The sequence below is a fragment of the Schistocerca serialis genome, chromosome 2, assembly GCF_023864345.2.
Source record: "Schistocerca serialis cubense isolate TAMUIC-IGC-003099 chromosome 2, iqSchSeri2.2, whole genome shotgun sequence".
Taxonomy (NCBI): Eukaryota; Metazoa; Arthropoda; class Insecta; order Orthoptera; family Acrididae; genus Schistocerca; species Schistocerca serialis.
In genome coordinates this window covers 470,414,710-470,486,798 of record NC_064639.1, presented here as the reverse complement: position 1 = coordinate 470,486,798, position 72,089 = coordinate 470,414,710, and positions in this window count along the sequence as shown.

Below are 72,089 nucleotides of genomic sequence, written 5' to 3'. Positions count from 1 at the left end.
CGTGAACATTCGATGAGACAGTGTATACCTCAAATCACCTAGAAATTGAGTCAAATATTTTTCTACTACTGTTTACTCTACTCGAGGGCTAAGCCAAGTTCCGTCACGTAATAAAATCCAGATTGCTGCTTAGCAGTTTAATGGTGTATTTACTGTAATGGATACATTTCATCTGGATTTCTATTTACAGGCCATCTGTGAAAGTTATATAACAACTTTTATTTTATTATAATTTTGGATAATCGTATTTGTGGAGCAGTTTTAGGAAGCGTGTTGTAAGCTGGTTTGTGTTATGTAACTTTCGCAGATGTGCTGAAGATGGCAATCTAGCCGAAATGGATCAATCATGCTATACATCACTAAACTACTACAGCAGCAATCTGGCATTTGTTTAATTTCTAGGCGACTGATGACCTCAGAAGTTAAGTCGCATAGTGCTCAGAGCCATGTGAACCATTTTTGGCATTTGTTACATAATGTCACTATGAGATACCATGCACGCTATGGGCCCACTCGTTCGTAAAATTCCGTTATTTTATGTTCTAATTTTAATTCCCTGCAGCGTCGACTGATTTGCACCCTTTCACCTTCTGCGCTCTTCCATTCATGCTCTTCATTACCTGCCACACTGTTTCTTTTTAGAAACACCCGTTCGACGAGAAACGGAACAGGCGCGGTATGTGCCAAAGCGCTGGGTTGAGCGCTCGTCAGCTGTTGCGGCAGGTGCGCTGCTGGCCTCCCTGCGTAAACACGCGCTCGCGAGTGGGTGTGCGCCAGCTGAACGCACTCGCCGGTTCCTGCTGCTCAAATTTGCATTTAATCATAACGTGGCAGCGCTGTTTGCGCCCACGTTGCGCCTCCCAGCCGCCAGGTTACGCGTCAGAACTCCGCCCTTTGTGTGTGTGTGTGTGTGTGTGTGTGTGTGTGTGTGTGTGTGTGTGTGAGTGAGCGCGGTCTGCAGATCGATGCGCATCGAGTGCCTGCCATACAGCGAAAGACTCGGCGCTCCCAACGCGTTTACTGCGGGCATCCTTTGACGGAACGCTTGTGATGCAGCACGTCGCACTTCGACACTTGCGAATATGTTGTAACATCAACACCACTCTTTTCGTTGTTATGTCGCACGGATGGTCTGATGTAGTCCTCCGTCTTTCCTCGTCATATTGTATTTACTTCCATGGATGTGGATAGGGCCAAACATTTTTCTTAATTTTTCGGTATTCTTATCAGCACAGTGTACGCAGAATCCTCACCGTACGAGCCACGCAAGCGTGTGATTTCTTCTGCTCTGCTTCCGAATTCAACTTCGCGTCAGACAGACCGATATTTAAATGTGAATATTTCACTCCATGACCTGCTCTAGGAATAGCTTTAATGACATCAACAGTCTTAGAATTTGAACATACGTAGGACCAGAGAGGAAAAGCCTCTCAGGTCCTACGTATGTTCAAATTCTAAGACTGTTGATGTCATTAAAGCTATATGAAACTTTTTAATGTATTTTTAACTGACTTCTTCTCGTCCAAATAGTCACATGTAAATACTGTTATCCCCCGAGAATGTGCTTTAAGAAGGAGAAAAAGTCCCTTTTTATGTTAAATACATCGAAAAGGTCTTACGTCTGACGACGAACACACACAAGTGCGTATTGTTGGACGAAGACCATACACTTCAATATTCTTCTTTATTTCCTTGTCTGAGTTTATGTAAAATCAAAATCTTTGGCTTTCGGCTATCCTTAGTGACATGATACACACTTCAGTACGAATGTGTTGCGAACGCATGAAACACTAATCAACTTCTCACTATTCTCCTGTTGGCACTGCTTCTCGCAGCCCATTTTGGGCGTCCTCCGATCCTGCGTCAGTCTTGTACTCCTCTGGTATCCATCGCGTCCAGGACCTCAAATACAGACCCTCCTAGGTCGTCCATGCATTCTTCTTCCCGGTGGAGGCCATTGCCAAACTTTCTTTGGCCATTGGCTATTGACCGTTATTCCTAGATGTTCATACCATTTAAGATATTTCATCTCCTTGGTGTCACTGATTCATCGACACCCTTAGTTTCTCTTATACTCGCATTTCGTACATGGCAAGGTTTCGAGATGCTACAATTTCGTCTCAAAAAGTGTGCCAGCAATATGTTTCTATGTGGCTTCTTTACTATTAATGTTTCTGCTCCGTACGCAGTGATGTTTTCAACAAATGAACGCTATATCACTTGTTGTCCTTTTTGTTACTATATTATTCCATATGACCGAATTCAGTTTCCGTGCGGCCCTCGTACCCTGCATTATTTTATCATTTACGTCATCTTCGCCTTCTCCGTTATATTTGTTTTTTTTACAATGATATGAACAGCGGTATTACTTTTAAAAATGTCACCCTGTACTTTTTATTCGGTAATTCATTTCCTCTCCTAAAGATCTATTCAAAAATGTATCACAGTGTGCCATTCACTTAAACACAATGTTATTAATTACATAACACAACACTGACCGTAACGCTCCCAGCGCTTAGCGCAAGTACTCGGGGTAATGGAACATATTCACGTGCTGAGGTTAACAGAGGACAAATGTAATCGTATTCTTACACGTCACCGGTTCTATCCTTACCAAGTTCACATACATCAGGAATGACTTGGGGATGATTTCCAAAACTGTGTACAGTTCTGTCAGTGGGCACAGCAGCAAGTAGAATGCACACCTGTCATTCCGTCAATCATCGTCAGATGAAGAGTTGTGTGAGTAGAATGTACACCAACGAAGAGAAGGTAGAAATGCTACTCATCTATGGGGAATCTAAGTTAGCAAACCAGTGGTTTCAATACTATTTTCTTATGTAAGGGTACATTTAGTACAGTAGTTTAGTCCTTTTAAATTCTGTTGTTTAGAGTAGGCATACAGTAAAGGCCGTCCTTCCTACAAACTGCATCGACATAACGTTTCTTTTATTGTTGTTGTTGAAAGTAGGCGAAATGCTACGCAGTCAGCTGAACTGTACAGAGAGCGATATCCTGACAAGAACCCATCTTCCAGACGGATGTTTTCCCGTCTTGTTGCGACGCTTCAGGTAACGGGAAGCTTCAACCCACGACACCCCAATCGTCGTAGCACTCGCTACTGTTCTCGCTTCAGTTGCTATGAATCCACATGTGAGCACACGAAAGCTTCAACACTAGATTGGCATTTCTAAAACCAGTGCACATCGTATTCTTACACGTCACCGGTTCCATCCTTACCATGTACACATACATTAAGAATGGCTTGAAGATGATTTCCAGAACTGTGTACAGTTCTGTCAGTGGGCACAGCAGCAAATCCTCGCCAACCAGAACTTCTTCTCCAATGTTCTATTTACCGATGAATGTTCCTTCTCAAACAAAGGACAGGTACATACAATGGACATGCATTGTTGGTCCAGCGACAACCCACGATGGGTTAGACGGATGGAACATCAGCGTCAGTGGAGGGTTAACGTCTGGTGTGGGTTGCTCGGTATTACAAATATTGGCCCTTATTTCATCAAAGGTAGTCTAAACGGCACAGCGTGTGCCAACTTCCTCGGACTAATTCTTCCTCCTTTTCTGGATGAAGTGCCACTAACAATGAGAACGCTTATGTGGATCCAGCACGATGGATGTCCAGCACATAATACCTTGCGTGCACGTGGTGTTCTGAATCGAAGGTATCCTGCCAGATGGATTGGTCGAGGAGGAACAGATACTTGGCCTGCTGGGTCTCCTGATTTAAATCCTCTGGACTTTTTTCTTTGGGGATGCATTAAAGACATTGTCTATCGCGATATTCCAACAACTCTAGAGGACATACAGGAACGTATCGTGCTTGCTTTTAATTTTCTTCGACAGACAACACTGCAACTAGTAAATATTTATTTCATTTAACGAGTGGATCAGTGTACCGGTCTCCAGGGTCAGCACTCTGAGCACCTTTGAATGTTCTACTCCTGGGCAATGGTACAGGAGAGTCATAGTCAATTTTGTGTTATGTTTTTACTTGGTTTTCATTTGTTTACTGACAAACCCAGCAATTGGAGGAGTTTGTGATCCCGGGCTCAAAGTCAGTGTTGTGTTATGTAATTAAAAACTTTGGGTTTCAGTGAATGGTACACTGTGATACATTTTTCACTAGATGTGTAGGAGAGAAAATGAATTACCAAATGAAAAATACAGAGTGGTATTTAAAAAAAGTCATACCGCTGTTCATATCTTTGTAAAAAACAAAGCTACAAGGATGGCAATCATGCTGATTTATGTCTCCCTGAGGGGTAAAGAACATTTGCTTGAAACATTTTATAATTTGCATCTGGACATACAGTTATTTAGGGTGGTCAAGATAAATGGAACACCCTATGTTTGTATATACTATTATGCTAATAATAAAACCGTAAAACCGTTTCGTTTGTCTGTTTGAATACGCTCTCTCCAAAACTACTAGATTAATTTAGTGGGGTTTTCACAGAAAACTTGAGAGTAGTCTGGAACAACGTATAACCGTAATTTAAATCAAATCCTATAGTAGAGAAAAATGGTATTGTGAATTAAAGTTTTAATTTAAAACTTTCGTCTGTCGCTTTGTGTGATTGAACATGATAATCTCCAAAACCACTAAACAAATTTTGATGCGGTTGTCACAGGTGACTTGATCGTAGCTGGAGGAAACGTAAAGGTTTCAGTTGAGCAAAATCGTATCCCGGGAAAAAAGACATCGTCACATAACGCTACAAAAATAAAATGTACTTTTTGAAAACACTGTTTACTCTTTGACGTTTGAACGTTATAATGTTAAGTTAAAATGCTTTTCTGATTAATATGTTCTACGTAATACAATTAAAAGTAATGAATGGAATGCTGATACCGTCCTTAACGAGTTTAATCTATACTTCCACACAAATATTATTAAATGCGAAACTAGTTCTGTTACGTTTCCACGGCTAAACTGCTGGGCCGATTTTGATGAAATTTGGAATGGAGACAGCTTCAACGTTGAGGAAGAAAACAGAATACTATGGTTAAAAAATTGTTCTTTAATGTCTACGTCATTTCAAGTTCAAATAGGTATACACATGTGAATGAGACCATATAAGATAAGTAAGGAGTCCCAGGTACCAGTCTAGTGCAAAAATATTAGTCATGTAATTTCTAGTACAAACTTGCTTTTTGAAACGTAATTTATTAAATTTGAGTTTATTATCATTAAAGACTGTGTAAACTGTAATAACTTTTTCTTGATATTTCTGATGTTTACAGCATCATGGTAGTAATTTGCATGTATACTGATAGCCTTATAATGCATTGTTTTCTAATGCTTTCCTGTGGATATCATATTATGTAGTCGAGCGACCGTTAAGATAAGAGATCAGTGTACCTGCAAGAAATTTATATTATGTGGGTTGCTTGTAAATCAGACGGCACAAATTTGAAGGCATTTGGACACTATTGAGGAAGTTAGTATGTAAGGCCAGAGCACTGTGTGGAGGTGAGTGATGAACAGTGGGAAAATCAGAAATAAAAGAATCACGAGTTTGAGACCTATTTCTGTAGAAAAATTTTAAAAATTACCTGGGTTCCTAAGAAAACTGAAGATTCTCCCAGTATCAGCAAGGAGAAAGACATTTGCAAAACAGTGACAAAAAAATAAGGCAGGAATGTGGGACATATTTTAAAGTTTTGAACATGGCTGCTTGGTTCAGTGGCCGTTTATAAATTAAAATTGAAACAAATAAGCCCTCGGTCAGAATTTTTTAGTCTTATTAACCAGGAGTCAACACTTCTAAGAGTGCCATCATCATAACTTAGACATTTAAGTGGTCTATAATATAATTACAAATTTGTGGGACGAAAAATATTTTTTTTAAAGTGCAAGTACTGAATAACAATCCAACACAGAGACAGTACTTACATATAAAATAAATAACAGGCCAGAAGGGCTTTAGTCACAAAATATTTAAAAGCGAAGTGTGAAGGTGATCCTCTAAGGGCTGCTCATACCTGTACAGCCACAGGTTGTCCGACCTGGTTATTAAGACAAAAAAATTGTGACCATAGGCTCATTTGTTTCAATTTTGACATATTTTAAGATATCGTGAAGTATCTTCCCTGAAAATTGAGGGAGTTCTAGAGAATAAAATCAGTAGGGAAAGACAGAGACCCGTTTATCTTCGACATATAATTTAGCATGTTTAGTGCAAGTACGGCTCTGGGATAAAGAGATTGATTGCATTCCTCTGCGCTATAAGGTGGAGAAACATGAAGTTTAATTTGGAATCCGATGCCAATGAAAACTCGAAAATACGGTCCCATAGTCCATTAATTATATTGATGGTCGTGTATCGAGTATCAAACTACTGAAGAGAGGTAGCAGAATCTAATGCAAAATCTGTCATAACTAAAAGTTAGTAACCTATCATAAAATTGTCTTAACATACTGTCTCCATTTTTCCCGGTCATCTGCATCTCGGAGTAGCTGGCTCTTGTTTGGAATGTCTTCTTCAAATGGTTCAAATGGCTCTGAGCACTATGGGACTTAACTTCTGAGGTCATCAGTCCCCTAGAACTTAGAACTACTTTAACCTAACTAACCTAAGGACACCACACGCATCCATGCCCAAGGCAAGATTCGAACCTGCGACCGTAGCGGTCGTGCGGTTCCAGACTGTAGCGCCTAGAACCGCTCTGCCACCCCGACAGGCTGGATTGTCTTCTCCTTTATCTGGTACATCCATCAACTAAGTAGTCTTTGCTTTGGATCGTCATCTTTTTCCAAGTTATGTGACCAAAACGCTACAGGGTTTCTTTGCTGGAAAAAATACTGGACAACCTCTTGTGCACTCTGAGTTCTTGAAGAATTGGTTTGTTGGCCTGTTTTCTCACCCTTGATATACTCAGAAACCTCGTATATGTCCACATCTCAAAAGCATCATTTCCTTTGCTGTGTCCTTCAGTTATTTCCATGTTTCAGCATCGTAAAGGAAAACTGAAAGTACCTGAGATTTCATCACACTCAGTTTAGTATGTCGGGTTACGGCTCGTTGTTTCCAAATCATTGAGGCCAGGTGGACAAAGTGATCAACTTCTCCCAATTCTGATAGCACATCAACAGCTCGTAGTGATGCGTCTCTGCCATAACCTTGGCCTTGTTCTTATTAACTGACGATCCCAGTATGTCGTTTTCTTTCGTAACTCTAAACAGTAGTTTCTTTGTTTCCACTTGTGATTCTACACACAGTGCGGTGTCATCACCACGTCTTAAGTTAGTGTTTCTTCGTCCTCCGTTTCAGATTTCACTAGTCCAGCCATGAGGACTTTTTCTCATAACATACTCTCCTTAGATATTAACTAGAACTTGTGACAGAATTCATCCCTGTGTAATTCCTTCACAGTGGTTCAAAGAAAGTTGAATTAGTTTCATCAAGTCTGATTACTGCCTTACTATCAGAGAAGAGGTTTCTGATGAGGGTATTAAGATGATCACGAACTCTCATTTCTTCTAGCACTCTCCACAGGACTTTCCATAGAACACAGCCTTGTTATAGTCTAAGAAACAGAGAACTAATGGGGTACTGAATTCCCTACATTTTTCATTTAGCTGTCCGCACAAGCACAACTTGCTCTGGTGGTATTACTTTATATAATTAGGTTCTCTTTCTGCGCAGAAATTTGGAAAGCCAAGGTTACGGATCATTGTTAAACGGCTGTTGTCATTCACATAGATATTAAGATGTAATCAGCAATTGAGTTTCACGGACTGGAAAGATGTCTCTAAATGTTATAAAACACAAAAGAGTTATTTATCATCACCCGAAAGAAACACGTTTATACACACATACTTGATGTAATTCAGATATTATTTCCCAGAATCCACAGCAAGAAATAATTTTAAATAGCTTAAACAAAATTTAACACGAATGCGCAGTTAGTTGTTTCAAAGAAGCCAAAGCACTACGCTATTAGCTGTTACCGATAATTACGTACCTTAATATCAGCATTGCGGTAGTTGCTAAATCTGTCATCATACAGTATTATTAAAACATTTGATGCAACGTATCACAGAAGGTAGTTCCGCTCACGTAGTTTAAAGCGCAATGCCCTAGGTTCCCAGACCGTGTTGTGGCATGTATCGAATCTGCATAATGGGTTGACCCCCGTTGTTTCGGTAGAATGGTGACATTACTTTGATTTTTAGGCGATATTCCCCGTTCGTTTAGGAAAATGCTGGAGTGGTCTTCCATAGCTATCTGACAGGAACGGTATCCGGCCACAAATTTAGTAGAATGTAAATCAAACCATAACAGAAGAGACACCTATACGTCAGGATAAACGCTAGAGAGAGAGAGAGAGAAAGAGAGAGAGAGAGAGAGATTCAGAGATGTCTTAATACAAATTCTTACTATTTCTAACAACGGTAAGTCATAAGAGTATGAAGCAAACAACGAATTAAAGAAATGCTCATCAAACACTTAATGTTTATAAATCGTCATAATGCGCTGAATTCTAATTTTTACTTACTATCCATTACTGTTCGAGGGGTAGTGATGATTATGTAACGAAAACAATCTATTCTTTTTTTCTTCTGCACTGGAAGAGAATATTTTCACGTAGGCTTTATACTCCATTACGGTCAGTTATAAATTATACTTTCCTCGGAAGAAAGGTGAAGTTACGTACGTATCGTTATGAGCGGAAGGAAATACAGTGCCTCTGGTTTTTCAGGGACTGTCTCTCAGAGCGATTAGTGGATCAAAGTACGAAGGGGTGGTGCTAGGCACCTCAGCAGATTTGCCGATTTAAATAACAGAATATGGCTAGCTGGTTTTTTGTGATCTTTAGAAGGCATTTTCCTGTAGCTACACTCTCAGAAAAACTTGAGTCTAATGGAATTGATGGCCTCTCACACTACTTGTTTGAATCATGCTTAACAAACAAAATGAAAAAAGTTGGGTTCATTAACTGAAAAAATGTTTTGTGATTGGGTAGAAATAATAAAGGGTGTTCGACGACATCCCATTTTGGGTCCACTCATACTCATTGTATATGTGAATAACCTTGTGCTTAACACCTGACAGGCAGAATTTTTACTTTCTGCGGGCAGTGCTAGTGTTATAATGAATCCCATTATAGACAAACTAACAGAATAAATTGATAATGGTGTTTATCAAAGAACTAATAAGTTGTTCCCTGAAAATGAACTCTCTCTAAAGTTGGGGAGAACACACTTTATTCAGTTCTGTACAACACCTAGGGTAAACCAAAAACTGATATAGCTCATGAAAAGAAGTAAGTGAATAAGTATAGTGCTCCATATTTTTGGGCTTACATGATGACGAAAACTCCAGCTTCTCGAACAATTCAGTTGCTTTTGCCTTTCGCATAATTGCTAGTACTGGAAACAAACGAATCAGCTTGCTGATATATTCTGAATATTTACACTGAGTACTGTCTTACGGAATAAATGTATGGGCCAACGAAGCGCAGTACTGACCGCACAAAAACGAGCATTTGGAATAATATGTGGTGCTGAGGCGCGATCGCACGTAGTAGCTTTTCAAGGAGTTAGGCATTTTAACTGCACCGTCTTAATACATATATTCACTAATCTAATTCGTCGTAGCACATAAATTTCAAATGTAACCTAAAATCATCCCTCCTGTTAAATCCTTCCAGTCCATGGATGAATTTCTATTTACAAACGCTAGCCTGAAAAGAAGCTAGTTTTAAGTGTATTTTCGTGAGCAACACTAAAAAGTAATATGTTTATTAATTGTAACACTAATCATGTGTACATATCCTACGAACTGACTCGTTATAGAATATTTCGATAAAAGAATCATTCACATCATCTCTGGAACTCGTAACTAACTGTCATGGGGAGCTGACAGGATCTCGATTGTGGTGATGGAGGTTGGAGGTGGTCAGAGTGAATTCCTGCTGCGCGCCGCAACCTCCGTGTGTCCACTGAAGTGCATCGCTCCCTATTGTGCTCCACCGCCCCCTACAGCTTCAATGCTGTTTTCGGTACCCCGTGGCGACAACGCAGCATTCACAGCGATGACAAAGGCTTTCCTAGGTCACTGATAACCTTACTGCCAGCGGTTTCGCCGTGTGGCGCCTCGCTGACATTACGTCCATCTCGTTGCATCATGAAACGATCGTCTCTGATGCGCATCGTTACCCTGCAGATGGCCACAGGGGTTGGCCTTGTCGTAGTCATTTTTCTCAGCGGCTGCCGTTTTCCGAAATACAATGTGTTACCACGCAGCAAGCGTTTTTCGCTCACTTCTTCTTTCCCAGTCACTGTATCGATTGCGTTAAAAACAAAATAAATTGGTATCGTTTGCGGTACAGTAACTACGTAAGACATAGTAAACGAGAAATGCTTACTACGTGACAATAAATTGTAGTTCTGGAAAATGCATGTGTTTATCATCTTTTCTGGAAACTTTCTTTGTTAAACATATTTTCGAATCTGCCATGAACACCTTCTAGTATCCATATTAATCGCAAGGGCTAAAACTTACGTAATCGGTAGCCCCTAGCATGGTATGTAGTCGTAGTAATAGTACTGGACCACTTTTACAAGATTTCATGGTATTACAATTTGAGGACATCGAACAGGACGTAATACGAAAGTAGATGCAGTAGCTTACCACCAGCTGCTCCTGTCGCGTTACACAGACTTTTTTTGTTTCCCTGTGTCGAATTTTTGTGTTGTTCTTAAATTACAACATTGTTTAAACTTTTCACACTAATTAAGGGCATAGAAGTATGGTCTTTTCGCAATGCACATTATGTGATTAGAAGTATCCGCACACACCCAGAACCATACGTTTTTCATTCTAGGTGCATTATGCTGCCACCTACTGCCAGGTATTCCACATCAGCGACCTCAGTAGTCATTAGACATCGTCAGAGAGCGGAATGGGGCTCTCCGTGGAACTGACGAACTTCGAATGTGGTCAGGTGACTGGGTGTCACTTGTGTCATATGTCTGTGAGATTTCCACACTCCTAAACATAACTAGGTCCACTGTTTCCGATGTTAGCGAAGTGGAAACGTTTGTTTATAGATAGAGACCGTCGTCAGTTGAAGAGAGTCGTAATGTGTATTAGGAAATCATCTGTCCAGACCATCACACAGGAATTCCAAACTGCATCAGGATCCATTGCAAGTACTACGGCAGTCAAGCGGAAGGTGAGAAAACTTGGATTTCATGGTCGGGCGGCTGCTCAACACATTACTCCGATAAATACCAAACGTCACCTCGCTTGGTGTAAGGAGCGCATACATTGAACGATTGAACAGTAGAAAAACGTTGTGTGGAGTGACGAATCACTGTACACAATGTGGCGATCCGACGGCAGGGTGTGGGTATGGCGAATGCCCGATGAATGTCATATGCCGTAGTGTGTAGTGCCAACAGTAAAATTCGAAGGCGGTTGTGTTATGGTGTGGTCGTGTTCATGGAGCGGGCTGGGATCCCTTGTTGTTCTGCGGGGAACTATCACAACAGAGGCCTACATTGATGTTTTAAGCATCTTCTTGCTTCCCACTGTTGAATAATTCGGGGACGGTGATTGCACCTTTCAACACGCTCGAGCACCCGTCTATAATATAGACACTGTGGCGGAGTAGTTACACGACTATAACATCCATCTAATGGACTGGCCTGCACAGAGCCCTGACCTGAATCCTATAGAACACCTTTGGGATGTTTTGGAACGCCGATTTCGTTCCAGTCCTCACCGACCGACATGGGTAACTCTTTTCAGTGCAGCACTCAGTGAAGAATGGGCTGCCATTCCCCAAGGAACCTTCCAACATCTGTTTGAACGTATGCCTGCGAGAGTGGAAGCTGTCATCAAGGCTAAGGGTGGGTCAACATCATATTAAATTCCAGCATTACTGATGGAGGCCGCCACGAACTTCTCAGCTATTTTCAGCCAGGTGTCCGGATATTTTTGATCACATAGTGTAATTCTCACCGAAAGCAGATTCTTGTATTTTTAGACCATGTTTGTGTTCATCATGCCTTTGGCGTTCCAGTGGTGATATTTCAGTATAAACTTTCATTTCCTAACACATATTTCTTTTTATCTAACCGAGAAGTGAAATACCCGTTTCTACAGATTTACCTTCTAAATTTATTAATATATCGAAATAACTAAAATATGCTTCCCCTATTTTACTTCCCTGGGGGTTTTGATTTCCAGAAACAGTAGGGCACACTTTTTTATTTCCAACCGAGAAGCCAGATGCCAATTTTCAGAGATTTCTCTTTAAAAATACGTTCAAAATGAAAACATTTTCACAAAATATTTCATACTCCATCCCCTTATATGACGAATTTTCAAAACCAGTGAATTGTATTCCGTTTTTTGTTTATAACGGAGGAGCCAAATACAGTTTTTCATCGATTCAGAGTAAAAATTTCTCGCATAGAAAAATGCTTCAATGAAATTTCTCATCACCTATTTCAGCCCACATAGAGGTTGACTTTTCAAAACCAGTGAAACACTTCGTGGATTTAGATTTGCAAGTGCTTTCATAACGAAATATTTCACAAAAGATTTCATCCCCAATTTCACCCCATCACGGATTCAGTTTCCAATATTTTTGAAACACATTTTTTTTAATTTCTAACTGAGAAGTCAAATACTAGTTTTCAAAGATGTCGCTTTAAAAATACGCCAGTAGTTGTTCAATACTCTTTATTGACGGCTACCGTATATGGCCTACACCCTCTCCAAATTTCAAGTTTCTATCCCGAGCGGTTTAGGCTGTGCGATCATGAGTCAGTCAAGTGGTGGTAAATTCCTATGGGACCAAACTGCTAAGGTCAAGATTCAGTCAAGACATTGATTTTTATGTATGTATGTATTGATTAGATTGGAACTGATAGGGACATAGTAGGAACCATTCCGACATTTGCCTATGACCGAACACGCTGAGCTGCCGTACGGCCATACCGAATGAGCTACCCAAGAGCGACTCACGACCCGCTCCCATAGCTTCACTTTCATCTGCACCTCGCCGCTACCTTCCCAGCTTCACTGAAGTTCTCCTGCGAAAGGCGAAGGTCCGACTTCGATACTCGGTCCGTCACACAATTTTAATCTGCCTGGAATTTTATGTTCTATTTCTTTATAATGCTTGTTGAAGCATCCCTAGAGATGTCGGTCGATCACGGTACACTTGCGACTTCGGGTAACCCCAAAGCCAATAATCTGGGGACCTGGGAGGCCAAGCATGATGAAAGTGGCGGCTGAGCACACGATCATCACCAAACGACGCGCGCAAGGGATCTTCCACGCGTCTACCAATATGGGGTGGAGCGCCATCCTGCATACACATTGTACGTTCCAGCAAGTGTTTATCAGCCAGGCTGGGGATGATGTGATTCTGTAACATATCAGCGTACCTCTCACCCGTCATGGTAGCAGTTTTGCAGTCCAGCGCCATCTGTCGGACATTTTGTGAACTTTGTTTTTTTTTTTTTTTTTTTTTTTGTTCTAATAAAACCCCATGTCATTCCAAGCATGTGTGTCAATTTTTACCTCTCTATCAACATTATTCCGTGGTTTATTACGTTTTTAAATTTATACTGACTGTTTGATCACCCGGTATATACAAATTCTTTGAATCTCCTACTCTACGTATAGCTGACAGTGAGAGAAGCAGGTGTCTTTGCGGTTGATGCCGCGATATTTTAATGTTTGTGTTTGAGCTTTGTAAACTGTAGGCTTGTTTCACGTGAAATTGCAGTCTTTTAAATTGGAATCGCAGTTCAATAGAGATCAGTGGTCTACTGAGGATAATTAGTGTGCTTCCTTTGTATTTTCCATTTATGAGTTCAGCTTCGATGATGTTATTCGAGAGCTCATTTGCCGGACGCGGTGGCCGTGCGGTTCTAGGCGCTGCAGTCCGGAACCGCGGGACTGCTACGGTCGCAGGTTCGAATCCTGCCTCGGGCATGGATGTGTGTGATGTCTTTAGGTTAGTTAGGTTTAGGAAGTTCAAAGTTCTAGGGGACTGATGACCTAAGATGTTAAGTCCCATAGTGCTCAGAGCCATTTGAACCATTTTTTTTTTTTTTTTTTTTTTTTTTGAGATCTCATGCCGATCATCCCTGTTCCAGTGCATAGTTTTGGTGAATTGAAATTTCTGAGTAGCATGATCCTCTTTTAAGTCCAAGACAGTGTAATGGCAGAGATTAGAAATTGTGTATTGAAGTCAACACTTTCTTCAACTTTTACCATCGGTTCGATCGATTTATATACTTTCTCCTTACCGGGAATTTCCTTTTGAATATTAAAGCTGACATCGTCGACAATAGTATTTTTAGTCGACAAAATTGCCCTTTCAGGTAGCCCATCAAGATAAATTTGGTCGATAAGTTCGTTTCCAGCAGTGGCTACGTTGCAGAAATCACTGTTGAATTTAATTAGGCCGGTCGTCTGCCCAGTAGGATGTGTGCCTTAACCTATTTGTGTTAGTTGTTGGGAAAAATGTGCTGTTGTTATGTCTTTCTATAGTTTAACTCCCATTTTTTTGTTGATCGCAGTATTTGTATCTATATGGTTTTTTTAAAGCATATACTTATTTCACCTGCTGGTGTTAACAGGGGATAACTGGAAGTGTTTGTCGAAAGTCTCGTGCCATCTCCATCCCTTCAGAGTTTCCTCGCAAGTCTTGTAATGTTCTGTCAGTGGCTTCGAGTGACTTTTACATGCCATTGTGGATTCGTCCAAGACGAAAATGTTGGCTTGTTTTAGAAGTTCGCCCCGTCCAGACGCTCTTGAGATTTTACATACCGCGAATTGTTCTTCGGCTATATACAGCGGCAGTTGTAGGGCGGAATAGGCAGTTCGTCATCCTTCGATACGTGTGGCTGCAATGCAATTCCGGATGATGTCAGTGCAAGTGTGATGTATTGTTTAGCACGTATTTACGCCGGAAATAGATGTACTAGAAACGTTTTCCCGGTGCTGCCTGGTGCGTCCAAGTAAACAATTCCGCCAGTGTTGTTGTTTATCTGGCCCATGATAACGTTGTAAATTTCCTTTTGATTGGCATTGAGGAATGGTTAGCTTTTTCCTTTGTAATTTCGAAGTTTAGCACACTGGTATTTCTTGTCTTTATTTTTGAAATGTTTTTTTCTTGTTGCGTTCCACGTCGACATACGCTAATGTTTTCGCCAGTGGATCCGTTTGACACAGTTGTTAAAAAAACCGTTAATGTTGTGTTCTGAGGTGGTTCGATTGCAGCTTCTCTGATGGGGTCTCTGTCCATTCTCCTAACGTACTGGTAGATGTTGCACAGTTCTTTCGCGTTCGTGTACGGAAAACCGAAAATCCGCCACGCTGGTTCGTTACTTTTGTTGTATCTTCCCGTTCGGTGCATGAGGATCTCGTGGTTTCTGTTTTGTTGTTCGCTGCCTTTGGTTATTTGAAATACTGCCATGTCACTGCCTTTATTTACATACTTACAGGCGTATTTGATGGATTGCATTGAATTGCAGCATTCTCCGTTTATGTATGCCTGCAACATTTTGGATTGTAGTGTGTTGTATGGTACTACCGACTGATTATTTGTTTCCATTTCGTAACCGCAACATATTCCTATTTTTGCTGTGATTCCACCATTTTTGGGTGATCGTCTTCTGTATTTGGGATAGCTATTACCTCCGGTTTATGTGAAGGTACAAGCACGGTTCTGAGTATTTTTTGTACATTTTTCATCCTCATACATGGCGAATTGGGGTTTAATGGCCCGCATGGTCCGTGAATCATGTTTTTGGCTGCTATGTCGCACAGTTCCGGATATTCTTGTGGACTGAGGAATTCAGTTTGGATGATTTTGTCGATATCCATGGGATGAATTCTGTCGCGTAGCCGTATGAGATCGTGTGAATGAGGCCGTCCTCGTTTTTGCCATTCGACTGTGTACATTCTGCATCTAACGGTTCCTAAGATGTGGTATTTTATGACTTCATCAAATCTCATTTGTTTCTGTCGAAAAACTCGGGATATTATGTCGTGTCCATGCATGGGAGTGTCCGTATATTAGTCGTTCTTTGATTTCTGGCCACGACGAGCTGCATGTGAATGTTATGAAGATGTCATATCGTCCATATTTTCTTATGTAGGTCATGGCATCTTGAGTGTATTCGTGCACGTGTCTCGGACTTCCTGTGTATCATGAGGGTAAGATTAACATTGTTCCAATGTCCTCAGTGTTTTCGTCGTTTATGGTTGCGTCTCGAAGGTGAATGTATTCTTCTGTGCGCAGTTTCTTCTGATTCTGTCTTATGTAAAGCAAACGTTCCACTTCTATTTTTGCTTACATATCTGCCAGAAACTGTTGGAATAAACGGTTAGTGTTGAGAATGTCACTGAATGTTTCATAGTCTCTGATCGTTAAGCGATAAGCATAGAGCCGGCCGAAGTGGCCGTGCGGTTAAAGGCGCTGCAGTCTGGAACCGCAAGACCGCTACGGTCGCAGGTTCGAATCCTGCCTCGGGCATGGATGTTTGTGGTGTCCTTAGGTTAGTTAGGTTTAACTAGTTCTAAGTTCTAGGGGACTAATGATCTCAGCAGTTGAGTCCCATAGTGCTCAGAGCCATTTGAACCATTTGATAAGCATAGAACTCCTTGGAAGTGACTGTTTTGTCTGTTTCTACGCCAGTTTCGGTTTGGCTTTGTTTCACATTAAAATGATATTCGTCCCCTACGAGAAGAAATATTAATGGATATGGGAGAACATCATATGAACGGTGTGTCTCTGCAACGCGTAGTCTTTTCCTTCTTCGTTGTACAGTTACCGTATGTGGCGGCTCCTTTTTTCATTGTCCACAGCTACGATGCTGACTTCGTCTATATGATGTGCATCAAATCGGCGTTCGTATTCTCCAGGTGGCCTTCGTCGGCCGGAATTATAACTTTATGGTCATCAGAAATCATTCGGTCTAGTGGTGTATTGATATGTGAGTCAGTCGATTGCATCTGTACGTCTTAGACTAACTGTAGTCTCCATCCACTGATACTTGTGCATCGTTGATCAATTTCTATTGCTTCATTTCCGATGACACTGAAATTACATCCATTAAAGCTTGCCAGGGACATACTGCATGTGACTGTGCTGCTTTTGGGATAATTCTTCGCTGAAGAGAGTACGTTGTAAGACGCAAGGACGCAAAATGGCAGGGAGTATTAGGAAAACAGCTGCTGTTTATGAGTCAATAACCTGGAAATGCCAAATCTCATCCCGTTCACACAGAAGGGATGAAATATCATTCGCTCCTCTCCATGCTGTTCATTGCCTGGCCTATGGCTCTACAGTCCTGCGAAAGGACCTATTAGTTTGCGGAACTTATGAAGTATAGGTTTCTACACACCATATTTTAACTTACAAATATTCCAATAAATTTAATTGGGGACTGTCCAGTATTTCGGCTATTAACGAGACAGGTGCTGTTTGTCTTTTTTTTTTTTTTTTTTTTTTGTACTCGAGACTACAGTGTTAGTTTGGAGATATCAATTTATTGCAAAGTGGCTAACCAATCCATTTTTAGTAGGACTGTTACATACCTCTATGAGATAAGTTGTTATTTCCACTAGTCATTGATAGAGTGAATGCCGTCAGGTGACATTGCTGGCTTGTGAAACACACAACCTGGTAATGAACATAAGAGGAATGATAGCAGCAGCGATACAGGCCGAAAATGGGGACATCCACTGGTATAGGGGAGTTCGAATAACGATACGTAGTTGTAGGAGAACGTCTGGAAATAAGCTTCCCAGACAAGGTGAAGATAGTAGTCTGTTCTATTGCTACTGTCATGAGCATCTATGGAAGGTGACTGAAACCCGTGAAACCAGGGCTTGGCGATAAGGTCTTGGGAGTCCACTTAATCTCACAGAACATGGAGAGCGGTGGCTTGCCCTATGTGTAAAGCAATGAAACTCATCGGACGACATAGTACAGTGCTGATTCCGCCACAAGAGTTTCGGGAAACTCAGTTTAAACGCAATGTTAAACATAGGGCCCCGTAACAGACGACCCCTACACGATCCAAAGTTCACCGAACGACACCGTCATGTACGGCTGCAGTGGTCATATGACAATCGGGATGGGACTGTGGATCAATTACAAATGTATCGCCTGGACGGATGAAACGAATTTGTTAACACCAGATAGATGTTAGTGTCCTGATACCCCATCATCTGAACATGCACCACGTCAACGTCGAATGCTGGCGAAGACAGCGTTATGCTGTGGGGGACACTCACCTTGTCTTCCACAAGGCATGTGGAAATAATCTAAAAAAACGTCACAGTTGTGGACTACATCAACGTTATTGCAGACTACTTGACTCCTTTCATGCTTGATGTATTCCATAACGACGATGGAATCTTCCAGCAGAGTAAATGTCTGAACAAGGGGATAATCGTAGTTCAGTGCTTTGAGGAGCATCTGATTCCGATGGAACTCATCTGCAGTGCTCTCTGGTGCCAGCTCCGCACCCACAACAACCGGCCCATAATTGACGGGAGTTGTGTGACATGAGCAGACATCGGTACACCCCCTCCCCCACCCCCGTCCCCCTCCTTCTCACAACACACACATGCATCACCTACAAATACACTAAGACAATAAAAAATTACGCACCACGAAGGAAATAGCCGCATGCGCCGGAAATAGGTGAATGTGATGTACACGTACAAACAAATGATAAAAATTTCATAAAAATTTGATGATTTATTCTAGAAAGACAGCTTCACAAACTGTACAAGTCAATACCGCGTTGGACCACCTACGGCGCTTACGCAGGCCGTGGTAAGCTTTCTACCAAAGTTTATCTATAAATGAAAATCTTGAATATTCTGTTTTCAGAAATTTTCTCCTCGTGCGAGGCTTGCTTTAGATATCTTATTCAACTGCTAGGCAGAACTGGTAATTGGTTGGCCTCGTGTTGCGGATGTGAACAGTGTCGTGAAGCAAAACATTAACTGAAATGCTGAATTTGAAATAATGAAGAGAAATGTAATTAAATTCTAAAATAAATTAATAGCGTAGTTACTGAAAACAATTTAACGGTAACTCAGTACTAAGATACGTTACGAAAATTAGTAAAATATAGAGAAAAGTTTCACTTGAAATGTCCGCGATATGAAATACTCTTCAACTCGCTGTTTACTTTTACCTACACTGTTCATTGTAAATTAATTTACTTAACAAGCACAAAACCTGAAAATTCTGGTTGCTGTTTGTTCACAGGAGTGGAAAGTGAGATCTGGCCTGAAATAATAGTAACTTAACCCATGCCCAGAATGCTATTTTGCGTCTGGTGTACTGACGTTCTCGAAAGCAATTTGAAATCAGCAAATGCAGCAGCTAAAAACAAATGACCTACTCACAACAAAATTTGTTTATTGCTTGTCAGAAAGAATATGTGGATTCCTATGACTTTAGGTGGAATATACACACGATAGAATAAGTAAACTTTACTAAGAATGATGGTGGAGAGCATTAGTTCAAAGGAATTCGTTCTTGAATAATTGAGCTCTGATTATTGTCAAAATGCAATCTGTACAACATAAGAAGACTAACAACTACAACATTCTCTCAACATAAAAATCACAGACATGCCATCCCGTAGCGTTATTTGTGACGCAATGAAAAAGCAAAGTTACAATAATTATGAATGCTACTGGTTATCTGAGGGACAAGGATTTTCTTCAATTAATAGGGCTGATTGACAAACATTTCATGCTTGCACGTCTATTGGTTACCTTAAAGATTACTACAAAAAAGTTTTCTCCTCCAATACAATCAATAACATACGTTTATAAAAAGCTTTCGTCTCCATAATAAATGTTCCAGATAATTTCTCTCCGGTTCGCCAATATCAAATCCCCTTCTGTAAATCTTATCTGCTCCCTACCATGCTTCAAATAAGAATATCCAAGCGCTGCACCACAGATTACATTCAGCACGGAGTCAAGGACCCTATTGACCATTCGTGAATAGAGGAGAGGCCTAAACGTGTAGCTGAGGACTGCGTACATAGATTCCTACATGAGGAGTAGAAAGAAATGCTAGTGGAGGAGCCTAAGTAGAATTCTTTTCGGCAAATAACGGTGATACAGTGGGAAGGCTTGAAGATGCGTCTCGCAGCTCATACGTGCGGTTGCTTGCCCTGGAACTGCCTATCCTATTCGAAATGATCATTCACTCCACCTAAGAGGCAAATTTGCTCTCGTTCACAGCCACAGAACAGCTGACCTAGTTCACTGCACCACCACAAGAGGGGAGGAAACGCAATCTGGCAACATTGCATCCAGTCATGCGATTCTTACTTTGGATATGTAAAGTGAGTGAAGCAGCTGACCAGTGTCAGTCAGTGGAAGAACAAGGAAGTGTTAACAGCAGCAGCGGAGTTAGTCCAGCAAAACTGTATTAAATGTCTGTCTGCAGTCGCTATTACTATTACGGCATTTAACGGTTCTTCATCCTCTTTGTCCAGTAGCAGCACAACAGCCCCCTGCAGTGGTGACCTCCAGTTTGTCGGAACCTGCAGTGGCGGCAGTGACCTCTGGCAGGGGGGGTTCTGTAAGGCATTTCTTCATAATGTTGTAACAGAACCTGAATCTGCTATTATCTGTGCCACTCTTCGATGAAGACACCCAACAGTGGAGTACTGATATACCTGTCCACAACTGGCAGAAGTGCACGAGGGTTCAAAAAAATGGTTCAGATGGCTCCGAGCACTATTGGACTCAACATCTGAGGTCATCAGTTCCCTAGAACTTAGAACTACTTAAACCTAACCAACCTAAGGACACCACACACATCAATGCCTGAGGCAGGTTTCGAACCTGTGACCGTAGCAGTCACGCGGTTCCGGACTGAAGCGCCTAGAACCGCACGGCCCCCGCGGCCGGCACGAGGGTTCAAATAGCGTGCCGCAGGTCAGAAATGGACTCCAACATATGCACCATCCACTCACCTGTGGAACATTCCAGTGATACTGCAAGGACAGTGTGTAGATGTAGTGGATGAGAAGATACCAGTTGCTTCCAGTCCGCTACTGCTGTTCACCTCCATGCAGAATTTAACTGCTAGCAAGTCAAAGCGTCTGAAAGTAGGCATTGAAGCAGCAGACAGTGACTGGCGTGTGGTGATGGAGACTGAGATGAGGGGTGTTTAAGTGCGTTTTTCTGTGATTTTCCTAAATCCCTTAAGGCAAATAGCGAGATGGCTCCTTATAAAGGGCATAACTGCTTTCCTTCTCCATCCTTCCCTAATGTGAGCTTATGCTCCATTTCTAATGACCTCGTTTGTCGGCTGGACGTTGAACGCTAATGTCTTCCTCCTCCTGTTGTTAAAGTGCCCTTTAATGAGTCTGAATAGGATGAAGTATGTCGCACAATACCATACACCAATGCTCAAACCACTCTGCTCCCCACATAACATTTACTATGCTAGTCTGACGCTGTTAATCACATCAATGTATGACGATGTTGCACTCGGGGTGAAATCTAGAGACATATCGATTTATTCACAGCGCTCTACTGTTGTGAACTTATTTGGACTAAAAATTGTGATATCTCATGTGCCATAGAGACTGGCTACCATCAATTGAAGCTGTATACCCCCCCCCCCCCCAGGGGCTCAGCATTCATTTGCTGAGTACGGGATTGGCGACCCCGGGGTCCTGAGCTGGGGAATGGTCAGCGCCGCCAGTCTCCTGTCACCGTAACCCCCGGACATGCTTCAGCGACCAACGCATGGCGCGGCGGTGGAATGTTGTGTGCTGCGGGGAATGGTAATCTTGGCTTGACCGCCTGGATTGCGAGGAAAGCAAACCTCTATAAAAACCCCTCAATCTTACGGTGTACTGCGCGCCTATAAGATGCATGGCTCTTGGGGTGGAACAGTCGCAAGCGGGCAACCTCTGGAGCACCTGCCGCGCCCCAGTTGTATAAGGCTTACCTAGGCACGCGGGGCTCTGTCTAGGTGGACTTCTAGTTCCCTAGCTGCTCGTGGGACCGAGATGGAACCCTCGAACTTTTATTCTTCTCCTGCCAGCGGAAAGGGTGGACCGCTGGTGGGTTCTAACACCCAATCCAACAAGAGGGCTCGTGTAGCCAGTCCTCCTGATTCAGGTAGTAGTAACAGAACGCATGCTGCTTCGCAGAATGTGTTTTTCATAATTAAAAGAAAAGATGGGAGTTTTGAAAAAGTTTCGCCATTTCATATACTGAAGGGCTTAGAAGGTATTGCTGGCACATTAAAATCTGTAAAGCGCTTGCGAAATGGCACCTTGTTGGTTGAAGCATCTAGCTTCCAGCAAGTCCAGAACCTTCAGAAGGCACAATTTCTTGGGGAGTTTGCGATAGAGACTGAATTTCACAACACCTTGAACTACAGCAAGGGTGTTGTGACTTGCAGAGATCTCGTTGACATTCCCCAAGACGAACTGAAGGCTGAATGGTCCCGGGAAGGAATTGTCGACGTGCAACACATTATGAAACGGGTGGATGGTGCTCTCATAAAGACTGACTCATTTATCCTTACATTTAACACCACCAAATTGCCAGAGCATGTGAAGGCAGGTTTCCTACGTCTCAGTGTATGGCCTTATTACCCCAACCCCAGTGTTTTAAATGCCAACACTTTGGACACACTACTCTCGGCTGTAGAGGGGAAGCCACTTGCGGGAATTGTGGTAAAGCCACCCATGAGGGAGTTGGTTGCTCCTCTCCTCCCAAGTGTGTCAACTGCTCTGGGGATCACCCTGTGTGGAGTAGGGAATACAGAGTTTTCCTTGAGGAACGGAAGATCCAGGAACTAAAAACTACAAAACGCATCCCTTATGGTGAGGCGAAGAAAATCTACAAGTCCATGCAGCCGCCCACGTTCGCTGCTTCCTTTTCTTCCGTTCTCAAACAACCAGTCTTGAAAACCGATGCCGCTACACAAACGGAGATTGCTACTGTCAGCACTATCACCTGCGCTTGTCAATGTACGTGTGCTGCTGCCGTTCCTGTGAAGCCTGCTGCTCTCCCCCCCCCCCCCCCCCCCCCCGGCCTTCTGACCAGGCCGTGGTAGCTGACATCATGGAACTTCCTGCCGCTTCCCGTGTCCCGTCTTGTGCACTGCCCAGCACTGCTACACCCCCTACTGCTTCTGATGTTTTGGCTCCAATGCCACGTCAGGCCAGAACATCGAAGCCAAAGACAAAGGTGAAGACTCGCCCACTAAAGGAGACTGCAGTTACACAGTCTCCTGATGTGGATGTCATTCTCTCTGACGTCTCTCTCGACTCCTCTTCTGAGGCGATGGAGGTTGATGTCAGACTGGGGCAATCATCTCGCCCCAAAACTGAGCCTCCACCTGTTGTGGGCTCTCCTCCCCAACAGAAAGTGAGAATGAAGGTACTCCCACCCTGATAGATGGCTCTCATTATACAGTGGAACATGAATGGATTCCGGGCACATATGAACTGAACCTCCTAGTACGGCAACGCCCCCTGTGCTTGTGTTTACAGGAAACGCATTTAAAACCATCTGATGCTCCTGTACTAAGGGGCTATACGTCATATCGCAAAGATGACCTGACTGGAGAAAGGGCCAAAGGCGGAGTCGCTGTGTTTGTCAATAATGACCACCACTCCTCTGCCCTCCCCCTGGATACTGACCTGCAAGCAGTTGCAGTTGAAATTCATTCACCTCGGAGGCTTACCGTTTGCTCCCTTTAGTTACCCCCTCTGGATGCAATGACCTTAGACGCTCTCACAGATCTTATCGACCAACTCCCCCGCCCATTTCTTCTCCTGGGAGACTTCAATGCCCATCATGTCCTGTGGGGCTCAACCTCTCTTTGCGCTCGAGGTCGAATTTTGGAGAGCCTCCTAACATCTCAAGTGTTGTGCATCCTCAACACAGGTACTCCGACTCATTTCTGTACTGATACAGGGTCATTCTCATCCATTGACCTATCTTTCTGCTCTCCAACCCTCACCGACTCTGTTCACTGGGAGGTCATTGACGACCTTCATTCCAGCGATCACTTCCCTATCCGCATTCATCTCCTGGATGGTGTATTGCTGGAGCCGCGGCCACCATCGTGGATGATTGGCAGGGCTAACTGGCCACTGTTCACTCGGTTGGCTGTCTTTGACCGCCACAGTAACGTACAGGAATGGGTGGATCACATCACGCTTGTGGTCCATCATGCTGCTGACCTGTCCATACCGCAGTCTTCTGGCCCTCCTAAGCGGCGCCTTGTGCCTTGATGGACGGAAGTGCCGTTCAGCCATCCGGGACAGGCGTGCGGCTCTTCGTCGATTTAAACGCCGCCCAACAGCGGTCAATCTTACCGCCTTTCGAATCGCGAGAGCCAGGGCACGCCGTGTCATTAAAGAGAGCAAGAAAAGGTCATGGCAGGAGTTCCTGGACTCCATCAACCGTTCCACTTGTTCCACAAGAGTATGGGAAGCCATCCGGAGGATTTCTGGTAAACATAGCCGTTTACCAATAGCTGCTCTCCTGAACCAGGGATGCCTCCAAACGACACCCAGAGCCATTGCTCAGACGCTGGCAGAGCATTTTGCACAAAGTACTGCCACTGCAAATCAGGATCCAGCGTTTCGTCACTACCGTGCGACTGTCGAAAGAGCGACCTTGGACTTTCGGTCGAACAGTTCTGAGGCCTACAATTCCCCTTTCTCCATGTGGGAACTTGAATCGGCACTTACTGAGACTTCTGACACTGCACCAGGTTACGACCGCATCCGGTACTCCATGCTTCGACATCTGCCAGCGGCGTCAAAGGAAATTCTCCTCGAATGTTTTAATCTCATATGGCAGACAGGAGTGTTCCCCACCTCGTGGAGGGAGGCAATTCTCATCCCTCTCCTCAAACCAGGAAAGGACCGCACATGTCCCGGTAGTTATCGTAGTATCGCCTTGACAAGCTGTGTCGGAAATACCCTGGAACGGATGGTTAACCGGCGTCTGGTCTGGCTGTTAGAGACCAGACAGCTCTTAGCCGCTTTCAGTGTGGATTCCGAAAATTTCGGTCCACGGTCGACAACCTGACCCTCCTAAAGGCGGCTATTCAGCAGGCTTTTCTCCGTCAGCATCACTGTATCGGTATCTTCTTTGATATCAGTAAGGCATATGATACCACTTGGAGACACTGTATCCTTGCACAAATGCATCAATGGGGCTCTCGTGGCCGCCTCCCCATTTTCATTCGGCCTTTCCTGTCTCAGCGGTTTTTTCGGACCCGAGTACTAACACACTGTCTGATCGCTTTGAGCAAGAGAACGGTGACCCCCAGGGCAGTGTTTTAAGCGTTACCCTCTTTGCCACAGCCATCAACAGTATAACGTCTACAGTGCTCCTTATTTGTGGACGACTTTGCTGTTTTCTGTTCCTCCTCCAGTGTTGCAACCGTGAGCCGTCAGTTGCAGCTAACAGTGCGGCGGTTAGAGGAGTGGGCTGCAAAGACGGGTTTTCGGTTTTCTGCCGAAGAGTGTGTTTGTGTTCATTTTAATCGTTCTCGTCATCTTTTTACTTTGCCTGCCTTGCATATGGGGGATACTGTCCTACGTTTTAGAGTCACAGTGCGGTTTCTGGGCTAATTTTTGACTCCAGGTTGTCATGGCTGCCACACCTACGTGACTTGAAAGCCAGAACGCTGAAGGCACTGAACATCCTCAAGTGCCTCAGCCACAGGTCTTGGGGCGCGGACAGGGCGCGTCTCCTTCAGTTTTATGGAGCTTTTGTGCGTTCACGGCTGGACTATGGGTGCACAGTATATGGGTCAGCGAGGCCATCTTATTTGCGGATCCTTGACGCTGTTCACCATGCTGGGATCCGACTGGCCACGGGTGCTTATCGGACCAGTCCCGTACCCAGCCTCTGTGCTGAGTCTGGCGAACTGCCACTTACCATCCGGCGGCAGCTCCTGCTGGTGCGACAGGCTTGTAAGTTTCTTGCAGCTCCCAGATCGCCTGCTCACCATCTTGTTGCCCATCCACCTCCGGACCGCCTTTTTTCCCGCCGTCCCCGGGCTGCGTTGCCGTTTGGGATCCGTGTGCAACGTGTACTAGAGTCCCTCGGTGTGGAGTCTGCACAACCTCAAATCCAAGGTTTTAACCACCTGCCACCCTGGTTACTGAAGAGGCCTGGAGTGATTTTAGATTTATTGCAGTACAAGAGAGATTGCATTCCTGCCACCGTTTTTAATGCAGCATTTTCTGCCATTTTATCTGAGCACCACGACTATGTAGCTGTTTTTACGGATGGGTCGAAACAAGGGGATTCTGTTAGTAGCTCAGTTGTTTTTCCATATCGTGTCCTCAAGGTCCGACTGCCTCAGACTTTTACTGTCTTTGATGCAGAATTGTTTGCGATCTTGCGGGCACTGGAGCACATGAGACATTCTTCCTCTCCTAAATTTCTTGTCTGTTGCTATTCACTCACTGCCCTTCACTGATTGCAACGTTTGTATCCGGCAGACAAAATTGTCCAGACCATCCAGGATGCCCTCCTCCGACTACAGCGACTGGGGAAGGTTGTAGCTCTCTTCTGGGTTCCGGGGCATGTTGGCATTGCTGGGAATGAAAGGGCAGATCTCGCAGCGAAGGAGGCGTATCTTGCCCCACAAGTATCTCAGTGAGCTATCCCCTTGCACGCACTCACCTCGCTGTTGAGCTCACGGGTCATGCGTCGGTGGGAGGATGAGTGGCTGGAAGTGACTGACAATAAGCTCCGTATAGTCAAGCCCACAACGCGTGTTTGGTGTACTTCCTTTCAGCCCCATCGACGGGACGAGGTTCTCCTCACTCGGCTTCGAATAGGCCGCAGCCCTATGACGCACAGCTTCCTGCTCCGGCGAGAGGACCCTCCAATGTGTGGTGCTTGCGGCGTCCAGGTCACTGTGCGCCACGTTTTATTGGATTGCGTTTTATTTTCTGACCAGCGGGTCGCGGCTGACTTGCCAGTGGACCTGCCATCTCTTTTAGGCAACACTCGGACGAATGTGGCTAAAGTTTTAAAGTTCTGTGACTTGTCAAACGTTTTTACAAAGATTTTTGGGAGAGGATTTTAATTTGCTCACTGTGTGACAAGCTCGCCCATATTTTATGTAAGTGGCCAGCCAATAACAATTTCCTGTGACGTTCTTGTTGCTATGTTTCCTCTTTCCTTACGTTTTACTTTCTTAGGTAGCATTTTCCTTCTTTTCCTGCTTTGTTTGAGTGTGTGCTTTAGTTTTCTTAGGTCTGTCCACATTCGTTCCTTTTAATGTGTGTCAGGGCGCTGATGACCTCGATGTTGGCGCCCATAAACCCCAACACACCACCACCACCATCAGAAGCTGTATGCAATGACGTCACGAGCTATTTCTGTGCGCATAGTATACAGTGCTTCAGTTCATGTATCAGTACAGTGCCAATGTCAGTTACCATTGCTCCAATATGTACAGAGGCCATAACGCTAAATTTACGGACATAATACAAGAGTTTTGTGATGCTCCTGTCAGCTTGATAGAAATACGAGTATAAATTAGTGCATACAAGTGACAGTTATTCGGGAAATACTGTACTACAGTGAAAAATGTCTGCACCCGCTAGCTGAGTGGTCAACGAGACAGAATGTCAATCCTAAGAGCCTGGGCTCGATTCTTGTCTGTGTCAGAGATTTTCTCCGCTCAGGGACTGAGTGTTGTGTTGTCCTAATCATATCATTTCATCCCCATCGACGCTCAAGTCGCCGAAGTGGCGTCAAATCGGAACACTTGCTCCCGCCTAACGGTCTACTCGACAGGAGGCCCTAGTCACCCGACACTAATTTACTTACTGTGAAAAAGAAACCAATGGATTTTGATGATGCGCTGCACCATATGTACCATTGGTGGCGTTCGCCCCGATAGCTGAGTGGACACCGGCACGGTAGCTCAGCGTGTTCGGTCAGAGAGCTGGTTGGCCTGTGTAATAAAAAATTCTGTGGAAGGATCAACAAACGATATTGACCGGATATTATGTGACGTCCGCAACGACCAAACACAACGATCAACAAAGAACAAAAGGGGGAAAAAAGTGGTCAGCGTGACGAATTCCCGTCCTACGGGCCCGGGTTCGATTCCCTGCTGGGTCGGGGATTTTCTATGCTCAGTGACTCGGTGTTTTGTTGTCTTCATCATCATTTCATCCCCATCCGACGACCAGGTCGCCCAGTGTGGCGTCGAATGCAATAAGACCTGCACCAAGGCAGCCGGACCTGCCACGTAAGGGGCCTCCTGGCCAATGACGCCAAACGCTCATTTCCATTACCATTGTTGGCGCATAAATAAAGTATGGAAATCGTGTCTTTTGTGTCTTACTTCATAAACCCTCTCATAAACGCTTGTACATAGACGCAAAGATTCAAATCGTCGAACATGAAGTTGAGAATGTACACAAGGAGCTACTGACGTATCATATGACTTTTCTGAGATCGATCAACACATTAAATCAAGGGGTTAATGTAATTGAAGAAAAGGTTTAAACAGTAAGAGAAACTTTTAAGCTAGTTACTGAATCTCTCAGGCAACTCTCGGTGAAATTACGCAGTAGCGACGATGCCGTTGGCGATTTCATTAACCATCTCAACGATGTAAGGACAGAGAATTTACAGCGTTATCATGGTAAAACCATACATGCTGGACACGCATTCTATAACGTTAACCGAGCTGGTCGTAGGTTGAGTTCCAAAAACGAACAGCAGAGAGACAGAAGTGATGACAATTTCTGCAGGACCTGACCATCGTTTTGTAGGACAAGGTTCAGCACGTACAGTGCAAGCTGTTACTGATTTGTTTGACTGATGGGGCTGGTAAGTGCTATACCACCTACTGCACTCCCCTGATTTAAGCCCTCTTAAGTTCAACTCGATTTCTAACCTGAAGGACACACCTCACGGCATGCGCTTCAGAATTGCTACAAATTCGTCGGGCGCTCGAACTGTCAACACAACTGGGACTGCTAAGAGTATCTTACGACTTCCACATCGCTGGCAACGAGTTATACCAATGCTGGTGACTACTTTGAAGGTCAGTAAATCTTTGAAACACGTATCTGTTTTGTACGAGCCGTAAATAAATAGTGGCCACTATTAATGTTCCAACCCTCGTAAATGAGTGAACAATCGATTCCCGCACTATGTATATTATGTCGATCTGAAGGTGCTAATAGATGAGCTATGACTGTTCGTGGCATCAACTGCCACTGGCAATAAAATTATTTCGAATGAGGTTGTTTCAGTAATTTCCGAGATTAGAGATAGACGTATCACCGTATACGTATGGAGACAGTAGTCCGAGAATTTCACAAATCAGCGCGCAAAACATACCCTCGTAGACAAAATATAATTATAAGTTTGGATGATTTATGGCAATTGATCTTGAAGTTATGAGGGAATATTCACTAGTAAGTAATGGCTTCAAGTATATTTTTACGGGCATTGATACAAACGCTAAATTCGCCCGGTCGTTACCGATGAAAATATAAATGGGGAGGAATCGATGCCCAAACAACCATCAAACAGCTCATGGTGGATAGTTTTACAAAAGATATGCCAAGACGGTAGTGGAGTGGTGTGGAATATACTAGTACTCAACATTCACCAATCTGAGGGCAAGAACTGTGGAATGTCTGAACAGAACAATGAAAGCTTAAGTGTATAGGCTCTTTAATCTTCATGATTCATACAAATTAACAGACATCCTCCCACAAATAACTGCAAAGTTTAGTCGAACTAAACACATTAAAGATGAGACCAATCGGCATTCATGATAAAGAAGTCCTAGATATACAATTTTTAAAACGGTGGGTCCATGCAAACAGATATTTAATGTATTCATTTAGTGCGTATTACAAAACACAAGGCAGTATTTAAGGAGTCATACCTACAAAACAGGTCGACTGAGATATTTACGATTTCCAAAGGCAGAAAACAAATCCCATAACATACATCTTAAAGAATAACATTGGTACTGAAATTGCACGATGCCTTTACACAGATGAAACGCGGTAGAGCTCCGAACTGTACGTTGAGGAAATAGAGCACTAGTTAAATGACTTGGCTTTCCTGCAACACATAACAGTTATTTGCTGTGAGATGCTCCGACAGCAAATACCAGTGTGGTATGACAAGCACGATAGGAGATGCATTAGAGGAGGTGGTGGTATTCTCGACAAACTACTGATGGAATTGCACATTCCCGTATATAACTGCTGTGGACCTGGAATGAAGCTTCAAAACCGGTTTATACACAATGATAAGGGGATTAAGCAGCTTTATAAGGAATGCATAGAACACTAATTTACATACACAGCAAATAAACTCCTCCCAGGACGTTACGCTGCAGATCGAATTTTAGCTGACAAAGAGAAGACAATACGTTCGAGAAGGGATATTGGCATATGATAGCGTATAGCAGCATTTGCAGTTGATAAAACCTTGTGTGGTGAAATGAAGTTGGGTTTGGGGGTTTAACTTCAACGACGTTTTAAGAGCACACATGAGTCACTATAGAACAAGACAAGACGAAGGAGAAAAAGAGGGAGTGTTTAAAAATTTCATATTGGCAGCTATGTACGAAGCTAAAAGCGCTCTAAAGCAGAAAGAAATGAGAAGACTGATTAAAGCAGACAGTGGTATGCCAGTACCCAATCCCAGCCACCGTGTCTCAGCCGTGGGTTCACTGGGTGGTAGTGCTGTGGCTATTCCCATGACAGTCAAGAACGTACAGAGCTCCCAGGAGCAACTACAGGAAGCAAGAAGATATAGCCATATGATGGAAGCACTAGCCATTGGGACTTTACTCGAAATCATACAATAAAGGACTAACTCTCTTCATGAACAAAAGATGCTTCTTAGCCATCCTACCAGAAAGAGCACTCACTAATACAGATCTGCTTAAGTTTGTTACAAATTAATTGAAGATTCCAAGATTCCGCAGTGTGTTTAGGCTGGATACATTGCTGAAGACTATGTAGAAATCTGGAGGATGTGAATTTGGATGTTGTTGGAGGACCTGGAACATTTAATCATAATCCATGAAAGTCGCGAGATTGGACTGAGCAAAGGTTGGGAATATGCACGGGCGCTGATAACCGCGCAGTTGAGCGCCCCTCGAACCAAACATCATCATCATCATCATCATTTGTTGACCCGCAACCTGCAGAAGAATTACAGCGCTACTTTACCAGCAAAAGACACGTGTTCTTCAATTTTCAACATTTTCAACACTTTAACACTGATCTGTGTGGTCATTATGTATAATGTTCCTACTGACGTGTACATAGAAGGATATATGTACAAGCAGCTATTCAAAACAACGATCATCTGTATTACGTGCGAATTACTTCCACCAATTGATTTAAGCATCAGAGGTTGGAGAAATTACAGGTAAAAAGAAACTGTGAAAATAGAACCTGGAGCACACAATATTGATGATTTAAGAAAGTTTTGAAACAGTGTGGGAAAAGGATTCAGTTATGTGCAAACATCAGTACTCTCGAATCAGGAATAAAGCTGGTGAATGCAACAACTGACTAACTAGAAAGGCTCAACAGGACGACTACTGAATTTAACGAAGTGAGAGTTTTTGAAGAAGGATCTTGGTAAATTTTGCAGGTTTGATCAGGCTATACACCCCATCACTACAATCCGTTTTGGGTGTAGCATTGCATCGAACTCCTATCTCAACGAGAGATTGATTCATACAATTTCTGGAATTTTCCACTCAGTTGGATCAGGCTGTAAGATTGTTGAGACCCCCATAAACACTCTGTATCAGACAATGGACTATCTGGAACTATGTATTGTCGACAAGAATAACGAACTCATTGACTTCTGGGGTCAAGGAAATGTAGTACGACTAAACCTAACACATGATGGTCTTAAGGTATACAACTAGCGCACGCAATCTGCAGCATGTCGGTTCGCAGCAGAACAGCAAGGTGACAACACATACTGACTATGAGCTTCTTAAATCAGTAGCCTTGAAATGTTACAATGATGAAGCTCTACATAAAAATTCCGATAGAATATGACCAGCAAATCGTACGCCAGGAATACTTTTCACATAACCCTCATGCTTCAGCCACGTTTGACAGGAATGATGAAATTAGGATTACCGTCCAGCACCAAGCCACTTTAACAATTCCGTGCAGAAGTTTCATATATATTAGGATGAAGCATTTAGGAAAAAGGATGGTTCTCCTACTGTGTAATCGACGATTAGACATAATGCACTAGCATTCCTGTTGTAGGAAACACGATATGAACTTAACAGGTTTCTGATTTTCCACACAAATATTGTAGGCATAACATCAGCCCTTCATACATACGCCTTTCAACCAACCTCGGATTTGAAAGATTTAGCAAAATACAAGATAGTTCTTAGATCTACTAGTTGTTAAACAGCGGAAGAGTACGAGCGAATTGCTGCATGCATTGATTTAAAAATGTTTATGGGATTCTTTGAGGACATGCAACGAATTATTATTAGTGCTAAACAGGAACTTATTCTGGTACATAGTGAAGCAGATAACAACACATACATTCAATTAACCGAAGAAGAGAACGCGATCATCATCAATAAACTAATACGGAAAATGCACGAAACCACTGTAGCAGGCGAGGAGAGTCTGAAGCCAAAGATCTGAATGCTGGTGTACATCTTTCTATTAATGGGAGTTTTTTGAATACACAGTGCTATCGATGGCAACTAGACAAACGTGGGCTATGAAAACTTTTGTTCAATTGGAGAGACGTAGATTCATAATACCTGAATTTCAGAACCATAGATGGAGGAATACAGCAAATGATTCCATTGCATTTGGCAACTGCAACGTTAGCTGATGCCAGAGCCTACTTGAATTCAGAAATCTATCCAAGTGGCAATGTACTACTACAGTGAGAAGAAACTTTATACAGTACAGCATTTGACATATATGCGAGGCTCTGCACTTCTTACTATGAAGATGCTGAACAGAAAGGATGTTTACACAGTCTATGGAAATTCAGTCATCGTAATATACTGTTCAGACCAGACTGAAATTGCAAAATCATGACCGACAGATGTACAAATTGAATTTCAATTTCAAGCCGATTTTCCAGAACGTACTGCAGCATCTGCTCTAGCTCTACATGGCAGTGTGGTTAATACACTCCTGGAAATGGAAAAAAGAACACATTGACACCGGTGTGTCAGACCCACCATACTTGCTCCGAACACTGCGAGAGGGCTGTACAAGCAATGATCACACGCACGGCACAGCGGACACACCAGGAACCGCGGTGTTGGCCGTCGAATGGCGCTAGCTGCGCAGCATTTGTGCACCGCCGCCGTCAGTGTCAGCCAGTTTGCCGTGGCATATGGAGCTCCATCGCAGTCTTTAACACTGGTAGCATGCCGCGACAGCGTGGACGTGAAACGTATGTGCAGTTGACGGACTTTGAGCGAGGGCGTATAGTGGGCATGCGGGAGGCCGGGTGGACGTACCGCCGAATTGCTCAACACGTGGGGCGTGAGGTCTCCACAGTACATCGATGTTGTCGCCAGTGGTCGGCGGAAGGTGCACGTGCCCGTCGACCTGGGACCGGACCGCAGCGACGCACGGATGCACGCCAAGACCGTAGGATCCTACGCAGTGCCGTAGGGGACCGCAACGCCACTTCCCAGCAAATTAGGGACACTGTTGCTCCTGGGGTATCGGCGAGGACCATTCGCAACTGTCTCCATGAAGCTGGGCTACGGTCCCGCACACCGTTAGGCCGTCTTCCGCTCACGCCCCAACATCGTGCAGCCAGCCTCCAGTGGTGTCGCGACAGGCGTGAATGGAGGGACGAATGGAGACGTGTCGTCTTCAGCGATGAGAGTCGCTTCTGCATTGGTGCCAATGATGGTCCTATGCGTGTTTGGCGCCGTGCAGGTGAGCGCCACAATCAGGACTGCATACGACCGAGGCACACAGGGCCAACACCCGGCATCATGGTGTGGGGAGCGATCTCCTACACTGGCCGTACACCACTGGTGATCGTCGAGAGGACACTGAATAGTGCACGGTACATCCAAACCGTCATCGAACCCATCGTTCTACCATTCCTAGACCGGCAAGGGAACTTGCTGTTCCAACAGGACAATGCACGTCCGCATGTATCCCGTGCCACCCAACGTGCTCTAGAAGGTGTAAGTCAACTACCCTGGCCAGCAAGATCTCCGGATCTGTCCCCCATTGAGCATGTTTGGGACTGGATGAAGCGTCGTCTCACGCGGTCTGCACGTCCAGCACGAACGCTGGTCCAACTGAGGCGCCAGGTGGAAATGGCATGGCAAGCCGTTCCACAGGACTACATCCAGCATCTCTACGATCGTCTCCATGGGAGAATAGCAGCCTGCATTGCTGCGAAAGGTGGATATACACAGTACTAGTGCCGACATTGTGCATGCTCTGTTGCCTGTGTCTATGTGCCTGTGGTTCTGTCAGTGTGATCATGTGATGTATCTGACCCCAGGAATGTGTCAATAAAGTTTCCCCTTCCTGGGACAATGAATTCACGGTGTTCTTATTTCAATTTCCAGGAGTGTAGTTGCCCACTTACTGGTGTAGTGCAGCGACCTTACAAATGAACAGGTGTTGTGTCACACCCAAAATATTTCATAATGGCATTTCAAAGTATGAAAATTACTGCAGATATTCAAGGTTTCTATGATGATGAGCCGCAGATAGTTCATATTTAAAGAGACTGCTTTCACAGGATTCACAGAAGATGTAATAGAGACATTCTCAATAAGCTTTCTGTCACTGAATCTGCTCGAGGTTTGAAGAGTGCTAAAACACGGAGTGCAGTGTGCTTGACACGTTTCTTATCTGGAACTGACTGGCACAATCCTGGCATATTCTATAAAGACGTGGTGCTCTCACAGGTACCATCATCTACATCAAAGGCAAAGAGAAGACCACATGGATGTGTGGAATCTACAAGTATGCACCTATTCAAGACTTTTTCGCATACCAAATAGAATTAAGTTCTTTAAAAAAATTTCACAAAATATTTTTTTGCAATGTGGAGATACTTATCTACACACTATACTACTTACCATAGTCCACAGTCCCGCCAGCAGCACTGATTGGGCTTATTATAGAGAAAATATTAAAAAATTTCGATTGGATAGGAGCACTGGATGAAAATATTTACAACTTCCATCTACCTACAACTACAGGGGGTTTATAATTAAAGTTAAACTTTCAGCCCACTGCAGAAATAACACCACTGGTTAAAGCCCATCCACCACGGTAAGGTCATATCACGTCGGATGGGAAAAATTGGTTTTTAACTGTCCCGAGGCCAAAAACAGCATAAAAAGCATCAGTCAAAATCAAATCCGATTATTAATTTCCGTGTGACTGGCGCAAAACATGTTCAATATGCTGTCCACCGTTTTACGCAACAAGTTGAAATCGAGAAACAGCAAGTTCCACAACGGATTGAAGTGTTTCTGGGGTCACGTTCAGAATGTGTTGCGCAATGCGTGCCTTCAATGCAGCTAAGTTTGCAATCTAAACACTAAACACAACAACTTTCAGATACACCCACAGCCAGAAGTCACACGGATTAAGATCAGGCGAATGGGACGGGCAGGATGTAGGGAAATGGTGGCTGATAATTCTAGAATTTCCAAAATGGCGCTTCTGCAACTGCTTAACTGCATTTGCAATGTGCGGAGGTGCACCATCTTGCATAAAAATGATCCCATTCACACATTCACGCCGTTGAAGAGCTGGAATGACGTGGTTGAGCAAAAGACACTCATAGCGCTTACTAGTGACGGTACAGGTAACAGGACCGGAAGCAGCTGTCTCTTCGGAAAAATATGGGCCTGTGACAAATGATGCCATAAACCCGCACCACACAGTGATCTTTTCAGGATGAAGTAGTACTGGTCGATTTGCGTGTGGATTTTTCGTTGCCCTTACTCGACAATTCTGTGTATTAACATATCCTGTCAGATGGAAATGGGCTTTTTCTGTCCACGAAATCTTCCAAGGCCAATCGTTGTCCACTTCCATGCGAGCATGTTCTAACCAGACGATCTATAAACATCACTGGCTACGAGAATTCCGAACTCACTGCACTGCATCATTTTCTGTGTCACTTTGCTATTCCTTCCTTACTTGTTCGTTAACTTTTCGTGCTCGTGGAAATTCTCTCTTACAGATTCGTGCTCTTCGACTTTGCTGTTTACGTGCTGTGCTGTCATAATTCAGAAGTCAGCATTGGGATTTCTTGCGTCGTTGTATCTGCATTTGTGTACCATGTGAAACCACCATTCCAAAATCACTCATTTGCCTTCCTCGAAATTAGCTGTGCCACAAACGCAAACGCCTGCGGCTCGGCAGTCAATGAAACAGCTTACGGGACTGATGAAGAGGTTCATCCAAACGCAGACGCTAACGACTGAGATACGGAATGAGACTCCATCACCATTGCATCACTGAAAGCAGCACAACATTTGCTGCTGCCTCGGTTTCATAATTTGAAGAAGAAAAGGAAAACTGGTCGAAATACTTACGAGAATCTGAAGCTCTTGGTTCTTCCCCGTGGGACGTGATGCAGACTTTGACACATGGGAAGCATCATGTTGTCGCATCAGTGCACAGAGTCCAATGCTCTGCACCAGTTTCCCCTAGACCACCGGAAGGTCGCCCAGGCAAATGCAGCCAACCCGAAGCTGCAGATTTTGCTGTGCTACATTTGCACTGGTTGGCCTCAATGAAACAAATTATTAACCCGGTGGTCCGCTGATTTTAGCACGTTGGTATAACTTGTCAGTGCATCAAGGTGTTACTTTGCAACCCACTGGATCAGAACAGTCACGTGTGCTTATCTCAAAGGCTCTCCAGAGACATGTACTCAACTAGCTCCACCAGGGTCACTTCGGCGTGGTGTGCACGAAACAGTTCGCTCGCATACGCTGCGCTTAGTTCTAATAGAGCAGATGAAGGCACAGTGTCTTGCTTGTATGGAACACCAAGTAGCCCTCGTCAACGTTTCTCTGGTTGGCCGAAACCAGAAGTACGACGACAGCACGTTCTTTGGGACTTCGATGGACCGTACTGGAACGTTTGTTGACTGATTGACGTCGATCCATATAGCAAGTTCCTGTTGTCATGCTCATGAATTCAACATCGGCACGTTGCGCACTACAGTCTTCGCAGTCTATATTTAGCACTGAAGGTCTTCCAGAGTTGCGAGCAATGGACAACGGATCTCGCTTTGTGTCGGCAGAATTTTGAGGACTTTTGTGTAATCAATAGCATTTGTCACTCCACCAGTGTGCCGTTCCACCCTCACTCAAATGGAGAAGCGAAGTGCTTCGTGCTCACTTTAAAACAGTATATGGACATGCTACGCACTCACCACTTGCTGTAATAAGCTTTGCTGCTCTTCCTTTCGCCTTAACGCTCTCCAGCCTTCACCAGCGGAGTTGCTCCATGGATGGCGCCACCGCCCACTGCTTCACCTGCTGCTCCAGCCCAGTGGCCGGCGCCTATCCCACTGACTCAGGCAATGTATAAACCCATCAACAATTTATTATCAGATTGCATGGGAATGTAAAATCGTTACGTAAAACCATATGTTTCTTGTACTTGTTGTATCTGCCTGTATAACTTTAGTTAATTATCACAGCCCAGTAGAGCGTGTATTTATGTGTTAATATTTTGTTTTCACTGTCACGGTTCCTCAGAACACCTAAACCTAATATATCGTGTGTGTACCATTCTAGATAAACGATCTGTAGACATCAAGCGATGTGGAGGGGAGGGTTGGGGGATTTCACAGATCACGAAAAATTTGAGAACCTCTCTCTCTCCCGCAGAGGAAGGTAATCTTCAGAAACCCTAGAAGCTGGGTTCTCTGTGAGTGGAAATGAGATGTTCACCTCAAATGTACCCTATTAGGATGGTGGAGGTAACAGTTGCCAGTCGCAGTCCAGCCGACGGTGGTGCAGGATGTTGCTGGAGATCCGCATCAGACCAGTGTGACCATATAGACTGTGATGATGCGGCCCAGCGAGGTGTGCTGGCAGCTCCCAGCCCTGCAAGTGGGCCAGTTTGTGATCCAGGGCTAAAGGTCAGTGTTGTCTTACGTAATTAATAACGTTGTGTTTCAGTGAATGTACACCGTGATACATTTTTGAATAGGTCTTTAGGAGGGAAAATGAGCTACCGAATAAAAAGTATAGGGCGCCATTTAAAAAAGTCATACAGCTGTTCATATCTTTGTAAAAAACAAAGCTACAACGAAGGCAATCATGCTGATTGATGCCCCCTGACGGCTAAAGAACATTTGCTTGAAACATTTTGTAGTTTGCATCTGAACAAACAGTTATTTAGGGTCGTCACGATAAATGGGAGACTCCATATATAAAGTTTATTGGTCTATAAAATAGATGTTTTCTAATGCAGCGAATTCCAGGAAAAGGAAGTTTATGGAGACTACATCACCTAAGAATATTGGGAAACGGGGAAGATCAGGTTGGAAAGAGGGATGTAGAAAGGTAACAAGGGCGTGCAGGGACAATGGTAGTGTTATTTTTGCTTTACTAGATGTCTCATTACGTGTCTTACGTTGCTGGGGAAGTATCAATGTAGAATATAATGCGGGTGGTTGTTCTACAGTAGGTTCCTGCTACTAAGAAGGACTTCGTGAAGGTGGCTGAACGATGGAGTGGGACAGAAAGAATTCTGCTCAGATGGGAACGGGTGTTTCTACCGTGTTGTTCTGATAAGAGCGTAAAGATCGCGTTCATTGATGAGACAGTAGAGAAGATAGATGATACGTAAACTTCCGCTCTTGTCTGCGTGCAGTCAGGACAGCTGTGCATTTGATGGTGAAATGTGATGAAAGAGATACAACGAACACAGGCGTTCATAACCAGTTACAGGCGCAATGAGCTTACCTGAGAGAAGCCAGCGGGAAGTACCCAGCTTTGGATGATTAAGTTTTAGAGTATCAAAATGTATAATATAAATGGCTATGTATTTTGATCTCTATCATTTAAAAGCTTACATTTTTTGCACCTCAGAGAAACCAGAGATAGTAATATGTGAAATAAATGGAACTTGATGCCTCTGTTTCAGAGAAAAAGCATTTTTAAAATGAAGACAAACAGACTGAAAAGAAATGACAATTTTTTTTCTTGTGGTGCAATTACAAACTAACAATTTTCGGATTTTCTTCACTTGAATTGCAAAACCTTGCTTCTTTCCAAATTTAAAGATTCTAGGTCAACGGGATGTACGCCATAGGTTTCGAGTATCAAAATATGTGACTGCTCTCTGGTTTAGAAGCCTCAATTATTTCAACTTGATACATGTACCGTTCGTGAGGAAAAAGGTGTTTAACACTTGGACAGACAGACAGACGGATGGTTAAAAGAGTGGTCCTATTAAGGATCCGTTTTTACATATTGAGCTACGGAACGCTAAAATCAGACAATATAAGACTTTCATTTTTTAAATCCCTCAGCCAGATACAAATGACGATAACCAGTGACGTACGTGGGTCTGTAATTGCTTGACGTGGAATGCTTAAAATTGTAGCGTTAATTTCTTTTGCTGGAAAAAAGAAAACAATTTAACTGTTAGTAGAGGCACCAGTCCTCCCACTAATCCGTGAAATAAACAGTTTCTATTAAAGGTTGTCCTTAATAAATTGTCACAGCAATAAAGTGGCAAAGGAAACGACCCAGTTACGTACATTTGTTTGCAATGTTGAAATGTGTTGTTTCTCCCAGAAACTTATATTCGTACAATGGTGTGGAGAAATTAAGGACGAAAGTAACTTTTGCGTGATGTGTCACTGTCCACTAACATAGCTCAATCAAATTTGTGCTGTACATAGAATGTACATGAAAAAATGCGCACTGAAACATAGGGAAATGGCACTTTTATTCAAAAACTGTAGTTACAATGAAGTTACCGTGATTTATGATCGGCCTTTGGTGGATAAGGTTGGACCAAGGAGAGCAATACATGCTCTGCAAAGTTTACCATGCTGACGACAAGGTTGGTGAGGTGTTCTAGTGGTAGGGCTTTGGTTCTTCCAACACTGCAGCTGGCATTTGCTGGACGTTATCTGGTGCGTGTGAACGTGCTGCAACACGTCACCTCCACGCATCTCATACCTGCTCGATGGGATTTAAGATGGGGGAAATGCAAATGAGCTTAGGGCAATGTTGGCCGGGAGGTCCCATCCGGGGAAATTCGGCCGCCATGTGCAAGTATTATTCCAGTCGACGTGACATCGGTCGACTTGCGTGCGGGGATGAGGATGAAATGATGGTGAGGACAACACAACAACCAGTCCACGAGCGGAGAGAATATTCAACGTGGCCGGGAAGCGAACCCGGTCGCACTGGAATGGGAAGCGAGCGCGTCACCACCCAGCTAAGCAGGAATACAAGATGGGGAATTTGCACGCTAGTTCATTCGTCGACTATTCTCTCGTTACAAGAGCTCCTCCACCCAGGCAGTTGGAAGTGAACGAGCATTTCCACCATAGAAATGAAGTCAGAACCGGATGCACCCCTGAAAAGACGCAAATTATACAGAAGTACAGAGTCTCGATTACGGTGTGAGGTACACTGTAACACCTGGACAACCGAAACTACCAGTCTCGACAGAGTTTGTGGACCCAACTCGTGGCGTATGAGGCTACATCAGGAATCACTAGTCTGTCTCATCACACAAGGGCAAGTAACCCCAGTCCTCGACGGTCCAGTGCCAATTCTTTTGAAACCAACGTGAACGGCGCCACCCGCATGCACTCGGCGTGCCACTGAGGAGTGTCAGATTGCTTACCTTGCGGTACTTTTAAATGTGGCTGCGCTTGTGTTTGCCCCTTGACGTTGGTCTCTTCTTCCCTGTTGCACAGTGTAGCTGTCATCTGCTGCTTTATTTGACAGTTGTTGACCACCTCCTCTGCTTCAGGTAGCAGTGCCTGTGGTCCAGAACACTCGCCCTGCACATGAAGTAATACTGTGAGCAACACCAAACTCCTAAAATATTCTCGTCACACGGAGTATTTAATGTATTTTGTTACTGTGTATAGCTCGTTCTTAAGTTCTGCAGAGCAGTGTACTGTAAAAGGTAACGATATAGTTTATGTGTACAATGTCGACTACTGAATATTGTTTGTATGCAACGACTGCGTTCACGTCGGCTTTCCCTTCAGGCGCTCTCTCAGTAACCTTGATAATGACCCGATCGTTACCCTACTGAATAACGTTCTGTGAAATTCGCAGCAGCGCAGACTGTCTAACAATATGTACAGAGCGAACCGACGAGATGCCCGCTAGGTGTAAGGTTACCTGTGGCTGACATAACGCATGCTTCGTGTAGGCCAGCGCTCGCCGGCCCGAGCTGGCGCCCTCTTGGAGGCGGGTAACGCCTGGAGGGCGCGACAAGGCGGCCTTAATGACCGCCAGCTTGTTAGCGGACTCTGCTGCAGCCGCAAACGACGCGCCCGCTCCGGCTGCATCGCCCGCTGAGGGGTCAGAGGCGCGCATCGTGACACGGTAATGGCGACGCCTCTCTGCCCTCCTACCCGGCTACCCATGGCGCTTGCAACTGCTGCTTCCACAAGTGTCATCGTCTGGTCCATTAGAGTGTTAGGCACAATAACTCAGTCAGGAACCAGAGTGCATAATTAGTTCCGAGAGTAACGTGTCGTGGAATGCTATATCGAGGGAACCGCAGATATTGCTGTTCCTATCCTTCGTGAAGGCTGGTTTGATGCAGCTCTCCTAGCGAGTCTGTCCTTTGCAGACATCTTCATCTCTGTACAACTACGGCAGACAACTCGCTGCAACATGCTCACTAACCGCCCACCCCCGCTCCCCCAATGCCAACCACATACACTCACACACACCTCGCTCTGTAGGTGACAGAAATAACCCAACTGATAGAAATAACTGGTTACTGAAAAGTAGCAGTTACTTTTGCAGTTATGTGGTGTGCGTACTGTAAGACCTTCAGTAGACACACCATCAGATTATTTGACTTGTCGCTCTAAGTAGGCGAGTGTCAGCAATATGTCTCGTGGTCTTGTCGTGGCGTGTTTATCTTCTGCCGTTAGGTCAGATGATAGAAATGCCACTTGCATGCTTAGAGTAGCAGATGGACGGTGACCAACTTTAAACAGAACTTGATTAATTTTCACACACATTTATTAAAATAATAACAAGCATAAAAATTACTTAACTTGGTTCTGGATGCTATTTACAATTGACAGTCTGAAGTTCCTTTGGTATTGGTACGTTAATCTTATTCTCACATATCTCTTATACTTGACAAAAGTGTCTATACATTTATCTTCATGGCTATGTACAGGAATATGGTAATCTTATTGGGCGCAGACTGAAACTTGACTATAGACTGGTACAGACAAATGTAGAACTCGTACAGACTGTTACAGACAAACGCAGACTGACTAATCGGAGGTCTGTACACTTGTTATAATACCTTGCGCGTTCATGTATCACTGCGCGAGTGTGATCCGCGTGGAGAAAAGGTTCTACGTTAGCAGCAATCTCATTGGCTGCGTTAAATATTAATACGCGGATCGGCGGAAGCAGAATTTGGTCCGTCTCTATGGCAGCGCCATCTCGTAGTGCGGAGACGGACGAGCGCTGCGCCTGCGCTGTTGTGCTTAGTGGGGCGCGCTCTTGTGGGAAAGTTGTGTACGCGCTGACTACGCAGGACTATGTACACAACAAGTTACAATCACATATTTTAATATCTTACAATAGTGAGTGGCGCCATCTGTTTACTGAAACCCGTACTACGCTTTCGCGGTACTTGAGAAGTGGACTATCAGACCTTAAAACCGCGCATTTTGATGAGACTTAGGTATGTTGTAGAGCGACCTGTCCTGAATATCTGGCTAGCGGCTTTTCCAGTGACAGTCCCTATTTTGCAACAATATCGATGTTGACGTTTTATGCGTAGCTCCCATATGTGTAACTTTAATAGTGTTTTGACGAAATGGTCATACCGCAGCGTCCACTGCTCGTTGCCACAGAGCTGGCCGTGTGCGATCAGATCCACCCCATGCGCTTGTTTTTAACTTCATCGTACAGGATACCATGAAACAGTACGTCTCATGCACAATTTTTCAAAAATAGTCATTGTAAACGTTGTAATCTCGTCAAAAAATCGGTTATTGGGTATGTTACAGTATTACAGAATCGCCTTACTCGCTGTCGACTGCATCGCATGCTGTGCTAGAACAGAATTCTTGGTGGCATTTGACACAGAAGCAACTGAAACGCAAAGTAATAGAGCACCATCCAGTTTCAACGAAACCTACTACGTTTCAGGCACACGGCTTTTTCCAAATCCAGGAAACGCAGTACCTTTGAATTAAAGAAGACTGTTCTTTCTTCGGTCTACTCCGATGCGAAGCACACGTATTTCACCGTGCTTGTGAAAGCAAAAAACTACGAATTAAACAATTTATTTTTATGGAATCTTCCCTCGAAGCGATTACTCAGTTAATCTTAGCAAGTTTATATTTTCAAATAAATTTTAAAATTTAAGAAAAATTGCAGAAGCAGTTTAAGTTCAGGAAGAAGAAAAGAAAACTTTGACGTTTGCTCATGACATTATAATTCTGGCAGACAGCGTAGGGCTTAGATGAGCAGTTGAACCGAATGATCAGAGTATAACATTAACATCAACAAAAGCAATACAAGGTTGACAAAATGTAGTCGAATTAGATCAGGTAATGCTGAGGCAATTAGATTAGTTAACGAGACACTTAAAATTGTGAATGGGTCTGGCTATTTGGGCAGTAAAATAACTTATGATGGCCGAGGTAGAGAGGGTATAAAACGTATATAGGCAATGGCAAAGAAAGCGTTTCTGAGGAAAAGAAATGTGCTATCATCGAATATAGATTTAAGTATTGGGAAGTCTTTCGTGAAATTATTTGTATGGAGTGTAGAAATGTATGGAAGTGAAATATGGACGATAAAACGTTTAGACAAGAAGAGAATATAAGCTTTTACAATGTGATGCTACAGAAGAATGCATTCGATTCGGTTGTCTGTTGCCAAAGCCCACTAACGCCACATTTCGCCACACTGTCCCAACAGATACGTTCGGCGTACGTCCGACATTGATCTCAACTGTTGTTTCACGCAGTGTTGCTTGTCTTTCAGCATTGACAACTCTAGGACAAACGCCGCTGCTCTCGGTCGTAAAGTGAAGGTTGTCGGCCACTGCGAATTCCGTTGTGAGAGGTATCGCCTGAAATTTGGCGTTTTCGACAGACTCTTGACACTGTATCTCGGAATATTGAATTCCCTAACTTCTCCTAAATGGAATGTCCCAAGCGTCTAAATGCAACTGTCATTCCACGTTCAAAGTTTCTTGATCCCCGTCGTGTACCACAATTTTCGTATGAATCAAGTGAGTAATGACAGCTCTACCAGTGCACTGCGATTTTATATCTTGTGGAAGCGACATTACCGCCATATGTATGCCTGCATATCGATGTTCCATGAACTTTGCTACCTCAATGTATAATCTACGTTTAATATAATATCTACTCTGACCACCGATAGCTGTTGAAACGCCGTGCTAAACCTTCAGGACAGAACGTGCACTATAAATTGTCAAAAGAGGCCAAAATAAGCGGCTGTCAGTTACACTTGAACATACAACATTATTTACTTGATCAAACATTACAAGAACCAAGAATTTTTTTTAAACACACGGTTTTAATTTTTTTGGGACTTAATTACCGGCTGAAAGCCACTTTAATATAAAAACGGCTGACCAAGATCAGTTCCACTCCACACTTGCACCAATACTCAAACGATATTAACAGCGGAGACAGTGGAACAAGAACAACAACGGATCACAGACAACCCATAAGCAGTGGACGACCCAAATTCACGTCGTCTAATAGGAAGAGTGACCAAACGGCCAAACAAGGTCGTTGCCACTCAAATGTGTGTATCGGCAATCGTCGGGCTTGTGATGGCTATCCTGTCCTTCCTCGCTACTCCACGCCAACCGACCAATTCAGAACCAGTACGCCGACAACATTTAAATTAACTTGTCAGTCAAAATCACATAAACTACACACAGTTTTACGAAGACTAGTACGAAGAACTAGATGATGCTAAAGGCTGTGGCTCGGCAGTAACAAGGACGAATCACGAGTCGGCACGCACAGCCAACCCATAAGTGATCGCCGGCCAAATACACGTCGTCAAACAGGACGACCGACCGACGACAAACCAATGTCGTCCCCATTCGAATCATGTGTGTCGGAAATCATCGGCGAGTGATGACTATCCGCGCCTCCCTGGCGCTGAATGCTCCACTGGTGCTACGATGCACTGCGGCAACCAACCAACTGCTATACATCAGCATGGGCGGTCGACATCACAGGCTACACACAATTTCACAAACACTTGGACAAAGAACTCGACGAATGCTAAAAGTAGTGACTGTGCAATCACAAGACGAACCACGAGTCGACACACACACCGCCAACCCATAAGCGATTGGGGAGTAAATACACGTCGTCCGGTAAGACGACCAACCAAAATGGTTAAAATGGCTCTGAGCACTATGGGACTTCTGAGGTTATCAGTCCCCTAGAACTTAGAACTACTTAAACCTAACTAACCTAAGGACATCACACACATCCATGCCCGAGGCAGGATTCGAACCTGCGACCGTAGCGGTCGCCCGGTTCCAGAGAATAACGCCTAAAACCGCTCGGCCACTCCGGCCGGCATGACCAACCGACAACCAACCAAGACCGTCCCCACTCAAGACATGTGTGCTGGGAACGGTCGGGCGAGTCATGGCTATTCGAACCTCACTGCCGCTCCAACCCTAACGAACTTCTCCCGCGTCCCAGCTGTCCGACTGCCAGGTACGAACTCCACTGCTGGTGCATTCCAACTGACTGGTCGACTCACGACGACCGGGAAGTAATGGCAGTCCAGCAAAGATAATACCGGAGGGCCTATATCGGTGAGCGCTGCTGCTGCCGCTCACGGGCAGCTCTGTGACAACAGAAACTGAAATTAGCATAACGAGGGGACAGTACGGTAAAAACAGGATATTAAATAAGAGATGGCACGAAGACGAGCCACGCACGGCTCAGATATGATACTACTCAAATGGCAAATTTCTTTTGATATTTTTCTAATTTAATCAGGATCGCTTGATTAGATTCGACCGCACTACAGTATACGTGCTTTATTTTTGTTGATTGTACCTTATAAACTCTTCATAGCTCTTTCCATTCCGTTCAGCTGATCTTCCAAGTCCTTTATACATTTCGACAGAATTGCAATGTCATCGGCAAACCTAAAAGTCTTTACCTGTTTGCTCTGAACATAATTTTCCTTTCCAGAATTGTCATTAATATTCATTTACTCCCAGAATGAGATTTTCATTCTGCGGCGGAGTGTGCGCTGATATGAAACTTCCTGGCAGATTAAAACTGTGTGCCCGACCGAGACTCGAACTCGGGACCTTTGCCTTTCGCGGGCAAGTGCTCTACCTCTTGCCCGCGAAAGGCAAAGGTCCCGAGTTCGAGTCTCGGTCCGGCACATAGTTTTAATCTGCCAGGAAGTGTCAATGTACAGACTGAATGACAGCACTGCCTAGCTCGCTGGAATTACTCCTTTCCTAGTCAGCTGACTCTTACGCTATCAGATCATAGCTATCCGGACACCCCAATGTAATGTGGCATTCGTCGCCAGATGTCACAAGAGGCGCACCCGCCAGTATAAAAGGAGGCGAGGAGAAGAGAAGTAGTAACACCAGAGTAGATCTGTCAAGGGGCTCAGTGATTTGGAACGCAGACTAGTTATGGAATGTTACCCAACAAATCCCTTAGATGCATTTAAATCCTTCCAAATCTGCTCAAGCCGGCCACTGTGTCCAAGCCTTTCTGGGCTTCAGCCCAGAATCGAGCTGCTGCTACATTCGCAGGTTCGAATCCTGCCTTGGGCATGGATGTGTGTGATGTACTTAGGTTAGTTAGGTTTACGTCTAGGGGACTGATGACCTCAGATGTTAGATCCCATACTGTTTAGAGGCATTTGAACCATTTGAAAGCTGCTCAGTTCGATTGTTGATAATGGAACTGTGAACTGAAAACACGAAGGAACAATCACAGGTAAATCAAGACCAGACAAGCCTCATGTGCTGCCACGAAGGGACCGTTGAGCATTGTGGTGTGGTTTAAAAATATCGTGAGTTGTAAAGTGCTACCAACAGCTAGCTGGCACAATGACAGTGCGTACAGAGTTAAAAGCAACAGCTTTTCATGAGGTACTCATTTCTTCGGTCCGTGCTAAGCGACAGTTGACGTGATGTAAACAGAGACGCCACTGGGCAGTGGATGACTGGAAACGAGTGATTTCGTGTGATTAATCACGCTGTCTCCATACCAATACGATACACGGGTTTGGGTCTGGAGAATGGCTAGAGAATGTTACCGGCCATCATGTGTCACCCCACACAGAGGAGAATTTGTTGAAATATGGAGGTACTCCTCGCGATTACGCTGCAGTCGCCATAAGGCGCTTAAGAAAACGCTAAATGCGGACGGATATAAGTACGTTTTACAGCATTGTGTATTGCTTACATTGGAGGAACACTTCTGAGAGCGTGATTTATCAGCATCAGAATGCAACCCGTCATAAAGTAGCATCCGTGATGCGATGGTTTGTGGACAGTAACATTCCTGAAATGGACTGACTTGCCCTGAGACCCGATATTGACTCAATGGAACGCCTCTCATATAAGGAAGGTCAGCTGCGCTCCGGACCCGAGCTTCCGATGTCACTAGCATCCCAGCTTTCGGATCCTGACTAAGAATAGATTGCAGTTCCTCCAAAGGCATTCAGATATTTCGTTGAAAATGTCTCCAGGTGAACAATGGCAGACATGACGATAAGGGCTTGATCCCACATTAATTTTCACTGAGACTGTAACACAGCATTATTGATTTATATTTTATAGTTGTTTTGTTAGCTGAGTCTATTGGAAAGACAAATTTAGAAATTGACTTTTTACCTACTACAATGGCCATTTTCTTCCAAAAGTAGTGTGTTAGTTCGGGAGATTTTTTTGTATACTGGTGAAAGTGGGGCCTAACTTGATTTTTCGTAAGGTTAACTAACTGAAAGGAAGTACATGCTCGTGATAAAGGGAGGGATTATTTTTCTGTTGCCACGGAGTGTTACCACTCGCCACGTAGCGAGTACCTTCAACGCAATGTGCAGAACGCAGATAACCCATGACACAGTGGCAAAGCGTATCAATTAATAGGGAAGAACATGTTTCGTTGACAAAGAAGGTCTGAACGACCATAGACAACAAATGATAGCTCGTCTCAATACAGGTGCTAGCGGAAATGGAAAGGAGTCCGAGATGTGGACCCAACGTACCTCTACAGAAATGGGAATCAGCTAAAACAGCGACATGCACATGTTGAGGGCTGACCACTGGCATCCATAGAAACTGCATCATCTGACAGACTGGCCACTAAACAGCCATGAGAATGTATCGGTGAAATTTCAGGTACGGAGAAACTCATGGTGTGATAAGTTATGGGGCGAAGTTGTTTTATTTTCTATCGAAGGAAACCTCAATCCCAGGATCTATCTTGACATGTTGAAAAGTTACATCTGCATGTCTTTCCCTGAGAAAAAGTGGGGACATCCCTGCGTTCATCCGGCAAGAAGGAGCGCCGCCACATTACGGCGCTGAAGTGTGCCATTCGTTGTACCATTAGATCACTACACATTGCATCGGTCATAACGTGGTCCGGTGGAGTGGCATTTAACTGTGTCCACTTAAAAATCGCTTCTGTATCAGAAGATAATCTATAATGTGACCATCGTGACGGAAGTACCGGAATAGTTTATCAACAAATGACAAGAGATATATTGTCAGGCGTCTTCTTCAAAATTTGTTAGAGCTATTTTCATTGTGTGTTTACAAGGAAGGGAAACATGTTCAATATGTCCGGCAACCTTAGTTTCTTATGCTACCTTTACTTACCATTTTCGTCATGAGACATGTGACTCACAGTGTGTAATACGTTTTGTGTTTCAGCTGACATCAGTTTATTAAGAAGTAAATGATCTAGAGGTAGAGATACAGACATAGGCATCCTGGAGCAGCACAGTCCTCGTAGTCTGATAGAAATCTGTAAAGAAATGTTCCATGCAAGGCCACTCCGTGCTAAGAGTGCCAGTACCAGAGGTAATTTGACGAAAGGTAAGTTCTGGCTGTTTCCAATGAACTGGTGAAGCGAGAAAGTTTGGATGACAAAGATGGAAACCGAAGCATTTCCTATGAGCTGCAAAGCTGCATCTTCTAGACCACAGCCAGAGGTGTTGTTCGACATTCGCGTCGGTACTTTCACTTTTTAGATGGCATACTGAGTCTCGTTCTGGCATCGCAGTGAAAGAGCATCTCCGAGCTCCATGTCACTATCTGAAGGGATCCATGTGTGGAGTCAATCCCATCAGGTATTTCTGAGACGTTCTGTGGCATCTGTGGCAATGGAAAAGTAAAAACGGTAGGTTTAAAAATAATAGTAGGTTACTAGACATGAGGTGGTGTTTCTTTCCCTACCTTTGGCGGGAAAAGTGGGAGCAGCACACTTCCAACACCCGTTCATTGTAAACAGAAGCAAAACAACATTTTACACGGACTGTAGATATCTATGTAAACAGCTGATCATCAGTTTGCGTTAGTGTTGATCCTATCTGAATACTAATAAAAGAAGAAGGGAAAAAGATAATTCAGTTGACAGTTATTCGAAGAAACATTCGTTATTAATGGATTTCCGCGACTTGAAAGAAAAACCCAAATACAAAAGTAAATAAGGTACAGGTCAGTTATTAGCTTACATCATTTGTAAAAAGTACGCAGCAACCGAATATATTGATTATAGTGGAACGGCGCTATTGATAAAGCGGCTAACAGTGATGAGGTAGCCATCGTGGTCGTCCTTCCTGCAACCACAGGAACAGTGCTATGGTCGAGTTGTTTACAGTGATCTTAGTTGTGGTGTAATAGACAGGACTTTACCTGAAGTTTTCATTAACTTTCTGGGATCATGACCAAGTCAGTAACAGATAGAGAATCCTGATCCGCTAACAATAAAGACACATGGGGGGGGGGGGGGGGGGGATGTCAAATTTGTTGTTCAGATCAACGGCTGTAAATAACTAAGTACATAGATAATTATGATTATTTTATTTAAGAGTCCAAAAGGTGCTACCAACTTTTACGCAGGCATAGGATCGTAGCACAATTTCTGTTGTAGCTGTTATAACAAGGCATTCTATTGGAACGTGAAACGAAGCGAGAGGGTTGGCCAGGACCACCCCTCAGTTCGCATTGCATGTAATTTGAGCAGCAGCTTCGGTGATGTTAGCTGTCAATAAGATAACACAAGGTCACGTGTTGCCCCTGCTGTCCTCACTTACCTCGATACATTTATTTATTTATTTATTTCATTAACTGTACAGAGTAACCCACCGCCTTGAAATGTAAGGTGAGTCGGATGCTTCTAAATCTAACAGCGAAGACTTGTCATTGTTACAATCTCATTGGTATTAATTGTTGATGTTTTTTTAAAATAATATAAAGAACGTAATATACAAAGAATTATCTAAGCTTGCAGCGAATTGAATGCTCAAGAGTTGTTAAAATGGTTCTATATTTTTTTTCTGCTTAGTTGACGTGAATGTAATTTATATAATGCAAATGTCAAAAAAAAAAAAAAATAAATAAAATAAAAAAAGTAATAGAATGAATGTGGTGAAAATAATTTGCAATATATAGTGCAAAGTGATATACTGTAATTGGATTTGCATTTGTTGATCGATAATAACCAGTTTCAACCCACTTCAGGTGAGAAGGTCTCTGTAGAACCTTGAGCTATTCTCATCTGAAATGGTTTATGCTTACGTATGTTTACTGTGTTTGTGTGTATTGGTAAATTACTTGGAGTGCTGCAAGTCAGGACACTACATGATATTCTGCAGCTGTTTGTTCGTCCTATTCTTTGTAGTTGTGGTATATTTTATGTGATACCTTAGATACATACGCCTGGTATTATACAGATTAAATACTGAGTGAGCATTTGATACGTGGAATACATGAATATTACCTTTACATGATATATACACTTATGGTTGTAAATTTGTTACTAATAATAGAATGTAGTTCATTGCTACAAGAATGCATCATACCTTAAATAACTTAATACTTTACATTTCTAGTTTTATACATACTTTATACAGAAAATACATTTGATATATAAAATTCATTGATTGTATGTGCAGTATACTTTAAACACTATGCAGTATATCGCTGGGGAGGAGGAACCTTGGAATAAAAGTTCTTCGAGCCTTCTCCTCTCAAGCGGCGTTACCTTATTTCTACAGTCGTAGTTTTGGTGTCGGTGTTTGTTTGTTTTATGATTACTGCCTGTTGTGTTGTTTGTGACTATTATGGCATGCAGGGTCACGCATTGTTGGTTTTGGTCCCTTACCTGTTGATCCTTTTTGTCATGTTCACTTAGTGTTCCTTCCTCGGTTTCTGAATCTGTGGTCGTACCTGTGTCATCCCATGTGGTTTGTTGTGTTGTTTGTGCTTGTCTACGAATCTTTCCATATCGGTTTTGGCGCTTTTATTCGTTATACAGTCTTTTCGATACAATATAGGTTACGCTATTTATTATGTTCCAATTACCGGGATTACATTTTATTGTGGTGATGTCACTGTCGTTCTGTATAGGTCTCATTTGTGCTATTGTGTTGCATAGCATTGTGACATGTTCTGGTGTCCCAATTTCTCTGCAAACGCATATTTCATCGTTAGTTAGTCCCATGCGGTTTAAGTACACCGGAAACGGCCCGTGGTCTGTGAGGAAGTGGACCATCCCCCGGCTTGGGTAGACATGATCCAGTTGTAGCCGGGCGGTGTGGCCGTGCGGTTCTAGGCGCTTCAGTCTGGAACCGCGTGACCGCTACGGTCGCATGTTCGAATCCTGCCTCGGGCATGGATGTATGTGATGTCCTTAGATTAGTTAGGTTTAAGTGGTTCTACGTTCTAGGGGACTGATGACCACAAATGTTAAGTCCCATAGTGCTCAGAGCCATTTGAATCATTTTTCCAGTTGTAATATTTCACGTACGTCAGGAAAGAGTGTACTCGGCGGCCATTGTCGAATGCGTCCTAATTTATCTGCCATGCTTGAATCCGCCATTGATTCCTTTGCGTTTTTTTCATAATGTTTGTTCCCGTAATTTCGTCCCTCTTAAGCCAGTAAAGTGCAGCTCTACAACGTATCGTTCTGTCTATAGGGCAGGACCCCATCACAACGCAAAGTTCATCTAGTGTTGGGGTGTTGAAGGCACCTCTCATTCTCAGGATCACACCGCGTTGGCCTCGTCTTGCAGTTGTATTATTAGGCTGTATGTTCAGTCTGTGAGCCCAACCATTTGTGAGGAAGCATGCGATGGATCCAAATATCGCAATTTGATGGGTTCTTATCGTCTTAATAGATAATTTGTACTGAGTTGTTTTGAGTCTAACAAGTTTGTGCATAATTTTGGAGACTTTGTCAATTGTCAGTTTGATATGATGGTTGAAAGTCTGTTTTTCGTCAAGATGAAGTCCTAGATAATGTGTTGTTTGCTTCCTCTGTTTACTTGTATCGTCTTATTTTACAATTCTATTCCTATGTAGTGTTCCTCTGAGCAGTAAATACACAGATTTATTGGGAGCTGTTTTCATGCTTTTTTTTTTTGCACAACTGTTAACACAGAGGGTGCTAGACGGTTGTCCTGGTCAGCATGTTCTTCAGACCTTCCAGTCCTAGAAAACATCTAGTGATAGGTCACCATCACTCACCTGCCACTACGGTTAATGAGCTCTGGCGCAGATATGGGTTGTAGTAACCGTATCTGTCGTCCAAACCCAGTTCGGTTTGGTGCTTAACAGTTGCTGCCGGAAATGGTAGTTCCGAGTAACAAATTTCGCACTCTGCATACCTTGAATTACCTACAGACTTCCTGGTGCTTTCTTCCTACAGTTCGCATAATAAGTAAAATTTCATTATTTGTTGCCCTCCCTAGTGTTATAGATTTTAGTCACCAGTAGTACTTTGCGAACAACACGTCAGGATATCGGATGTCGGCAATAAAAAACAAACGACGAAGAAAGTTAATCTCACCTGGTGAACACTTTACAACTGTACGAAATTAGTAATACGCTAGTGGTACAAGTAGTTTATTACAGTTACATTTTCTTAAAAGGAAACGAGTGGGTAATTTTTATTTTGAGTAGTATTTTCCTCAGTAACTTTATTCACGGCGAACATTGGCTGCTGACCTACCTGACGCTATTTAGCTGTTGCAACGGCAAGGGACATGTAACTACAAAACACCATAAGGTCAATAGACTAACAAGGATCCCTGCGGACCATATGTGGAGGGTTATATGAACCATGTACCTTGCCGTTGGTGGGGAGGCTTGCGTGCCACAGCGTTACAGATAGCCGTACCGTAGGTGCAACCACAACGAAGGGGTATCTGTTGAGAGGCCAGACAAACGCATGGTTCCTGAAGAGGGGCAGCCTTTTCAGTAGTTGCAGGGGCAATAGTCTGGATGATTGACTGATCTGGCCTTGTAACACTACCAAAACGGCCTTGCTGTGCTGGTACTGCGAACGATTGAAAGCAAGGGGAAACTACAGCCGTAATTTTTCCCGAGGGCACGCAGCTTTACTGTAGGGCTAATGATGATGGCGTCCTCTTGGGTAAAATATTCCGGAGGTAAAATAGTCCCCCATTCTGATCTCCGGGAGGGGATTACGCAAGAGTACGTCATTATCAGGAGAAAGAAAACTGGCATTCTACGGATCGGAGCGTGGGATGTCAGTTCCCTTACTCGGGCAGGTAGGTTAGAAAATATGAAAAGGGAAATGGATAGGTCAAAGTTAGACAAGAAGCCCACACCTACTACAGTAGTACAAGTTTATATGCCAACTAGCACTGCAGATGATGAAGAAATTGAAGAAAAGTATGATGAGATAAAGGAAATTATTCAGTTAGTAAAGGGAGACGATTATTTAATAGTCATGGGTGACTGGAATTCGAGAGTAGGAAAAGGGAGAGGAGGAAACGTAGTAGGTGAATATGGATTGGGGGATAGAAATAAAAGAGGAAGCCGTCTGGTAGAATTTTGCACAGAGCATAACTTAATCATAGCTAACACTTGGTTCAAGAATCATAAAAGAAGGTTGTACACAGGGAAGAATCCTGGAATTACTAGAAGGTATCAGATAGTTTATATAATGGTAAGACAGAGATTTAGGAACCAGGTATTAAATTGTAAGACATTTCCAGGGGCAGATGTGGACTCTGACCACAATCTTTAGTTATGAGATGTAGATTAAAACTAAAGAAACTGCAAAAAGGTGAGAATTTAAGGAGATGGGCCCTGACAAACTGATAAAACCAGAGGTTGTACAGAGTTTCAGCGAGAGCATAAGGGAACAATTGACCGAAAGGGGGGGAAAATACAGTAGAAGAAAAATGGGTAGCTCTGAAGGGTGAAGTAGTGAAGGCAGCAGAGGATCAAGTAGGCAAAAAAGACTAGGGTTAGTAGAAATCCTTGGGTAACAGAAGAAATATTGAATTTAATTAATGAAAGGAGACAGTATAAAAATGCAGTAAATGAAGCAGCCAAAAAGGAATACAAACGCCTCAAAAATGAGATCGACAGGAAGTGCAAAATGGCTAAGCAGGGATGGCTAGAGGGTAAATGTAAGGATGCAGAGGTTTATCTCACTAGGGGTAAGATAGATACTGCCTACAGGAAAATTAAAGAGACCTTTGGAGAAAAGAGAGGCACTTGTATGAATATCAAGAGCTCAGATGGAAACCCAGTTCTAAGCAAAGAAGGGAAAGCAGAAAGATGGAAGGAGTATATGGAGGGTCTATACAAGGGCGACGTACTTTAGGACAATATTCTGGAAATGGAAGAGAATGTAGATGAAGACGAAATGGGAGATACAATACTGCGTGAAGAGTTTGACAGAGCACTGAAAGACCTGAGTCGAAACAAGGCCCCAGGAGTAGACAACATTCCTTTAGAACTACTGACGATCTTGGGAGAACCAGACCTGACAAAACTCTACCATCTGGTGAGCAAGATGTATGAGACAGGCGAAATACCCTCAGACTTCAAGAAGAATATAATAATTCTAATCCCAAAGAAAGCAGGTGTGGACAGATGTGAAAATTACTGAACAATCAGTTCAATAAGCCACAGCTGCAAAATACTAACGCAAATTCTTTACAGACGAATGGAAAAACTAGTAGAGCCCAAACATGGGGAAGATCAGTTTGGATTCCGTAGAAATATTGGAACACGTGAGGCAATACTGACCCTACGACTTATCTTAGAAGAGAGATTAAGGAAAGGTAAACCTAAGTTTCTAGCATTTTTAGACTTATAGAAAACTTTTGACAATGTTGACTGGAATACTCTCTTTCAAATTCTATAGGTGGCAGGGGTAAAATGCAGGGAGCGAAAGGCTATTTACAATTTGTACAGAAACCAGGTGGCAGTTATAAGAGTCGAGGGACGTGATAGGAAAACAGTGGTTGTGAAGGGAGTGAGACAGGGTTGTAGACTCTCCCCGATGTTATTCAATCTGTATATTGAACAAGCAGTTAAGGACACAAAAGAAAAATTCGGAGTAGGTATTAAAATCCACGGAGAAGAAATAAAAACTTGGACGTTCGCCGATGACATTGTAATTCTGTCGGAGACAGCAAATGACTTGGAAGAGCAGTTGAACGGAATGGACAGTGTCTTGAAAGGAGGATTTAAGATGAACATCAACAAAAGCAAAACAAGGATAATGGAATGTAGTCGAATTAAGTCGGGTGATGCTGAGGGAATTAGATTAGGAAATCTTCCTTCCAGTAGTGCCGTCTTGCAAGTTTCGCAGGAGAACTTCTGTGAATTTCAGAAGGTAGGAGATGCGGTACTGGCGGAAGTAAGACTGTGGGGACGGACCATGGGTCTTACTAGAGTATCTTATGCAGTAGAGCACTTTCCCGTGTAAATCAAAGGTCCCGAGTTCGAACCTCTTTCCGGCATACAGTTTTAATCTGCTAGGAGTTTCGAGAAAGAACATACAGAGATCATCAGCGAGTTACATGCCCAGCAGCATGACAACAACAGAGAAAGGCAGAGAAGGGTGGGCGATTGAGAATTGAACCACTTCCATTACAAACCAACTTACCTGGAAACTGGAAAACTTACAGACTGCGAGTTTCGTAGACACAACTTAATACACCACTGTTGTTAATACTTACGAAATACCTCAGGGATATATGCCATAGCCTGTTTTTCAAAACTGTGGTTAAATATGATGCGTGGGGTCTCTCTAAATCTAAATGCTATAAGTTGTAATTCAGGACAAAAATTTACTCAGAACTGGAAGTCCATCTTCTACATCTACATCTGCATCCATACTCCGCAAGACACCTGACGGTGTGTGGCGGAGGGTACCCTGAGTACCTCTGTCGGTTCTCCCTTCTATTCCAGACCCGTATTGTTCGTGGAAAGAAGGATTGTCGGTATGCTTCTGTGTGGGCTCTAATCTCTCTGATTTTATCCTCATGGTCTCTTCGCGAGATATACGTAGGAGGGAGCAATATACTGCTTGACTCTTCGGTGAAGGTATGTTCTCGAAAGTTTAACAAAAGCCCGTACCGAGCTACTGAGCGTCTCTCCTGCAGAGTCTTCTACTGGAGTTTATCTATCATCTCCGTAACGCTTTCGCGACTAGCAAATGATCCTGTAACGAAGCGCGCTGCTCTCCGTTGGATCTTCTCTATCTCTTCTATCAACCCTATATGGTACGGATCCCACACTGCTGAGCAGTATTCAAGCAGTGGGCGAACACGCGTGCTGTAACCTACTTCCTTTGTTTTCGGATTGCATTTCCTTAGGATTCTTCCAATGAATCTCAGTCTGGCATCTGCTTTACCGACGATCAACTTCATATGATCATTCCATATTAAATCACTCCTAATGCGTACTCCCAGATAATTTATGGAATTAACTGCTTCCAGTTGCTGACCTGCTTGTTTGTAGCCAAATGATGAGGGATCTATCTTTCTATGTATTCGCAGCACATTACACTTGTCTACATTGAGATTCAATTGCCATTCCCTGCACCATGCGTCAATTCGCTGCAGATCCTCCTGCATTTCAGTGCAATTTTCCATTGATACAACCTCTCGATACACCACAGCATGATCTGCAAAAAGACTCAGTGATCTTCCGATGACATCCACAAGGTCATTTATGTATATTGTGAATAGCAACGGTCCTATGACACATCCCTGCGGCACACCTGAAATCACTCTTACTTCGTAAGACTTCTCTCCATTGAAAATGACATGCTGCGTTCTGTTATCTAGGAACTCTTCAATCCAATCACACAATTGGTCTGATAGTCCATCTGCTCTTACTTTCTTCATTAAACGACTGTGGGGAACTGTATCGAACGCCTTGGGGAAGTCAAGAAACACGGCATCTTCCTGTGAACCCGTGTCTATGGCCCTCTGAGTCTCGTGGACGAATAGCGCGAGCTGGGTTTCACACGACCGTCTTTTTCGAAACCCATGCTCATTCCTACAGAGTAGATTTCTAGTCTCCAGAAAAGTCATTATACTCGAACACAATACGTGTTCCAAAATTCTGCAACTGATGGACGTTAGAGATATAGTTCTATAGTTCTGAACATCTGTTCGACGTCCCCTCTTGAAAACGGGGATGACCTGTGCCCTTTTCCAATCCTTTTGAACGCTACGCTCTTCTAGAGACCTACGGTACACCGCTGCAAGAAGGGGGGAAAGTTCCTTCTCTGTGTAAAATCGAACTGGTATCCCATCACGTCCAGTGGCCTTTCCTCTTTTGAGCGATCTTGGTATGTCAATATAAAAGTACTCTGTAAGCGAATTTTTTTAGAGGAATCCCGACGTCAAATTGTTTACACTTCATCAGCAGTTTCGCGACGCTACAAAATTTCAAAGCTACTAGACTGACTTTGAAGTGCATTGTACATACAGTAGTTTCTGGCATGACTAAAGTGGAATATAAAGTGCTTCGGTTTATCGATTTTTCTCCGACCATCATTCACTTAAGATATTGTGGGACACGCTGTATGTGGATGTATGAATATCAACCTGTTGTCAGCCACATGAGCTTTACTTTTCAATTTTTCCAAGCTTCTGCTCTGTGTATTAGGAACAAGGGAGTCCTTTAACTCACTAACGCCTACAACAGCAAACGATAATCCTCTTTGGGATGGGCCAAGACACTGCGGCGACGGAAGCGGTAATCTTGCGTGGGAGACGCCGCGGGTGAGTCTGTTATTCTGTACCGCGTTGCTCTGCCCTACCATTTGCGCGTCTCACCATATTACGCTAAATAAATTGCGGGGCGTTCTCGGATGTCTCGGCGTAATACGAACTCGCTGGGAGTATGCTGGAATAACATGACTAAAATAACACAGCTGCTGAAACATATTGTGTGGGTACGAGAGAATTTTCTGCGCTGTACAACATTAGCATCAGGAACAATTCCATTACGTCTTGATGCAAGTCTCGTTGCCACTGTAATAACGGAACTGAATCTCAAAAGAAGTAAACTTATTTTACTGGTTCTTCTTTGGTATGGAACACCAAAATTTTTATTCCAAAATATTCGTTTAAAATCTTCGTTACATATTCTTAATTTTCTTCTGTTTTGTACATTCTTTCCTCTCGGCACTGTATCTTCTGATGCAATTCCGGCACGGGTTCTAATACTGTGTCATTGATAATCAATATCATTGCTAGTCGACACTTCTTCTACGTGCTTTTACCTGAGGTTATGATAATTTGTCAGTATATGCCTTATAAGCTTCCAAGTGTAAAGCTCTTGCAGTACGGTGAAAGTTACCCCTCTGTTCAAAGATATCAATAGATGTGACTCGGGAAATAGTGCAGACATTATCCTGTTGAACAGTTCTTACAGGATCTGCTAAAAAAAATCTTGAACAATAGAATAGCTGTTCCAGCAGGGGCACTTCGTCAAGAACATCAATGTTTATTTAAAAAACGACATTTCTGGAGTATTTTTACAAGAAAATGGCTGATGGAAGTACAAAGAATTTAATCATGAAACACTCATTGCTTTTGTACATTTTCAAAAATGTTTCGATAGGATGTCACTGAGCAAATTATTTTCACCAGTGACAGAGTGGCTATTCACAACGGAAGAGAAATCGCAACACCAAGAAGTTGTGCAAGATAGACGAAAGTTGGTAGGCGTGTTTTCACCAGTGACAGAGTGGCTATTCACAACAGCTCACAAGTGTATCCCAAAACTTAACTTGTGAAAAACTAGTACTAATTACAGGAGAAAAAAGACGTAATGAAAATCAAAGAGAAAAGGGTGTTGTCTTTTACCCACTCATTTTAACATCAGTATTCCAATGTTCATAACTGAAATCAGACAATTACATAGGAATTAAACTCAATTCCATTTAAATTTTACAAATTTTTACTTTTTCTGATGGTTTTTAGTTATGATTTTTTGGCCAGACATAACAAAACAAGAACGCGAAGATGACCTACAGTTAGTATAAAGCTACACTAAATATGTTCCGAACACAATTTTAAAGTTTTGTTGCGTAAAAAGTAAGTTATTTATGCGTCAAGATAATATCCTGTACTCTCAAAAGTCATTATTAACCATGAAACAACTTATATTGGAGCCCAGATATTAATAATGTCGCATGTGCCTAAATGTCACATTTTTAATATTTCAGCTGCTGCACGAGTTGATATTGTAATAATGATATGAAAAACTGCACAAATTTCAAGCAATATCTGGCCAAAAAATCTTAACTAAATCCAACAGCAAAAGTACAAAAAATAAAAAATTATGTCAATACCATTTGCGCTACCGCTGGAGGTGGATAAATAAAATGATGAGACTAAATTCGAGTACAAACAGTGTAGTTAAGAATCATGATGAAAGTGAAACGCCGCGCAAGACGAAATGTAATAAGAATGAAAATGTTGTAACTGAACTGAATGTGCATAATATCAATGATGAAATACACCACCGGCCATTAAAATTGCTACACCAGGAAGAAACGCAGATGATAAACGGGTATTCATTGGACAAATATATTATACTAGAACTAACATGTGTTTACATTTTTATGCAGTTTGGGTGCATAGATCCTGAGAAATCAGTACCCAGAACAACCACCTCTGGCCGTAATAACGGTCCTGATACGCCTGGGCATTGAGTCAAACGGAGCTTGGATGGGGTGTACAGGTACAGCTGCCCATGCAGCTTCAACACGATACCACAGTTCATCAAGAGTAGTGACTGGCGTATTGTGACGAGCCAGTTGCTAGGCCACCATTGACCAGACATTTTCAATTGGTGAGAGATCTGGAGAATGTGCTGGCCAGGGCAGCAGTCGAACATTTTCTGTATCCAGAAAGGCCCGTACAGGACCTGTAACATGCGGTTGTGCATTATCCTGCTGAAGTGTAGCTTCGCAGCGATCGAATGAACGGTAGAGCCACGGGTCGTAACACATCTGAAATGTAACGTCTACTGTTCAAAGTGTTGCCAATGCGAACAAGAAGTGACCAAGACGTGTATCCAAAGCACCCCATTCCATCACGCTGTGTGATACGCCAGTATGGCGATGATGAATACACGCTTCCAATGTGCATTCACTGCGATCTCGCCAAACACGGATGCGACCATCACGACGCTGTAAACAGAACCTGCATTCATTCGAATAAATGACGTTTTGCCATTCGTGCACCCAGGGTCGTGGTTGAGTACGCCATCGCAGGGCGCTCCCGTCTGTGATGCAGCGTCAAGGGTAACCCCAGCCATGGTCTTCAAGCTGATAGTCCATGCTACTGCAAATGTCGTCGAACTGTTCGTGTAGATGGTTGTTGCCTTGCAAACGACCCCATATGATGACTCATGGATCGAGACGTGGCTGCACGATCCGTTATAGCCATGCGGATAAGATGCCTGTCATCTCTACTGCTAGTGATACGAGGCCGTTGGGATCCACCACGGCGTTCCGTATTACCCTCCTGAACCCACCGATTCCATATTCTTCTAACAGTCATTGGATCTCGACCAACGCGAGCAGCAGTGTCGCGATACGATAAACCGCAATCACGATAGGCTACAATCCGACCTTTATCAAAGTCGTAAACGTGATGGTACGCATTTCGTCTCCCTACACAAGGCATCACAACAACGTTTCACCAGGCAACGCCGGTCAACTGCTGTTTGTGTATGAGAAATCGGTTGGCTCAAAATGGCTCTGAGCACTATGGGACTTAACATCGGATGTTATCACTCTCCTAGGTCTTAGAACTACTTAAACCTAACTAATCTATGGACATCACATATATCCATGCCCGAAGCAGGATTTGAACCTGCGACCGTAGCAGTCGCTCGCTTCCGGACTGAAGCGCCTAGAACCGCTGGCCACCGTGGCTGGCGAAATCGGTTGGAAACTTTCCTCATGTCAGCCACCGGCGCCAACCTTGTGAGAATGCTCCGAAAAGTTAATGATTTGCATATCACAGCATCGTCTTCCTGTCGGTTAAATTTCGCGTCTGTTGCACATCATCTTCGCGGTGCAGAATTTTAATTGCCAGTAGTGCAAATAATCATAAATCTAAGAAGATATTGCGTGTGATTTGCTTCACAGATGAAAGGTTGCCCATGAATAAGTGATATCTCAGGTTTCCTCGCAACACCTGCTGATGATGACTGGATCCTCTGTCAAATGGTCGTGCACAAAATGGGAACAAAAGCTCGGTAGAACACCCAGAATACACTGTTAACCAAGGAAATCCAGAACGCCAACCTGAGAGAAAGGAGCGAAACGCTGGACATAAACGTTTATAAGACGGAACATACTGACGGAAGAGAAATCGCAGCTTCGAGAAGTTGTGCAAGATAGACGAAAGTTGGTAGGCGTGTTTCAACATACGAAAGATGACGTGTGTTGGTGGATAAGAGTGGCTCTGTTGACGTCGCTATGAGGATGCATATCAGGATGGCATTAAATACACGCTGTAACCCTCGCGAGCATTAGTTACCTTTGCGATTGGACCTTGTGAGCTGACGTGAGTGAAGAATGTCTTCAAGAGAACGGCGATCCCTTTACCAACAGCTTACTGCGTTTGAACGAGTTCGTGTAATGGGGCAACGAGAAGCTGGATGTTCCTTCCACGATACTGCAGTAAGACGTGGCAGGAATGTAGCCACTGTACATGATAGTTGGCAGCGGTGGTCACGAGAATGTACGTTACGAAGAAGGCTCCGGAAAGCCACGTAGCACGACCGACAGCGAACACTGTTGTGTTCGGCGTATGACTCCGGTGCATGGTGCTGCTTCTGCAGCATCAACTAGAGCAGCAGTTAGCACCACAGTGACACAATGAATTGTTAAAAATCGGTTACAGCTCCAAGCCAGAGGCCTTTTAGCATATATTTGCAATTTCAGTGGTGTCAAGCGAGAGCTCACTGGCGGGTGGAGAAGAGTTTGTGTTTTCTCATGAAAGCCGGTTCTACCTTGTTGCCACTGACGACCGTGTCTTGGTTAGAAAGAGGCAATTTGCGGGGTTGCAACCAACGTGTTGTGTGTTAGACACACTGCCACCTACGCCTAGACCTACACGATTTCGTATGACAGCAGGAGCACTGTCGTGGTTATTCCATGCTTCCTCACAGCAAATTTGTACGTTAGACTGGTGATCCTCATAAACAGCATTCCGAGGGGTGTTTTCCAACAGGATAATTCTCTGCCACCTACCGCTGCTGTAATCCATCATGCTCTACAGAGTGTCGTCATGTTGCCTTGGCCTGCACAATCACCACGTATGTCTTCAATCGAGCACATATGAGACATCATCGGACGATATCTCCAGTGACATCCACAACCGTGTATTGAGCGACCAGTACAACAGGCACGTAAGTCCATCCCACCAAGTGACATGCAGCACCTGTATGACACAAAGAATGCACGTTTGCATGCCTGGAGCCTGCATTTATGCAGTTACATCGGTTACTAATGTACCACCATTTACTGAATGTACCAGCCCTACTGTATGGTTAAATGATGATGGCGTCCTCTTGGGTAAAATATTCCGGAGGTAAATTAGTACCCCATTCGGATCTCCAGGCGGGGACTACTCAAGAGGACGTCGTTATCAGGAGAAAGAAAACTGGCGTTTTGCGGATCGGAGTGTGGAATGTCAGATCCCTTAATCGGGCAGGTAGGTTAGAAAACTTAGAAAAGGAATTGGATAGGTTAAAGTTAGATATAGTGGGAATTAGTGAAGTTCGGTGGCAGGAGGAACAAGACTTTTAGTCAGGCGAATACAGGGTTATAAATACAAAGTCAAGTAGGGGTAATGCAGGAGTAGGTTTAATAATGAATAAGAAATTAGGAATGCGGGTAAGCTACTACAAACAGCGTAGTGAACGCATTATTGTGGCCAAGATAGACACGAAGCCCACGCCTACTACAGCAGTACAAGTTTATATGCCAACTAGCTCTGCAGATGACGAAGAAACTGAAGAAATGCATGTTGAAATAAAAGAAATTATTCAGATAGTGAAGGGAGATGAAAATTTAATAGTCATGGGTGACTGGAATTCGGTAGTAGGAAAAGGAAGAGAAGGAAACGTAGTAGGTGAATATGGATTGGGGCTAAGAAATGAAAGAGGAAGCCGCCTGGTAGAATTTTGCACAGAGCACAACTTAAATCATAGCTAACACTTGGTTCAAGAATTACAAAAGAAGGATGTATATATGGAAGAAACCTGGAGATACTGACAGATTTCAGATAGATTATATAATGGTAAGACAGAGATTTAGGAAACAGGTTTTAAATTGTAAGACATTTCCAGGGGCAGATGTGGACTCTGATAACAATCTATTGGTTATGAACTGTAAATTAAAACTGAAGAAACTGCAAAAAGGTGGAAATTTTAGGAGATGGGACCTGGATAAACTGATTAAACCAGAGGTTGTACAGAGTTTCAGGGAGAGCGTAAGGGAACAACTAGCAGGAATGGGGGAAAGAAATACAGTAGAAGAGAATGGGTAGCTTTGAGGGATGCAATAGTGAAGGCAGCAGACGATCAATTACTTAAAAAGACGAGGGCTAGTAGAAATCCTTGGGTAACAGAAGAAATATTGAATTTAATTGATGAACGGAAAAAATATAAAAATACAGTAAATGAAGCAGGCGAAAAGGAATACAAACGTCTCAAAAATGAGATCGACAGGAAGTGCAAAATGGCTAAGCAGGGATGGCTAGAGGCATGCATGCAAGGATGCAGAGGCTTATCTCACTAGGGGTAAGATAGATACTGCCTACAGTAAAGTTAAAGAGACTTTTGGAGAAAAGAGAACCACTTGTATGAATATGAAGAGCTCAGATGGAAACCCAGTTCTAAGCAAAGAAGGGAAAGCAGAAACGTGGAAGGAGTGTATAGAGGGTCTATACAAGGGCGATGTAGAGTACAATATTATGGAAATGGAAGCGGATGTAGATGAAGATGAAATGGAAGATATGATACTGCGTGAAGAGTTTGACAGAGCACTGAAAGACCTGAATCGAAACAAGGCCCCAGGATTAGACAACATTCCTTTAGAGCTACTGACGGTCTTGGGAGAACCAGACCTGATAAAACTCTACCATCTGGTGAGCAAGATGTATGAGACAGGCGAAATACCCTCAGACTTCAAGAAGAATATAATAATTCCAATCCCAAAGAAAGCAAGTGTCGACAGATGTGAAAATTACCGAACTATCTGTTTAATAAGTCACGGCTGCAAAATACTAACGCGAATTCTTGACAGACGAATGGAAAAACTAATAGAAGGCGACCTTAGGGAATATTCTGAAGGTAGCAGGAGTAAAATACAGGGAGCGAAAGGCTATTGTCAATTTGTATAGTAACCAAATGGCAGTTATAAGAGTTGAGGGGCATGAAAGGGAAGCAGTGGTTGGGAAGGCAGCGAGACGGGGTTGTAGCCTCTCCCCGATGTTATTCAATCTGTATATTGAGCAAGCAGTGAAGCAAACAAAAGAAAAATTCGGAATAGGTATTAAAATCCATGGAGAAGAAATAAAAACTTTGAGGTTCGCCGATGACATTGTAATTCTGTCAGAGACAGCAAATGACTTGGAAGAGCAGTTGAACGGATGGATAGTGTCTTGAAGGGAGGATATGAGACGAACATCAACAAAAGCAAAACGAGGATAATGGAATGTAGTCGAATTAAGTCGGGTGATGTTGAGGGTATTAGATTAGGAAATGAGGCACTTAAAGTAGTAAAGGAGTTTTGCTATTTGGGGAGCAAAATATCTGATGATGGCCGAAGTAGAGAGGATATAAAATGTAGACTGGTAATGGGAAGGAAAGCGTTTCTGAAGAAGAGAAATTTGTTAAAATCGAGTATAGATTTAAGTGTCAGGAAGTCGTTTCTGAAAGTATTTGTATGGAGTATAGCCATGTATGGAAGTGAAACATGGACGATTAATAGTTTAGACAAGAAGAGAATAGAAGCTTTAGAAATGTGGCGCTACAGAAGAATGCTGAAGATTAGATGGGTAGATCACATAACTAATGAGGAGATGTTGAATAGGATTGGGGAGAAGAGAAGTTTGTGGCACAACTTGACTACAGGATGGGATCGGTTGGTAGGACATGTTCTGAGGCAACAAGGGATCTCAAATTTAGCATTGGAGGGCAGCGTGGAGGGTAAAAATCGTAGAGGGAGACCAAGAGATGAATACATTAAGCAGATTCAGAAGGATGTAGGTTGCAGCAAGTACTGGGAGATGAAGAAGCTTGCACAGGATAGAGTAGCATGGAGAGCTGCATCAAACCAGTAACAGCAGTAACAACAGCATTTAATATTTGCAATGGCTTTGCTGTCACTTACATTAACCTGTGATTTTGCAACGTTAATCACTTAAATATATTACCTACACAAATGCATTTCCTAAATTTCATTACTCTACATTACTCGTTTCTTGGCGTCGCAATTTTTTCTCGTCGTTGTAGACAGATGCCTAATCCCCGTATGTGAGAAGACTCATTCGAGACATCAGATCCTTTATGCTCATTAAAATAATCAAAATTAAATGGTATACGTGCATGAAATCACCATTTACAGTCGATGACGATGACAGTGACAGTGACAAGCTAACATCTGGTGTGGATGCGCTAGAAACAGGAAATCCCGTTCTGTCACAGTATGTCACAAATTTTCAATCACTACTACATAACTGGCACAGCAGAACGTCTGCTGCACAGATTCCTTCAAAATGATAAGCCCAACCTAAACCTCGCGCAATAATGGGTCCGTAGAATCGATTTTTAAGTAGATTTCGAATCCGGTCTTTCAACCTGCCAGGTTAGCAAAGAGTGCTAATGTGCTGCTTCCTGGACTCGTGTAGGCGCGCCAGCCCCGGATCGAATCCACCGGGCGGATTAACGACGAGAGCCGTTGTGCTGGCCAACCTGGATGTGTTTTTTTTTTTTTGCGGTTTTCCACAGCCCACTAGGTGAATACCGGGCTGTTCCCCATGTCCCGCCTCAGTTACACCACTCACAGACATTTAAAGACGATCGCACTATTTCATGACTTTCACTAGACGCAGACAGCTGGAGTACCCTACATCCGTCCCAGGGGGAACGGCGTGGCGACAGAAATGGCATCTGGCCACCCTCGAACATAGCGAAATGCGTAGTAACAAGACCAACCCTACATTGAAGTGAGACAATGGCCAAAGCAAATGATGATGATTTCGAATCAGGTCTTCTAGTATTCTTCTCACAGTGTCATCTGATTTTCATCTACCTCTTCTTCTCTTTCTTTAGCAACACAGAGGATTACGATGTTGTTGTTGCGGTTTTGAATCAGAAGACTGGTCTATGGTAGTCTGTCCTGTGCAAGCCCCCTCTTCTCTGCATAGTTACCAAATCTTACATCCATTTGAATCTGCTTACTGCATTCAACCTTTGATCTCCCTACACACTTTTTACCCCACACTTCCTTTCATTATCAAACTGACATATTACTTGCAGCTTCAGGATGTGTCTTATTAGGCCATCCCTTCCTTTAGCGCCATTTCGCAATAAATTTCCTTCCTTTAAGTTCCTCATTTGTGATTACCTATCTAACTAATATTAAGTATTCTTCTACAGCGCTATGCCTCTAAATGCTTCTATTCTATGCTTCTCTGAACTGCTATCGTCCACCTTTGTCTTCCACAGAAGATTACACTCCAGACAAATATTTTCAGAAAAAACTTCCTAGAGGTTAAACTGGAATTAAATGTTGAGAGGCTAGCCCTTTGTGGTAATGTTCCTTTTGCTATTGTCAGATTTTATTTTACTTCCTCTCTACTACGGTCATCAATTATTTTGCTGCTCCAATAGCGAAGGTCTTCTACTATTTTTGTGTGTCATTTCCCGACCTAATTCCCTCAGCATCGCCTGATTTAATTCGACACTATTCCATTACTGTTGTTTTACGCTACCAGTGTTTTACTTTTGTTACTGTTCATCTTATAATCTCTTTTCAAAACAGTATCCATTCCATTGAACTGCTCTTCCTTGCGCTTTGCCTAAGAATTACGATGTTATCGGCCGACAGTTACGTTTTATCGTCTTTTATTTCTGTTTTCCGTCTTTCCTCTAGTTGCTTTAAATTCTTGGAGGTATGTACCGTCTATGCAACCAACTGAAGGCAGTTTGTTGACATACGCGTTTCGCTTCTTTATTTGTGAAGCATACGAGGGGCGACCCAAAAGAAACTGGACTCCGAAGGCGCTGCCACTCGTAGACGTAGTGTAGGGTTCTCACGCTACATGGTGCTGGTAGAGACCTTCATGAAACAACTGTGCAGATGGCGTCAGTGTAGAGCTCACCGTGCAAGTGTGGTATTGTGTTTCTCTGACTGTTGGCGGGTTACCTCTGCGAAGTCGTTATGGCACCTTTAAAAGAACAAAGAGTGTGCGTGAAATTTAGTTTCCTGCTTAAAAAAAACTGCCAAGGAGACACACCAAATGCTTCAGGGAGCTTTCCAGGAGGACGCTATGAGCCGCACACAGGTTTTCGAGTGGTTTGGGCGCTTTAAACGTGGTGAGATGTGTGTTGAAGACCAAGCTCGTTCTGGACGCCCTTCAACATCGCGTAATGAGGAGAACATTGAAAAGGTCCGCCAAAAGATCAAGGAGGATCGTCGCCAAACGATCGACCAAATTTCAGCAGAGACAGGAATCAGTTGGAGCTAGTGCAAGCGGATTTTGAGTGAGGATTTGCACATGGGACGTGTTGCTGCTAAATTTGTTCCACGCCTATTCACACAGGAGCAAAAAACCATCCGCATGAATGTGTGTCAGGACTTGGAAACAAAGATTGCATGTGATTCAAACTTCTTGAACAAAGTCATTACAGGGGATGAGAGTTGATGTTACAAGTATAACCCAGAAACCAAGCAAGCGTCAAGCCAGTGGAGGACTCCCATCTCTCCCAGACCAAAGAAATAAAGGCAAGTGAGGTCAAATGTGAAGACGATGATCATTGTCTTTTTTGATGTTTGTGGAATTGTGCATCGGGAATTCGTACCCCCTGGCCAGACTGTTAATCAGCACTTTTACTTGTATGTTTTAAGGCGTCTGCGAGAGGATGTGAGGAGGAAACGCCCGGAACTTTGGCGATCAGGTGATTGGTTTCTGCATCACGACAATGCTCCAGCACACACGGCCTTACGAGTGACCCACTATTTGGCATCTCAGAGGTGGTCTGTCGTTCCACATGCTCCGCATTCGCCGGACTTTTTCCTATTTCCACGACTGAAAAAAACGCTAAAAGGAAAGCGTTATGACGTTGTGGAGGCGGTAAAAACAGCTTCGCAAAGCGCCCTGGACAATATCAAACTTGAAGAGTTCCATACATGCTTCCAACAGTGGGAAAAGAGACTTGACAAGTACATCGCATGAAGTGGAGAGTATTTTGAAGGTGACTAAAGTAATTTTGTAGGAAGGTTCATCAATAAATATTTATGACAACAATGCGGTTTCTTTTGGGTCCCCCCCCCCCCCCCGTATATTACTTACACTTTCCATTCTGTCATCAATAAACGTATGCTAAGAATCAATATTCGCTCCTGGAAATGTGTTGTAACTTTAAAACTTATTCTGAATTTTTGTCTTGCAATTACATAATCTTCCAGTGCCTCTAGGTCAATTCCTACAACATTCGTAAAACAGGGGTATCGAGGATTGAATTTTGATTCGCTTAAAGTTCTACCACATGGCTTTCGCTTTAATTCCTTTCTTTCCGTTCATGTTCGCCCATTGTGTTACTTTACGTTTTCGTTGTATGAATTTGGGTCTTTCACCACGATTAAATTTTCGTCTCCCTTAGCTTTCCGAATAGTTTCCTTTTGTCATTATACACTCAATTTCTTCAACGTCTGCGGAGATGGTTGGGTGCATACAGATTTATTCTACTGTGCTGGGTGCTTTTTTGGCTACGATAATTCGTTCACTATACTTTTGATACTATTTTACTCGCATTATTATTCATTATTAGGCGTATTCTTGCATCAGATAATTGATGCTAGAAACTAAACAATTTACGCTGTAATAACTCATTGTAAGCGAAACGTTTACTACAATTACAACACAGTCTTAAAATAAAAGCGATCGGCTTCCGAAGGTTTCTCAGTGGTATTCCTATCCATACTGTATAAGAGAAACTACATTTATTTACTAATGTATATGTCCTGAATCTGACGAAGTATCCGTAGTTACTCAGACAATCGTTTTTATGGTTTTCAAAAAAGTAACGGATAAATATCAATCCTTTCGGATATTACTGAAATTACGTTTATATCTGACGATTATATTAACTAAACAAAGACGTAGGATGGAAGTGCTACTGTGAGATGAAGGGGTTGACGCAGGAGAGAAATTCGTGGCGGGCCGCATCAAACCAGTCAGAAGACTGATAATATAATGAAAAGAAAGGCCGTGTTGAGTTCGGTGTGCAACTGATCCAATCATGTATCTGGCCGATAGAGCGGAAGTTCGCATTTTCTGCACTGAACGACAGTAAGAAGTGTGTCTAAAGTCTTGCGGAAGTGGAGGAGGAGGGTATCAATCTAAGTGCATTTGTCAATGGCTAATAGAGCGAGCCGTTTGCAGGAACTGTCTTCGAGAAATCCATATTTGTTTGTGTACAGGCGATTTTCTTTCTGCAGCAACTTCAAAATCGTTAATTTGAAATGTGTTCCATAATTTTCTACGATATTTACATAAGTGATAGAGTTCTATAATTATACGTATCTATCCAACAATCTTTTTTAAAACGGGTATGACCTATGCTCTTTGGCAAATACCTACATAGCCATCGTTGCTGCAGCACAGTACCATGAACTACAGCTAAGAGGGGAACAATTTATTCCGCAAATACTCCAGAGTATCTCACCCAGACTTGATTTTTTCCCACCGTGTCAGTATGTCAACATTGATGTTCTCAGAATAAACGATTCTGGCTAATCTGTGGGCTAAATCGGTATCATCAACCGGCTACGACAAACAACATCCTGTAAAGCAACACGAGGCGAGGTAAAGACTTTACGACAAAGCGTTTAATTATTCAGGCTACATCCACGGCGTACCTCACCGCTAATTCTCTCATTTGTTATGCCAGCGGCGTGTCTGCTGCTACCCTGATGACGCTGGCTGTCTCCACTACCAGCGTAATTACATCCAGTCTCTGGTACAAAAGCGCAGAGGCTAAAGCAGTCATGTTCAGCTCAGGAAGCCCACAGCGACCACCCGTCAACATGAAAGCTAATATTTGTTCCAGAAAAGCTTTCAGCAATCCACAGATATAAAACATCTTGAATGTTAACCGCCCTGATATTCTCTTCAATAATTTTTAACACTTCTCGCAGCATAGAAGACACATCTTCAGGTTAGATCTATTAAATTAGAAAAACAGTTAGCCGCAATTTTGGTCGAATTATAGTTACAATCATTAGTGAGAAACAGCAGATTACTAACATGGTGAATCTTGGACGGATGCGAACATACCTTGTCTACGAATAAATGACGCAGCAAGTGGATCGTAAGGTAAGCAGAAAGTATTCGTCAAGCTTGTCTAAACACTTTTTAGAGCTGGTTCTGAAAGATCTACCAAAGGTATCCCCCCCCCCCCCCCCCCCACACCACCACTTGCCGAAAATTCTGGTATCCGGTTTATTATGCCAATTCATATTATTGCTGCACTTAACAGTACCCTGATGTGTTGTTCTGAGTAGACCAGACGTGTTACTAATGAAGTGATAGATACATGTAATAAAATTAAAAAGTGTGCAACTCAGATGGAACAAGAAAAGAGAACTGTCCTCAGTGTGGTCCATTGATAGTAACCGGGCCAAATATCTCACGAAATAAGCATTAAACGAAAAAACTACAAAGAACGAAATTCGTCTAGTTTGAAGGGGGGAACCAGATGGCGCTATGGTGGGCCCGCTAGATGGCGCTGCCATAGGTCAAACGGTTGTCAGCTGGGCTTTTTTAAAAAATAGGAACCCCAATTTTTATTACATATGCTTGTAGTACGTAAAGAAATATGAATGTTTTAGTTGAACCACTTTTTTCGCTTTGTAATACATGGCTCTGTAATAGTCACAAACGTGTAAGTACGTGGTATCAGGTAACACTCCGCCAGTGCGGACGGTATTTGCTTCGTGATACTTCACCCG